The following is a 71123-nucleotide window of genomic DNA, read 5'->3' on the forward strand; positions in this document are numbered from 1 at the left end:
TTCAAGGCGAGCGTATGCCTATAAGTTTGCTTTGAAAATTTGGCATAAAGTCTACACGTACAATGTAGGCTTAGGCTTTAGCCGAATGTGCAGAGTTATAAAATTAATTCCTCTACGTCTGTTTATTGACTGTATTACAAATGCCTTATTCGTGTTTGCGTCTACTGTGAACCTAGAGTCAAGCCCCAATTAAAATAACATTACTGAGTCACACAAAATAAAGTTGGTGTTGATGAACTTTATGTTACAGGTCTGATTCTGCAGGATTGAGGGGTATTGGAAGGGCTGCATGCGGAGTCTCAGTGCAGGAGTAACGGGGCAGAATTAAGGTGTACTGACTGACAATGTTTCGTGGGTCACTGAGCTATCAGCCAAAACTCCTTAAATACAAGTTAAAAGCCCTTTTATACCTTTCTATCTCTCTGCCTGAATCTGGACAAATCATAGCTATCCGGCAAATAGCGCGACAGTGCCGCTGAATATCCCCGGCTTTCTTAAAATTAGCCAGATAAGTATATCCAGCCAACTTTAGTACAGCCCTATAGCTCAGCCAGTAACTCTGCTCCATCCCAAAACGTCTCCTGCCCACCCCTGGAATACTCCAAACTTATGCAGCTAGAATATAACCGGTTAGCTATTTAGAAGGATAACTTTTCAGTTATCCGTCTAAATGGGTTTTGAGTATTGACCTCTTTATCTCTGTATTCCTCAGTTCTAATTTACGACTCTGCCATTGACTCTATATGTGTGTGTGTGTGTGTGTGTGGCCTTGGGGTGAGTCGCTTTATCTCCCTGTGCCTCAGTTCTAATCCCCAGTCTGCCACTGAATCTCTCTGGGTGACCTCGTCCAATCACCTTATCTACCTGTGCCTCACTGATATGGCTGTCATTGGCTTGCAACTAATAATGATAACGCCGCCCCTTCCACTTTCTCCTCGTTGCAGAAAGAAATGCTGCCAGGTTGCCCATCCTAGAGAGGCTGCTCGTGTCCTTCTGAGCTACCACTTTTCTTAGAATCCACTATGATTCAGAAATGCTAATTATTAATAAGATTCTACTCATCATTAAAAAGTCTGCACATCCCCTACCTTCACTGAGCCCTGGCTTCATCTTCATAAATAATTGAAATCAGCAGTGAATAACGACTCTCTTCCTCCTCCGATGGGATCTGGAAGAAATGAGAGACAATTACAGGATAATTCTCTCCGGAGGGAGATCTCTCCCTGTCAGAGGGTGGGGAGGAACGAGTATAAAGGCAGGCAGGATCCGGGGGAGGTCACCACTGCGGTGATACGTCAGGACCTGGGGAGTCATCGGGAAGGATCAGACAGTCCGAACGCCACAAGCATATAGTCAAGCAATATTGATTTCAGGTATTATAATAACATCTCCCTTTTACTTCTGGGTCTTGCGTGTAGTTGTATGACTTTGACCTTTTTTTTTTGTTTTCTTAACATTAAGGAGGTAATTTTCAAAGGAGTTACTTATTTAAATGCAACTTTATTGTAGCAAGTTCCAAAAGCCATTTACTCAAGTAAAGTGCATTTATACATGCAAAATCCATTTCTAAGCATGTAAATACTTTTTAAAATCAGGCCCAAAGTTTTTTCCCTGCCATTTGCAGTGCTGTGTGTGTGTGTGTGCGCACATAATGAGGGGCCGGAAGAATTAAAGATTTGTAATGTTGACACCGATGTTCCCAATCCCAAACCTGAGCTTTCTCCTGCTTATTAGCACATGCACCCTGAGAGCAGGCCTCAGGGTGCAGGAACTCAGCTTGGGTTGGGTGTGAAAGAGAGCGGGAGGCAAGGAATGAAGATAACATGGAGATGCTGAAATAGAGCAGCACACAACTGTTTTAACCAATTCTGCTTTCTGGCCATTTCCTTAAAACATGGTCAAAAGAGTTAACTTACGCTTATCTATAAACACAGGGACACCACTAACCCAAATAATTACAGAGGGATCTGTGTCTACAGTAACGTTAGCAAACTGCTCTGATGTGTCCTCAACAAACGAGTACTAAAATTCCTAATGAACAGCAAAAGCTTACACAGAAATTAGATTCAGTTTCTCTCCAAGCACCAAACCATTGACTACATCTTTACTTTATAGACACTGTTACTACTGAAGAGACCCTCAGGCCCGGGATGGAAACCAAAAGGTCCATACTGAGTAATTTATTCTTGGATAAGAACAGAAGAAGCTCCACTGTGGGTCCGTCCAAGGTCCACTGAGCCCTGCATCTGGTCTCCGACAGTGGGCAGTCCGGTTCACATGTACTTGTCAGATCCCCCAATAGCTGAAATACTGTTTTTCTATCTCACTCCCAGGGAAAAGCTTTGGCTTTCCCAAGTCTACCAGGCTAGTAACTGTTCATGGACCTTTCCTTCAGGAATGTGTCCAATCCTCTTTTGAACCCCCACTGCATTAGTTGCCTTGACCACATCATCCGGCAACAGCATTGCTTGATTGAGCGCTGAATGAAAAAAAAAATACTTCCTACCATTTGTTTTAAATCTACAGGATGCTAGTTTCATGGAAGGCCCCTAGTTTGTAGGGTAAATAACTGTTCCCTATTTACCCGTTCCACCCTACTTTCAATCATATCCCCTCTCAGTCGTCTCTTTTCCAAGTAAAAAAACTCTCATCTGTTTAGCCTTTCTCCATGAGGGAGCTTTTCTATCCCCTTTATCATTTCAGACTGTACACAATACTTGAGGTGTGGTCGCACCATGGATCTATACAAAAGCATTATAATATTCACAGTTTTGTTCCCTTTTCCTTTCCGAATAATTCCTAACAGTCTATTTACTTTTTTTGACTGCTGCCACACACTGAGTGAAGATTTCAAGGTATCATCCACAAGGACCCAGCGGTCCTTTTCCTGGGTGATGATTCCTAACACAGATCCTGGCATCGTGTACCTGCAGCTGGGATAAGTTTTCCCCTCGTGCATTACTTTGCACTTACCCACATTAACTAACATCTGTCATTCAGAGGCCTGGTCTTCTGGTCTCACAAGGTCCTGCTGCAGTTCTTACTAGCGGTCTGACGCAGTTTTAACGACTTGAAAAAATTTGATCTTATCTGCACATTTGGTCACTTCACTCAACATTGCTTCTCTAGATCATTTATGAATATGTTAATAAGCACAGGTCCGAATACAGACCCCTGGGGCACTCCACTCATTACCCTTTTCATTCAGAAAACTGACCATTTAGTCCTACCTTCTGCTTCCTGTCTTTTATCCAGTTACCAATCCACAGTAATGCACTGGCTACAATTCCATGATTTTCCAATTTTCTGAGGAGTTTCTCAGAGTGACTTTGCCAAATGTCTTCTGAAAATCCAAATACACTATATCAACTGGCTCATCTTTATCTGTATTTTAATTTATGCCCTCAAAAACTCTAGCAAATTGGTAAAGCAAGACTTCTCTTTGCAAAAACCATGTCCACTCTCACCCATTAAACCATGTCTTTCTATGTAGTCAGTAATTTTGTTTTTAAGAATAACTTCAACCATTTTGCCCAGCACATATGTCAGACTAACTGGTAGTTTCCCAGATCACCCTGTAGCCCCTTTTAAAAATTAGCATCATATTGGTAAACTTCCAGTCTTCTGGTACAATGTCTGTTTTAAATGATAGGTTGCAAATCAGCAGAAACAAGTCTGCAATTTAATTTTTGAGTTCCTTCAGAACTCTGAGGTGAATACCATCTGGTCCTGGTAATTTGTTATTCTTTAGTCTGTTAAAATGTCTTCCAGTTTCACAGTGATTCCATCTACTCGCTCAGAGTCATCACCATCAAAACATGTTTCTAGTATGGGTATGACTCGGACAACCTCCTCAGAAAAGGCTGGCATTTAGTTTTTCTGCTTTTTCCTTGACTTTTCTGACCACTCCTTTTACCTCTTGGTCACAGGCTTTTTGCTTCAGATGTACTTGAAAACATTTGTATTACTTGTTTTACCATTATGGCAAGCTTAATATTTTACATCTAATTTGCCAGAGCTTATGCTCTTGCCTATTTTTCCTCATTTGGGCCCGCTTTCCATTTTTTTAATGATACCCTTTTGGCTTTAATTGCCTCTTTTACCACACTATTAAACCACACTGCTGGTCATTAGGCTTCCCTGTAACCTTTTTTAATGCACAGAATACATTTTGGCTAGGCCTCAAGGATTGTCATTTTAAACAGCGTCCAAACCTCCTGCAAATTTTTAACCTTGAGGATTGCTCCTTTCAGTTTTTATCTAACAGATTTCCTCATTTAATCGTCTCCCTTTTTATAGTTAAATGCTACTGCTGTTGTTTCCCTTAGTATTGGCCCTCCTGTGATTATGTCAAGTGTTATTCATTATGATCACTGTTGGCAAGCAGATCTACCCCTTTATCTCTTGCATCAGGTCTTGTGTTTCATTGAGAAATAAGATCAACCCCTCTGGCTGGTTGCAAAACTTAGTGGAACATAACCAGATACGCATTCCACTGAATACATCCACTTAAAGTCAAAGTTACCTGGATAAAGTTATCTGGATAATTTTAGGTGTGTCCTGCGGCATGACCGGACTTTCCTGGAAAACTGTGGATAGCGCTGAATATCAGTGCTGTGCAGATAAAGTTAAATCCGTTCCCCACCACCTCTATTTTTATCCAGCAAAATTTCATGTGGTAATGAGTTGACCGGGCACACTTTAAATGGACAGCGATGGGGGGAGGGAGGGAATTTTTGTAAATAAAGATTTGTCTGGATAACTCCAGCCCAAATCTTTTGAATATGGATCTCTAAATGACTCGAGATCAAATGCTCGCAGTATGCCATCTGATCATTTATCTGCTACCCCAGAAGGTCTGCAAGAGAACCTAAACCTGCTGCAGAGCAACAGCAAGTCACTGACCCTACAGGTCAATCTGGAAAAGATAAAAAATTATGATACAGAGGTATTATCATATTCTCTGTTTTATTCTCCAGTCCTTTCCTACTCATCCCTAGCGTTCTATTTGCTTTCTTGGCCATCACCAAACACTGAGCAGAGGATTTTAACATATTTTTAATGATGATGCCTAGATCCTTTACTTGAGTGGTGACTCCTAATGTGGAACCTTGCATTTTGTAGCTATAATTTGGGTTACTCTTCCCTAAGTGCATCGCTTTGCATTTGTCCTCATTAAATTTCATTTGCCATTTGCATGCCCAGTCTCCCAGTTTTGCAAGGTCCTCTTGCAATTTCTCACAATCCTCTTGTGAGTTAACAACTTTGAATAATGTTGTGTCATCAGCAAATTTGATCACCTCACATGATGTTCCCATCTCCTGGTTATTTATAAATATATTAACAAGCATCGGTCCCAGAACAGATCCACTATTCACCTTTCTCCGTTAAGAAAATTGACCATTTAGACCTGCTCTCTTTCTGTCTTTTAACCAGATACCAATGCACAATAGGACACTGCCCCTATGCCATGACCTTTTCATTTCCTTAAGACAGCTGCATGTGGAAATCCCCTGTGCTTGACCTCTCCAAAATGAAGGACCAGTTACCACACGTCTCACCTCGGACATACTACTCAAGGAGTTGCCAAGCCCCATTCATCCGCCCCTCTCGACACACAGCTGAAGGAGCCACTGTGCCCCAATCTCACCTCCATTCCCCACCTCCCTAATGCACACCTGAAGTGTGAGTGTCCGTGGGGGAGTGCACAATGGCTGACACCAATGGGGATGACACCAGGGCATGGTGACCCTTTCACTTGTTTGTTAGGGTGAGGATCTGAGTGAAGGGCCTCCTGTCCTCCTCTCCCCCTCTCACTATTAAACGTTAGTGACTGGATCTGCAGCCATACTAATGTTGAGCATCCACTCCGGGCAGGTGTTACATTTTAGGCCTTAGCGAGCGCATGTAAAATAGCACATGGAGGACAGTTAACCCACGCTATTTCACGCATGCCCGCAAAGGGCTGATTTGCATCTGACATTGTTCATTTACACGGAGGCATGCTGAGTTTTAGTGCACAGGCCCCTATATATATTGCTTTGGCAATCCATGCACAGGAGCTAATTTATCAAAATGATTGGGTGGGGTTGCTAAACTCAATCAAAACAGTCCCTCCATGTACACAGTAAAAGAGTTTGCGCTATACTGGGGCTGCTTAAGCACCCACAGACTTGGCACATATAAAGAGCTGAACAAATTGTCATGCAAGTATAGTTTCTGAATCTGAGAGAAAGTAAAAGAGTCTGAGAAAGAAAGAAATCAAAGTCAGAAACTGAAAGAGAGAGAGGGAGAGACATTTCCTAAATTTATGTATGAGATCTAAGTTTCACAAAACCAGAAGCAACCACCTCTCCAACAACTACTCACAACAAAAGTGACCAACTTTAGAGAGGGAAATAGCAATAAACTATTACCTCATACGAAACTTACAATCAGACTCGAGACAATATCATAGATATATACTCAATTAAAGATTTAATCTGCTGTCTCTCGCCCTTACAGGGCCACAGGCAGTAGTCAGCCTTCAGAGTATCGATAATTTAATCATTTATTGTCTCTTTGTCTCTACTGTGAACATTTATATAAATACTTTTAATACTTTTTTAATTCAAAAAAATTTTTTTTTAAAAAAGATCTAAGTTTTGCATACAATGAGATAATATTTCTATATTTTCTTTACAAACCAAAGCTAAACTGAAAGAGAGCGAGAGAGAATCGGATATCACAAAACAAACTTTAGAGATGTATTTTTGTTCGGTGAAGATTAAACCTTCATTTGTTTTGGTTATTGTTAGCTGTGCATAATTCTCCAGGGACCAGTCCTTAAAGACATCTGATGACCTGATTTGTCCCTGAGCATCAGAAGATTTCTCCTATGTGCTACCGACTCCTTCTGATCGTCTCAGGTGTTTCCGCTGAATATTGTTTCCGACGCCTGCCCTATATGCGTCAATGACCCTTCTTGGGTTGATGGTTCTGCTGGCGATGCCCCCTCCTCTCTTCTGTGCTCTCTCCCTGTCCCCGGGCTGCACCCTCCAGAGCCAGAAAGAGGTGGGCTATGCGCAGGACGGGGACATCCTGATAGGAGGAATAATACCAGTGCACCTCAGCTGGCTGAGACCAGAAAACCAGATGGCTGGACAGCCCGATCTCTGCAATACGTAAGATGCCTGCTTTTCATTTTCATCTTAAGTCTCTTGTACTGTTCTAAAATTCTCTGGTATAAGAATGATCCCCATGCATGCTGCCTGTGTGTGTGTGCATGTTTACGTATGTGTGTATCTCTGCTCCTTGATGCACTGTGGGTGCTAACTCTGTGTGCATGTGCGTGTCTGCTCTATGATTCCCAGCGGGTGATGCCTGGACATGTGTTTCTGCTTGGTGGTCCCTGTGAGTGCTGCCTGCATGCATGCGTGTGTATATGTGTTTCTGATTTCTAAAGCCCTCTGTGTACATGTGTGTGTGACCAAAAGCTCAAATCTGCCTCAGTTTATGGTTATAAATCGCATTCTGTGACTCCCTAATGCAGCAATTCCCAAAACTGTCCTTTTGATCCACACAGCCAGTTGGGTTTTCAGAATATCCACAATGAATATGCATGAGATATCTCGATCGAATGTCGGTACATAAAAACAAATAATAAATGAGCACCCATCTCTGCTCAGCAGTCCTTGAAGCATCATCATCCCATGATCCAGGAAGCTTGAAACAATCTCATCGACACCATCTTTGGAGCCAATCATTCATCTCCAGAATGCAAGCTTCCCTGTCTGGGCTTTTATCCTTGACTGGGAAGATAGAGGGAAATACTATCTGTACACTTATCTGCTTTTCTCTTTCTCCCAGAGTCATGAAGTCACTTTTGATATGTTCCAGGTGATACACAGAGCAATATCATTTGTGCTAACACGAATGGGCAGCATCGGATAATAGTCAGTAGCCTTGTGAGTTTTTGGCAATCTCTCTGTAACTTCTTGGATTTTGATACCTGGCAGACAGCACACATGTCTGGTCAGTAGATGAATGCCTCCGTGCCCCTCAGAATTGAGTCACCAACCACCACTACCCTCAAAACCAAATTTCCCTGACTGGTAATTAAACCCAGGCTGGAGCAGTGAAAGAGCCAAATACTAACCACTAGACCACCAGGGACACTGACAAATATATCTCATGCATATTCTGAAAACCTGACTCGTTTTGGAGTCGATAGGTTTGAGACCCACTGCTATAATGTGAGCCTCAGCCTAAGCTTGCACTGCATCATTAGTGAACATAGTTTGACATTCAGAAGTCAGAATTCTATAGGTTAAATGTAATCTCATCAGTCATTGACTGAGCTGCAATCCACTGCAGCTCAGAGACAGGAACTGCTGCTTACTTTAGGGGAACTGAGAGAATGAACCCAGAATAGTGCATGAGATCATCTAGTGAATATGAAGTAGAATCTGGGCAGATATAATCTGGAAGCCAGAGAAGAGAAAAACATAAGCTTGAGACAAAAATAGATGACCTTTGCAGCAGTTAACACACCTGATAAACGTGGAACTCCATTTTCTTCTCAGATTAAACACCAGAGCATATGGCTGGGCACAAGCCATGGTATTTTCCATCAATGAAATCAACAGAGACCAAACCCTTCTCCCCAACATCAGCCTGGGCTTCCAGATCTATGACACCTGCTACTCAATCACCAGAGCCTTGAAGGGCATCACATGGATGATAACGGGGCAAGAGAAACCCATCCTGAACTTCCAGGGCCAGAGCCAGGCATCACTGGCAGCCATCATTGGTGAATCCAGTTCTACCTCTTCCATGTCTATAGCTAGGGTGCTGGGACTTTATAGATATCCTCAGGTAAGCGCAGTCTCCCTCTCTGGAAAGTCACAATTTATTAACAAATAATGCAGGGCAAGAAGACCAATACTAATACAATCACTTATTGATTGATTGATGCTTTCAGCAGTCCTGAGGGATTGTTGAAAGCAGAAGCTGCATCTGAGTGGATATTGTGTTTTTGCAAAAGTAATAGACATTAAAGTTTTCATTTCCTTTTCTGTGTATATTAGCAGAATTAGGTAGAAGGAGTAAAGACTGAAGGAATTAGGAACAGGGTGAAAGCTTTTTTACTTTCTGTGCAAGAGCTTGCAATAGTCAGATTTTTGCCGAGGGAAGGCGAGAAAGCCATTTCCTGGTGAAATATTCAGCAGTGTTTGATTTTTCTATCCACCTCAGTCACATAGTGTCACACATGCACCGTTACCCAAATTAGAAGTTTAGCAGGTGAAGTTTGCTGAGGACCCCTGGTGAAGAGGAGACTGCATCACAGGCTGAATCAGGTGGCCAGTGAGGAGATGGCTTTGGTAGCTAAGAACAGAGCTCACTGGAGGCCTCTGCTGGTGGGGAGGTGTCATAGCGGACAGGATCAGGTCACTTGAGGCTGCATGTCAGGTGAAACCGTGACATAGATCTAGGTCTCAGTGGAACAAAGGACCTGGTGTAAGGGATAAAGGTGGTAGATCCTCTTGGCAATAGTGATGATAATGCAATTACATTTGACATAATGTGCGCAGGCAGATACTAAGTAAAACTACCACAGTAGCATTTAACTTTAAAAGGGGAGATTATACTAAAATGAGAAAATTAGTTAGAAAAAAACCTAAAAGGAGTAGTTGCCAAGTTTAAAGTTTGCATGAGGTATGGACATTGTTTAGAAATCCCATCTTGGAAGCTCAGATAAAATATATTGTTGCTAATAGTCTTTGACCAATTGTTTAAAAAAGTCATAGTACTTGAAGACTGAAGAGTGGCCAATATAACCCTGAATTTTTAAAAAGTGCTTCAGGAATTTTCTGCCTGGGACTGACGTCAGGGTCAGTCCCAGGCAAAATTGTAGAAGCCATTCTTAAAAACAAAATTACTGATCACATAGAAAGACATGGCTTAATGGAGAAGAGTCAACATGTTTTTATCAAAGAGAAGTCTTGCTTGTTTGAGGTAAATAAAGATGTGGATAAAGGTGAGCCAGTAGATAACATTGTATTTGGATTTTCAGAAGGCGTTTGACTGAGTGTCCAAGGTATGCAAATGTATCACATGCATATTCATTGCGGATATCCTGAAACCCTGACTGGCCATGGGGTCCCCAGGACACGTTTGGGAAGTCCTGTTGTATATAATGCTGATAATAATAATATCAATTTTGTTGTGGTACTGGAGTTTTTCTAGGCTTCGAAACCTTTAAAGAAATTATTAAAACATTGTTCTTCTTCAGGTCTCAAAAACTCATAGACTACAGCAGCTTGTTTGATGGTCATTTAAAAGGTCTCACTGCTTTCAAAGACTCCAGTTTACCCCAGGACCAATATGGCTACAGGATTTTTGTTGTAGTATATTGCAATTCCCTGTGTTTTAGATCTGACCTTTCCTCCCCTGCTCTGAACCCTCTGCTCTTTCAGATAAGCTATTTCTCAACGAGCCCTGTGCTGAGCGATAAGTTCCAGTTTCCATCTTTTTTCCGGATGCTTCCCACTGATGATATCCAGGCCCTGGGACTGGCCCAGCTGGTAGCCCAATTTGACTGGACCTGGGTGGGGCTTTTGTCCAGCCCAGGTGACTACGGTACTCTTGGTTCTCAGATCTTGAAGGCCGAGCTCTCTAAGTTGGGTGTCTGCATTGCCTTTCATGAAACGTTCCCTTTGGTTTCTCTGGCCATGAAAATCAAGCTTATTGTGCAAGTGGTGAAAGCATCATCAGTCAATGTTATATTGGTCTATTCTTCATATACATATTTAGCTGCTGTGATAGAGGAGTTGTCCAGCGCAAACATTACCGGCAAGGTATGGATTGTCTCTGATGGCTGGTCAGGAGCTTTTCATCTCTTAAAAAAAGAATATAGTCATATCTTGAGTGGCACCATTGGGTTTGCAGTTCATGAAGGTGAGATGCCGGGGTTCAAGGAGTTCCTTCTCAAGCTTCATCCTTCCACCTCTCCAAGTGACATATTTATCAAACCCTTATGGAAGGAAATCTTTGGATGCCACTGGCCTAGCTCTGAAGACAAACTGACCACCTTGGCGAAAGCAGGGATCACTACACCTACAATCCTGTGCACTGGATCTGAGAAACTAGAAGAGTTCAAAGGCCGAATACCACGCGAATTTGACACAACAATCAGCTATAACATATACAATGCAGTTTATTCTGTGGCACATGCCCTGCATGACATGCACTCCTGTGTCCCAGGGCAAGGGCCCTTCTCTAACAACATGTGCTCTGATTTCTGGAATTTCAAACCATGGCAGGTAGGAAGCAGCAGCGAGATTTACTGTGTTAGAGCTATATGTCTGAGCAATCAAGAATGTCTTTCCTTAGTTATTCTACCTTCTGTATCCTGCTAATGAACCTTCCAGAGCAGAGCTGAGGCACATTAGTGGGGCAGTTGACTGAGAAAGCTTCCAATTGCTTTTAACCTCTTCTGTAGACAGAAGATTTCAGCTTCCAGGGTCTTTTAGAAGCACCAAATTTGCTACGTCAAACTGAAAAATGAGTTACTGTTCCATTGCATGCCTTGACCATGACAATGCTGTTAACGTTTTTCCTCCCCAGCTCCTGCATTACATGAAAAAGGTGCACTTCAGCAACAAGATGGGGGAGGAGATATACTTCGACAGTAGTGGCAACCCCCCCGCTATGTATGACATCGTCAACTGGCACCTGCAACCCGATGGAACTATCAACAGTATGAAAGTGGGAAGATTTGACTTTAGGGCCTCGAAGGGGCAGGAGCTGTCCATCAATATCAGCGCTGTTCGATGGAACACACAATACAAAGAGGTACAAACCTACTATACACATAGCAAGAGGGATGTCTTGCGATGTGGATCCAAGAGTCTCTCAGGGTATAGAGTGGAAGAAAATCCAGGCCTAGGCAAGGGTCAGTGGCAGGTGGCAAGCAGGGATAGTCAATGTCCAGGCTAGGGTCAGTGGCAGACAGAAAGCAAGAGTGGTCAATGTCCAGGCAAGAGTCAGTGGCAAGCAAGAATGATCAGTGTCCAGGCAAGGGTCAGATCTAAAAGTCAATTCAAGAGGGAGACAGGTACAAGGCAAGAGGGACTGATGTGGCAGGGCAACCTGGAAGAGACGAGGCTGGGCTGGACAAGAAGAGTCAGGGCAGGCTGGAGAGGAGGCTGAAGAAATGCTGGCAACACACACTGCTGAGGTGTCTGCTAGTCCTCCGAGGAAGCCTTATGTAGCAGTGATGACATCAGGAGGCGCCTAGTACCCTTTCCCACTGCAGGGTTTTAAATGAGAGGACTTTGGGCGGGTGTGCGCCTAGGGGGAGCCAGCATGTCGGTGTCCCATGGTGCTCTTGGCAGTTGTCAGCAGCTGGTGGCTTCCAGGCTGTGAAGAGGTGCTGGAAGCATCTGGGTGAGTGAGGTGGCTCATGGGACTGTCCTGCGAGCCATTGAACCACTGACCTTTACAGTCTGGGAAACTGATAAGCATGGGGGTGACCTGCACAGCTCAGCAGATACTGGCATAAGCTTGCTGGGCAGACTGGGTGGATCATTTGGTCCTTTTCTGTCGTCATTTCTATGTTCCTATGTTTTTATTATCATTATAGCTTCAGCCATACTTATGGCCTTAACAGTCAATTTCTTAATATTTTCTGAGTTGGCCAGAGGTCAAGAGAGGGAACAAAATGAGTAGTTTTGCAGTTTCAAAACTTAATGCATGTTGTTCTGGCCGGACAAAAATTATCCACAGAAAAAGAGGATGTAAAATCTCTGTGGGTGGGTGTTTTTTTTTTTTTTCCCCCTTGATCGATTTTTTGCTCAGACTTTCCCTTTCAGAACTGGTGCAAAATCTGCAAGGAAACTTACCTGCAGACCTTTTCACCTGTGCGCACAGTTTTGAAACGTGTTTCGCCCCTCCACCCTCACAAAGTTATGCCCATCAATAGCGGAGCTGTTCATGCTCACAACTTAACACCCCTCCCCCCTCCTCCCTTCAGCCTTGGGTACAGTTCTGCGGAGCGATTCAGCTGCATGGCAGCCCGATCTTCAACATCAACTTGGGCGTTTCTCTCATGGGCAAAAATCTAGTTGGGTTTGTCCGCGCTCGAAATGATGCAAGCAACCTCGCAGTCGGGCACAACTCTGGAAAACGTACCCCTAAGGGACTGAGCATCGTGTGAGAATACCAAACTGCCTTGCGCTGTTTCTCTGTACTAAGCCTTATTTGTGGGTGAAGGACAAAACAGGGTCCGCTACATTCTTACACCGGTCAGAATGATATCCCACAGAAGTCATGAAAATCAACGATGAGTGCGGGCATCACACTAGGGTCATGATAGGAAGTAATCCAGTGCAAAAGAATCATTTGGCCCTAATGCGCATAGCTGAGACTCTCACGCCTGTACACGCTCCCCCCTCCCTGAGAAAATTGTTCAGTTGCCGTCATATAAATTAAATACTCTCTTTCACATCAGCCCCCTCAACATAGATTAAAAAAAAATATATATATCAAGATCTAGAAGGGATTTCATTCTCTCTCCTTCTCCACCCCCTCCCCCTCCCCAGGTACCGCGCTCCGTGTGCAGCGAGAGCTGCGGCCCCGGGTACAGGAAGGCGGCTTGGAAGGGACGGCCCCTCTGCTGCTTCGACTGCCTCCCCTGCGCGGAGGGGGAGATTTCCAACACGACAGGTAAATACAGCGGAGGATCGCTCTGTTTATGGGATTCCATGCAGGTGAAAAGATAACAATGGAGTGCCTGATAGTTACTGTCGTCACAACCAGATCCATATAATCTGTTGGCGCTGGAATGACGACCTCCCTGCACACACCGTGACTAAATGAAGAGAGGAGCAGGGCTATAGTGCCACTTGCTAAGAGAGTCCATCTTGCAGGCAAGAGTTTAAGCAACTAACCTCGAAAAGAAGAGAAAATATTTAATCAAGGCTTAGATGCACACGTGACATTCTCAGTGGCACCTGAGGAAGGACCTGAAATCCTTTGAATTTAGATACTTCTTCAGTCATTGTTGCCTGCACATGTCACCTTCAAGCTACATATTCTTCAGTAATGCTTTCAAGGGCTGTAGAAGCTCTAGGAATAATTTAGTGACCATCAGACTCCAACCAAAATATACTACCCTTGAGTGAAGTAAGCTACTACACCTCGGTAGCTAGTAGACAATCCTTACCTCCGATAGCCAGGCTAATTGTTTCCTCTTTATGACTTCTACCAATCACATGATTTATGACTTTGCTGCAATCCTTATCTTACAAATATGTTCTGAAAGTTATCAGTAAAACACAAATTTATGGACCAGGGACAGAGCACTGGTGACATACAGAGATAAGAGGATAGTATATGTATGCTATGTTCTGCAATGGTCAGCAGGGAAACATCATTTCATTTAATATTTAGATACCACCCAATCAGACTATCACTTCCCCAAGGTGATGTACAATATACATTTAAAAATTCAATCCAAAATCAAAACAGCAAATTAAAGCTAAGTTAAAATTACCCCCCCCCCCCCTCCACATTCCCACCAAATCTCAAACACTGCCATAGGGTGGCACCATCCAATCCATACCACCCCCAGCCAAAAATGGTCACATCATTTTACCTTCTAAATCATTCTCTCGGAAACATCCACATTTTAATTTTTTTCCCTAAATGTCATGAAATTAAGTTCTACCCTGACGTCCTGAATTCCATAGCTTCTACCATGCCACAGAAAAAGCTTGCTTGCAAAATGAAGCCTTACATATCTCCAGCCTTTTAGGGACTTGCAAAACAAACCACTCTCAGAGGATCAGAGAATCTGCCCAGGGATATATCAATCAATTAATCTACATAGCCTGGTCCCACCTGCCTCGATACCTGAAAGTGCAGAATCAGGTCTGAATTTCACTCTCTCCTTCAAAGGCTTCCAATGGAGTCAGCATAACACATCATGCATTATAATATGTCTTATTTTCAGAGATATAGAATGAATCAGAATGCATACAACATCTTATAGCCCCTTCCCTCCACTCATCCTTCCCCCATAAGTGGGGAATACCAAACATCTCTCCCTCCTCTATTCCCCCTAAAATTAACCATGTAGTCCCTCCCCCTACAATTTCCCATATTCCCCCTTCTATACTTCCCCCATACCCTACACGCTAGAAATAATTTTCATTACAAGGTAGGAGGCAACATTCTGACCATACATCATAAACATCCGATTTTCTGATTTCTAGATTCCAATGTCTGTTGGCAGTGTGCGAGTGATCAGTGGCCCAATGAGAGAAGAAGTGAATGTGTTCCAAAGAAAATAGAATTCCTCTCCTATCAGGAAGTTTTGGGTGCCATTTTGGCTGTAGTCGCCATTTCCTGCTCCATCACAACATCTGTTGTATTGTACATCTTTATCAAGTACAGAGACACTCCCATCACCAAAGCCAACAACCGTGAGCTCTCCTTTCTTCTCCTAGGTGGCTTGGTGCTGAGTTTTCTCTGTTCTCTACTGTTCATTGGAGATCCTCAGCCGATGACCTGTTTATTTCGCCAACCTGCCTTTGGTATCATCTTTGTCATCTGTGTCTCTTGTGTGTTGGCAAAAACCATCATGGTGGTTGTTGCTTTCAATGCCACGAAACCCAACAGTAACCTAAAAGGATGGTTGGGTCTAAGGGTGCCCATTGTGATAGTTTCTGTTTCCACATTCCTTCAGGTCCTCATCTGTGCTATCTGGTTGCTGCTCTGCCCTCCCTTTCCAGAGAAGAACATGAAACTGAAGACTGGTATTATCATATGGCATTGCAATGAATGCTCAGATATTGCACTTTGGAGCATGCTGGGATACATGGGTCTCTTGGCATGTGTCAGTTTCCTGGTGGCCTTCCTTGCACGCAAATTGCCTGACAGTTTCAATGAGGCCAAATGGATCACTTTTAGCATGCTCGTGTTCCTGAGCGTCTGGCTCTCTTTCATCCCAGGCTATCTGAGCACCCAAGGGAAGTACACAGTTGCTGTGGAGGTCTTTGGGATCATCTCTTCCAGTGCAGGAATTCTCATTTGCATTTTTTCCCCCAAGTGTTACATCATATTACTGAGACCTGAAATGAATACCAGGGAGCAGGTCTTTAGAAAAACTACAGGGAACAGAATAGGATAAGGGCCAACTCAGAATCCTTGATATTTATCGATTCTGCATCATGTGGTTCATTTTCTAGTGCTGTTCTACTAGCTGCTGTAATGGTCCTGGAAAAACCTGGAAGCGTAGAGTTAGTGATACATTTTAGAAGCTCCTCTTAAGACGTGTAGCATATGAAGTTCCTTCTTCAGACTGACTCATTCACAAATACTGTTTGCAAATTATTTTCAGTTCAATTTCAGCAAAAGCTGTAATATTGTGGTGTTTCTGGGGCATAGGCAATTTATCATTTAGCGATGAACTCAAATGTCGGACTTGTTTCATTTACAAATAGGTCGACTAGCCAGCCAACTCAACTTTACAATATTGACTTCAGGGAGACTATTAGGGGGGAGGATTAAAGTGATTGCAGCCCAATTCCAATTATTAATCTGCTAAAAATAGTATTTAAGTGGTAAATATTAATTCCAGAACACAAAGCTAGCAGGAATAGAGCTGTGCCACCGGTTAATTCTCACACATATTTTCAAATGTTATATTAAATTGTGTGTATAATGTAGAATAATTTAATACAATAAATACTGAGAATAAAATGTTTTTTTTCAACTGTTGTTTACTTTTTTTCCCTGAAAACATTCTTCTCTGCTTTTTCTTCCTTTGTCCTCTCCTGTCTCTCCTTGATCCTCTTTTCCATTTATTTATTCTTCTGTGGGTCTTCACTTCTGTCTCGATCTCTCCTCCTCATCTTTCTCTGCTGTTCTGTTTTCTTCATATCAAGATCTCTTACTTCTCTACATCTCTTGCTGCATCTCCTTCCTTTCGCTCTTCAGCTGCCGTGTGCATTCTCACCTGTAGATTTCCCCATGATCTCTCACTCCCAGTGACCTCTTGGAACCCTTTATTTCCCCTATATCCTCTTTTGTTCCTTCATCTACCTCTCCTCCTCCATTCCCTCTCATGCCATCTCTTGATACATTACCTCCTTGAACCATAATACGCATTTACACACTCTGGCTCAGTGCCCCCATGTGGCATACCTTTTCTTACTTCCAGTACACTGTAACCCCTCTCTGGTTCGCAAATACCTCTTACCAGCTGACTTCCATTCCTGTACCCTCTATGGCCCTCCCAGTACCTACCCCTTCTCCACCTCTCTCACCCACCATCCCCTCGTCCCTTTGTCCCTTGATCAACCCTTTACCCCACATTCTGACTCAATAACTTCTCCTGGCACCCCTTTCCCCCCTCTCTAACCCATCGTCCCCCCCTATCATATCCTCCCTGGCTCTTTTCTTCCTTTCAGCACCCCATAATCCTTTCACTGCCACAGAATCTACAATTTGCCCAATATGCCCTCTTCCGTTTTCAGATTCTCCCTATCTTCTCGTTAGCCCTCCAGCCACACCTCTATTTATATCACTGCTAGAACCAGTAGTGGAGATGCACAGCGGGTCAACTCCAAATCAGCAATGGCAGCCCAATTACAAAAGGAAAGGTGGCAACAAGAACATTATAGAAAGTCGAGGAATAAAGTACACGATGTGGGGGTGAGACAGAGATGTGCACCCAGCAGGAGAGAGACCTTGGGGTGATCATATGTGATGATTTCAAGGTAATGAAACAATGACCAGAACCAAAGGAATGCCCGGAAGCATAGGGAGAGGTTTAGCCATGGAAATGCCCATGTATTGCTCATTGATGAGACCTCAACTAGAGTAGGGAAGAAAGGGGAGAGAGGTGGTCCAGAGAAAAGCTGAAAAAAATGGAACTGGGTCTGCACCATAAAGAGATGATACCTAAGTATCTAAATATGTATACCCATGAGGAGAAGACAGATAAGAGAGGAAATGATAGAAACATTCAAATACCTCAACGGCATAAATAATGTGCAAGAAGCAAACCTTTATCAGTGGAAAGAGAGTTCTGTAACAAGGGATCGTGATACAAGGCTCAGAGGGGACAGAATCAGAAGTAACATTAAAAAATATTTCTTCATAGGAAGGATGGTGGATGAACGGAATGACTTCCTAGGAGAGGTTCTGAATGCAAAAATAGTAACAGAATTCAAAAGAGCAAGGGATAAGCGAAGCACAGAGAGGATCCTTAGTTGCGAAGTGACGGGAAAGCCGGCGATAAACCGTGGGCAACGGCAGAGCAGAGGAAAGCAAACTGGGCAAACTAGGAGGCCGATGTGTGCTGAATTCTGCAAAGTCCACTTTGTATGTAAAACTGGCAACCTGCATCCTTAATGTGAGCTTACAAGCATGTTTACAAAGCAGATTTTGTGAAATTCTTTTGGCTTCGCATGTACTAAACTTACACACGTAAGTGTACTCTGCCAAAATTTTATGCAAAATCAAAGTTGCTCCTGGTACAAAACGTACGCACATAGAATCATGACTTCTGTCCAAACTTTAGCACAGTTTAGCACATCGTTCTGTAGATGGGGCCTTATGGTCCACAGCTGCCGTCATAGTCTCTGCTTCCATGAAGCTGCACCTACTGTCGCACATTAGCCATGGCTTCTCCCTCTCCCCCCGTTTCCACCTTGAACAGGAAGCATGCACTGAGAAGGAGCAAGGGAGAAGCAACAGTCACTGTAATGCTTATGATGCGGCTCCTTCACTAACCCTAGTGCTGCCTTTATTGTTTCAGGTTGGCCTGCCTCTGTTATGTTATGTTATATTTGTACACTGCTTTCCTTAAACAAAGTTCAACCCAAAACAGTTTCCAATAAAAAGAGAAACATAATAAATTAATACATCATTAAAAATACATACACATCAATAAAAAAAAAAGTACATCAACCGTCAAGAAACATAGCTCATATCCATCCACTTTCACTAGGAAGGCAGAGGTACCAATCCAACTGCTTACACAATAGCATTCAATACTAAAGCTACAAACCATCACTGCTGTTCTGGAGCTGACCTGCTGTGGCATCACTCCAGCATCTGAGATCTCGACCGGGGGGGGGGGGGGGGGGCGGGAAGTGGAGGGACTTGGAGGGGAAGCAGGGCAGACACTCTGGAGGCTTCCAGGAACATCTAGGAGACTTGGGTTCTCTGATAAGCCAATTAAATACCACAGATTGGATAAATATTTCTTTGTAATTTGTCATCTCTGAATTGCATAACATAACAATATTAAAAGTCAGCAACATAAGGTTAGAGTGTTTACATTTTTGGGAGTGTAAAAAAATGATCTTAAATTTCGAAAAGCGCGCAAGAAAATATTGCCAGGTCACCTTGTCTTAGAGATGGCTAGATGAATCCTTCTGAGCTGCCACATTTGCTGGGATCCGGCATGATGGATAAATCCCAAATATTCATAGAATTACCTACACATTCCCTACCCTCACTGAACCTCACTTTTGCACCTTTCCACCCTTCATTTTCATAATCAATTGAAATCAGCAATGAAAAACGACTCTCTTCCTCCTCCGATGGGATCTGGAAGAAATGACGCACAATTACAGGATAATTCTCTCCGGAGGGAGATCTCTCCCTGTCAGAGGGTGGGGAGGAACACGTATAAATGCAGGCAGGATCCTGGGGCAGTCACCACTGCGGTGATACATCAGGACCTGGTGGGGGTCACCGGGAAGAGTCAAGCTATCTACAACGATATGGTCAAGGAATATTGATTTCAGGTATTACAACAAAGCCTGTCATTTATTTGTGTCTGACCTTGCAGTATGACCTTCTTCCGTTTCCAGTGCCGATGGAGGCACTGGGACCATGAGGAACATAAGACTTTCTTTCTCATTTATTAGCACAAGCCCATGAGAGCAGACGCCAGGGCACAAGACTTCAGCGACCGTGGCCAGAGGCAAGACAGAAGCAGAGTCAAAGAGAGGGAATGAAGAAGGCTAGAGATAAGGAAACCGAGACAAAGCATCAGAGAGAGAACACTAAAAAATACAAGGTCGGATAAAGAGAATGTGGTAGAGAAAAAGAGAGTGAACGAGGGATGGAGGGAGAGAGAAACCTAGAGATGTTTTCCTATATTTACATTCTGTGAAATTACATTTTTTAAATTTTCTTTACAAAACCTTCGATTTTCCAGTCATGAGAAAGAGAAGGCAGGGGTTTAGGTTTAAAAATAAAATCTCTTGAGAGATATATTTAAAATTTTGGTTAGTCCTGGTCATTCGTAGTTGAGCAGGGACCATTGGGTAAGGTGATCCGTCTCTGCACCTCAGAGTTTGTGCACTGGAAGCTTGCTGGTTAGAGTTTCTCTTGCTACTACTGACCAACTGACGATTCTTTCAGGCACTTCCATAAGATTATAAATATTTCCTTGACGTGGTCCGGATAACAGTCTGCCCCATCCCATGCTAATTCTCAGTTTGGTGCTTCTGCTGGCGATGCCCTCTCCACTCTGCTGGCGATGCTCCCTGTCCCAGGGCTGCACCCTCCAGAGCCAGAAAGAAGTGGGCTTCGTGCAGGACGGGAACATCCTGATTGGAGGAATAATTGCAATGCACATCAACTGGCTGAGACCAGAGAACCAGATGACTGGACAGCCCGATCTCTGCAATATGTAAGATATCTGCTTTCCATTTCATCTTTGGTCTCTAAAAGACTTCTGGGTAAGAATGAACCGAGTGGGTGCTTCCCATGTGTGTGTGTATATCTCTGTTCACAGATTTCCTCTAAGGGTAACTGTTTGTGTTCTGTACATTTATCTCTACTTTTTGGTTCCCTTTAGGTACCGTCTATGCGATTATTTTTTTTCTCTCTGCCTTGTGACTCTCGGTGCACATTGGCTTTAGTTTACTGGTTTACAAAAAACTTTCTTTGATTTTGTTAGCTGATCTTCTGTGTAAAGTGAGCCTTAGCCCTTCTCTGTTCCTTTCATGGCATCGTAAGTTATCTGGTCGCCATGTGATGATGTCACAATAATAAGTTCAGCTTGGCCTGAAGAAGTCAGTGTCACAGTTCTGTAGGTTTAGGGTGATCACTGACTGACCGAGCTGCATCATACTGCAATTACCAGGGACTGAAACTCCTGTTTCCTTAGGGAGAATTGAATGGGAAATACCCGGAATGCACGGTGACAGATGTTCTAGCAAAAAGGGGATGGAAGCTAGGCAGATATGATTTGGAAGTCATATAACAAAAACACTCAAGTCTGAGGCATTGATAGATGATGATCCTTGCAAGAGAAAACTGTGGCGTAAGAGTCCATCATTTGAACACAAAAATGCCTTTTTCTTACCCATCTGAATAAATATAAAAAAAGAGATTAATCGCGCGCAAAATTTTTTTTTTTTAATTCTAACAAAATCCAGGTGGTCAATGGTAATCCTAGTACCCTCTTCAGTATTGTGAAATATCTAACCATTTTAAAGGTTGATTCCTCCGATCATATCCCTAATGCTTTTTGTGATAATATTGCACAACATTTTAGAGATAAGATAACTAAGATTTTCTCAGAATTCTCTCATCTACCTAGTCCAAAAACCATTCTGCCTCTTGTTACCTGCTCCTGGTCTGTTTTTTCTGATATTGACTCCTCCACTATAGTTCACATTCTCTTTAAAATGAAAGTATCAAACAGTCCATACAAGCCTTGTCCAGGTTATCTCCTAAAAGCTACTCGTGAACACATTTCTCCTGCTTTGGCCCAATTAGTTAACCTTTCACTTAGTTCTGGCACATTTCCCGACACATTAAAATAGACCTTCATCTTACCAATTCCCAAGAAGAAAACATTGGACCCCACTGATATTAGCCATTTCTGCCCAACTGAGTCATTAACCACACTCGCCAAGACTATAGAATCTGTAGTTCTCCACCAATTAATGGGCTACATCAATGAAAACAACATCTTTCACCCAAATCAACACGGCTTTCACGAAGGTCACAGTACTGAAACATTGTCCTTTCCTCTTTTGACACCATCAGTTGTGGATTTGACTTTAATAAGGATTACATTCTAGTTCTTCTTGACATCTCAGCTGCTTTTGATACCTTAAATGATGGCATTATTTTTGCTAGCTTACAATCTATAGGCATTAAAGATGTTGTTCTTCTATCTAACCGCCTCCAGCAAGTTAACTTTGGTCTGCATCAATCTGATTGGTACACCACTACCTCTGGTGTGCTACAAGGTTCCTGCTATCCTATTCAACATCTATCTACTTCCTCTTTGTCACTTACTAGCTGGTCTAGGCATAGAATCTATGCCGATGACATACAATTCATCATACCATACAGTTTGTCTTGTCCTAACACTCTATCTACTCTCAGTCTGTATCTTAAATCCATTATTAGTTTAGTTAATTTTAATTTAATTTGGAAATGTATTGTTAACCGCTTCGGTCATTTCTTGTATTTGGTGAAACGGTATATAAATGTTTTAAATAAATAAATAAATAAATATTACTTGGCTTTCCCATAACTGCTTAAAACTGAATGCTTCAAAAACTGAAATTGTACAACTATCTACCATACCGCACTCTTCCTATCATCCTCCTTCTCATCCCACTTTTGAAAATTACTCCATTCCTAGTACAATTTGGGCACATAACCTAGGAAATCACTTTGCAATCAGATTTATCAATGTCCTCTAATATTTCCTCAGTTGTAAAAGATTCATTCTACAAAATCCATCTGCTAAAACGATTAAAGCCACTCCAATATCCTGACGACTTTGGTACTGTTTTACAAGCATTAATTTTGACTGGACTAGACTATTGCAATGCGTTACACTTAGGGTAGATTTTAAAAGGTGCGCGCAAGGGGATGTACAATTGCGCCGAGCCGCACTGCCTTCCCCCGTTCCCTCCCTTCAAAATCAGAAAGGCCTCAGAGGGAACTTCCATACCCCCACCCCACCTTTCCTTCCCTTCCCCTTCCTCCCCTGCCCTTTCCCCCCTACCTTTTTTTTTTTTCTTGTTTTAAAACTTACTTCAGCTGGCCGACTGCCGGCGCGCAATCCCCTGCACAGCGACAAATGGCCGCTGTGCCAGGAGCCTCTGACCCCGCCCCTGCCCCCTTCCCGCCCCTTTAGTAAAGCCCCGGGACTTATACACGTTGCCGGGCCTTTTGAAAATAGGCCCGGCGTGTGTAAATCCTCCGAAAATCCGGCCCTTAGGGCTTCCTTACACTGCCCTCCATTCACTTCAATTAATACAAAACACCTCCGCTTGTCTACTTGTTAATACAAAAATCAGAGACCATATTAACCCAACTCTTAATACTTTGCACTGGCTTCCTGTATGGCAGCGAATTCAATACAAACTTTTGTAAATTATTCATAATCTATTATATAAACCGTCTGCCGTATGGTTACCTCCCATCTTGCGTGTATGCCAACCTTCACGTCACCTCCGCTCCATAGATAAAAATCATTTACAAGTCTCCACGATTAAAACAGCGAGGCTTGATTTAACCAGAAAGCGAGCTTTTTCAGCAGCAGGCCCAGTCCTCAAGAAGTCAATCCTAGATTCACTCAGGCTTATAGCCAACCCAAAGGAGTTCAGGAAAAAAATTGAAAACGTATCTATGTTTTGCTGCATCTGGAAGACTTCAAGCAGTTTGACTTTCTCCTCCTCTCTCCTTGAGGCTTTCTTTTAGTTTCAGTTTAATGATTTTGTTTGCTATGATTTGAACTGTCTTAATCTTTGTTTTTGATTCGATCGATTTATGTTTTCAATTCTGAATGTTTTGTTCTGTAAATCGCATAGACCTACGCCCATTGTCTGGGCGGTGTACAAAAGATTTTAAGTAAAAAAAATAAATAAATAAGAGATGGGCACACTGCCTGACAGTGGAGTTATATTTATTCCTCAGGTTGAACACAAAGGCCTACAGCTGGGCACAAGCCATAGTGTTCTCCGTCAATGAAATCAATCGAGATCAAACGCTCCTCCCCAACATCAGCCTGGGCTTCCAAATCTACGACACCTGCTTCACAATCAACAGAGCCCTGAGAGGCACCTTGTGGATTCTGACGGGGCAGGAGAAGCCCGTCTTGAACTACCACTGCCAGAGCCAGGCATCGCTGGTGGCCATCATCGGGGAATCCAGTTCCACCGCTTCCATTTCCATGGCGAGGGTGCTGGGGCTTTACAGGCTCCCCCAGGTAAGATTAGGCCTTCTTATGTGAAATGTCCCCATTTGTCAAAGCAGCTTGATGGCGCAGTATTATTTCAGAATTTAGGGAGGCACATTTGTTGGAAATTAATCTGTAAATGAGCCTAGTTTCACTTCATTTCAAATGAACGGATTAAAAATTATTTTTTTTTTGTTCAAATTTATTTTTGATAAATTATACATTGTGTTTTCTGACAACAATTTTGAATGAAAAAATATAAAAGTTAAAACCTGCAAAAGCAAAAACCGAAACCCCCTGAAAAATGAATGAACGAAAAAAAATGAAGTTTTGCCTCTGCACATCCCTAGCAGAATGTGAAGACCATGACTCCTACAAGATCAATAAAAAAGGAAGAAAAGTTAAATCCTTGGTCTTATTCTCAAGAAGGGTTTTGCCAATGAGGAAAATAGGTAAAATAAAACCTAACTGAGAATACAACTCTCTGAGTTAGTCTAGCAGCTTTTCACAGCTCCTCCAAAATTATCATACTCTTATTTATTCCAGGCTCAGTTAACTCTCGTGATACTTTTGCTCAAGAAATGAGATAAAATCAGTGTACAGATGCCTGCATAATGATAATAGCACTAACAATGTGTAACACCTGGAAAATTCCCAGGTCCCTGTGTTGTAGGAGATCTGACCTTTCCTAAATTTGCTCTTTCAGATAAGTTATTTCTCAACAAATCCTGTACTGAGTGACAAGTTCCAGTTTCCATCCTTTTTTCGGATGATTTCCAGCGATGACGTGCAGGCCCATGGACTGGCTCAGCTTGTGGCCCACTTTGGCTGGACCTGGGTGGGGCTGCTGTCCAGCATGGGAGACTATGGTACAACAGGATCCCAAATCTTAAAAGCAGAGCTCTCCAAGCTGGGTGTCTGCATTGAGTTTCATGAAACATTCCCTATGGTTTCTTCAGCCATAAAAATAAAACGTATATTGCAGGTAGTCAAAGGCTCATCAGCCAATATTATACTGGTTTATTCTCCATACTCCTATTTCATGCCTGTAATAGAGGAACTATCCAGAGCAAACATTACTGGTAAAGTATGGATTGCCTCTGAAGGCTGGTCAATTGATTTCCACCTCTTAAAAATGGAATACACTAATATGTTAAGTGGTACCATTGGGTTTGCAGTTCATGAAGGGGACATGCCAGGGTTCAAGGAGTTCCTACTTGAGCGTCATCCTTCCACATTTCCAGGTGACATATTTATCAAACCATTATGGAAAGAAATTTTTGGGTGCCACTGGCCAAACCTGGAGGACAATCTGACCACCTTGAGCAACATGGGCGTCAACACCCCCAGGATCATGTGCACGGGTGCTGAGAGACTGGAAGAGTTTCAGATTCCACGGCAGTTTGACATGACAATCAGCTACAATATGTACAATGCGGTTTATTCTTTGGCCCATGCCCTGAGGGATATGCATTCCTGTGTACCAGGAGAAGGTCCCTTCACAAACAGCACATGTGCTAACATCTGGAATTTCAAACCATGGCAGGTGAGAACAGAAATAAGTTTTATGTTTGTATTATATGTATCAGGAGCTCAGAAAATGTCATTATTTTCAATAGGAACTGCCGTAGAAGAATGAGACCTAGATATCATCTCAGATGACTTGAATGTCCCAATCAGTGCATTATATAAGCTGCTTAGACCTAACACCCATTGTGAAAGTGGTATACAAATAATTCTAAATAAATAAATAAACAAACAGGAAAAATTTAAAAAATACATAGGTGCAAAAGAAGAATTATTACGAGGATGAAAGGGAGATAAGAGTGCCCTTAAATCAATCAATACTGACATCCTAACTTGAGTAATGTGTTCAGTTTTGGAGGCCATACCTTCAAAAAGACATCCAAAGATGTAAAATGGTGCAAGGCCTACAATCCTACATAGAGACTTTAGGAACCCAAAATGTGCTCACTAGAAGAATAAAAGGGATGAGAGGATACGCTTAACACCCTCAAATATCTAATAGGATTCAAGCTTCATTAAGTACAAGAAGGTAGGATTTTCTGTAGAAATAAACCTTAAGGATAAAGGATCATTATATGAAGTCAGAAAATGGAAGGTTTAGAGGAAGTATAAGGAATTACTTTTTTTTCTGAGAGGCTGGTGGATATCTGGAATTGCCTACTAACAGAGGGATCAGTAACCAAAATACTGATAGAATTCAATTATGCTTTTGATTAATACAGTGGGCTATATTAAGGGAAGATGAGTGAGGAAGGTTTATGAAACAAAGGAAGAGAACTAAAAGGGGCAGTCAACAAAATCAGTTTATACTGCTATTAATTGCATCAGTAGCATGGGATCTTCTTAGTGTTTGGGTAATTGCCAAGTTCTTCTGGCCTGGTTTGGCCTCTTTTGGAAACAGGATGCTGGGCTTGATGGACCCTTGGTCTGACCCAGCATGGCAATTTCTTATGTTCTTACTGAGAAGCAATAGAACTTCATCAAGATCACTGGAAGACATCCAAAGATCAACCAGCATGAAATGGTTGTAGGAGTTTGGTATATTCTTAGAAACAACTGGGGGAGAAAGGTCATCTAGCATGACAACTTGAATATGCTATAGAGCAGAGGTTCCCAAATCTGTCCTGGGGGACCCCCAGCCAGTCGGCTTTTTAGGATATCCACCATGCAAATGGTTTGGGAGCCAGTGCTATAGAGCAAATGGCAAACGGAAAAATGAGTGATCTCTTGCAGGTAGTTAAGCTTATACAGTTGAAAACTGTGAGAACCTCATAGCATAGAAGGTGACAGAGCAAAGAGGGTCTATAAGAAAAGGTAGAGTAGAGCAGGAACAAATGGGCAGACAGTGGTATCATTATATCATTCTGCTGTCTGACCCCATGAGATGGGCCCTCCAGAGCAGAACAGAAATATTCAGATGGCACACTTGACAGGAAATCCATCATCCATTCTCTACAAATAAATGGAGGATTTCAGTTTAAGTGATGTGGCTTCATACTCTTTCAGGGACATCAAATGATGCATGTAGAAGTGAACCCAATTTTAGCAACTATGTCATCGTTTGCCTTAACAATAACCATGATGCATGTCTTCTTTCTTCCCCAGCTCCTGTATTACCTGAAGAAGGTGCACTTTTGGAACAAGAAGGGGGAGGAGATGTACTTTGACAGCAGCGGCAACCCTCCCACTGTGTATGACATCGTCAACTGGCACCTGCAACCTGATGGCACTATCCACAGTGTGAAGGTGGGAAGCTTTGACTCCAGGGCACCCAAAGGACAGGAGATGGCCATCAACATTAGTGCTATGCAATGGAATACAAAATACATGGAGGTACAAATCAACTGTACACACCATGCGAGGCAGCAGGAATTTTCTCATAACCTATTGTGAAGCCTAGAGATATGGTTTCAAGTATACCCTTATGTCTTCAGCGAGTCTTGTACCCCCCCTGGCTTACTCTCTTCAAACCATCCTCACTCACTGTCTCAACAGTGTTCAACTTAGTATTTTTTGTGTCACACAAATATTCATGAAAATAAAGCATTAACCTACTACCCAAATCTTAAAACTTTACTATCAACACCTATTCCCAGTGCCTTTGGCAAGTTACAGTGCCATAGTGTTCTATCTAAATACCTGGGCCATTATTATGTTCAAGAAAGGGACGCATCCTGGAAGATACTGAACTTCTCTTCTAATGAGCATCATAATCTCAAAACAATGTATCAGACAGGAGGTACAATAAATGAATGAGAGCCAGGAGGAAAAGCCTGATTATTCTCATTGGTCTCTTATTTTATTTATTTATTTCTGTTTGATTTCTGCTTTCTTAGAATCAATTCAATTTGGTTACAATAAAATATTTTCTCAGTTCCAAGCCCTAATAACAAGCACAGAGGGAAACCAAGGCCACTTGCATTTCCACAGTCAGAAAAAGGGTAGCAGGGAAATTATTGCAGTCGAGCTTGCTTCAATTATTGTAATTGGTAAAAGTGTTGCAGGAAAACTATAATAGTCAAGCTAAATTAATTTAGTTTTATAAAACTAAGTTTATTGTGTTTTTATATGATGTTTCTTTTTTGTCGTTTGTACATCAGTATTTTAATTTCTGTAAACCGCCAAGATTGTTCACCAGATTGACGGTATACAAATAAATAAATAAATAATAATAAAATAATAAATAATAATTTGCCCTCTTATGGTGGTCATCGTTGTGTTCTACGAAGATATGAGTGGCCATCTCTCTTGTGGCAGTATCTGGAGTAGTCAGGGTGATAGAATCAGCTGCCCTGATGTCGTTGCTGAGATCTTCAAGCCCGCACCTGCTCCTGTTCCTTCCCAGGAATGTTCAGTTACTGTCCTATAGATTAAATATTCTCTTTTACATCAACCTTTTCAAAGTCAAATTAAAAAATACACAGATCTGGAAGGGATTTCCTTTCTCTCTCTCTCTCTTTCTCATCCTCAGGTCCCGCGCTCTGTCTGCAGTGAGAGCTGTGGCCCTGGTTTCAGGAAGGCGGCACAGAAGGGTCGGCCCCTCTGCTGCTTCGACTGCCTCCCATGTGCAGAAGGCTGGATATCCAACATGACAGGTATACAATGATAGTATTTATTGAATTTCATCTGACTAAAAACTGAACAATTTCATGAAAAATTATTAATTGCTTTTGAAAGCAATTTTAAAAGTCATTAGCATAGGTAAATGGGCATTTATACAGTTAAAATGGCCTCCTTAATTGCAGCTAAAAATAACCGTGGCTTCTATGGCATTAAAAAGTGGGGTTCCTGCTGGTATCTTTAGGTCAGGTAAAGGGAACAGAATGAAGACATGGGATTTTCATAAGCACGCATACTCATTTGCTTCCCACTAGTCTCCCTAAATAAATAGCAAGTGAAAATTGTGTGGATGATTTTAAAGCACAGATATAGCAGTTGCTGATTTTCAAATGGCAACAAAAGGTATTGTTGGCCAACCTGTGCTGATGGGCATTTCTTAAACTAGCCCATGAACTTTGCACACTAAAGTGGGATATTAAAAATGGCTGCTCCTATATGACATCACAAACATATTCATGATTTGCTGATGCTGAAGTCACCTACTACAATTACACCATGTCTTGAAGAGAATTGTAATAGTACTACAATGACAATTACTTGTAGGCAATTCTTCTACAGCTCAAAAGATGAAGCCACTATTCTTGAAAAGATGTTACAAGATTTAGGCCTGGATTTTCTAAGGTCGCAGACCTTAGAAAATCCAGCGGTAACGGGGGGCGGGCCTGTGAAAGCCGGCAGCCATCGCACCACTGCAGTGCGCTGGCTGCTGGCTTTTGCACTGAATAACTACACCATAAAAGATATTGGAGATATCCGGGTTACTTATTCGGCTAAGTTTGGCTTTCCCCAAGAATGCCCCCAATTTATTCGGAAAAATCTTACCCAGCTAAAAACGTACCTAGACAAGTTGGAACCATTCATGGTTGTGGTAAATTTAAAAACTATGGTTTGTCTGGCAAAGTCCCTAACTTAGCCAGATAAACTGACTCAGTTGTGATTTCATTATATAAAACTCTGATAAGTATATCCATGGTCATCAAGGTGTTATGGGTCCAGACCGTGCACACTGGTATCCTGCCCAGGGGCTCTTACCTGGACGGCTAATCTCATATAAACACACAATTACTGGGATTATACCTGGGGACTTGAACCCAGGAGCTTATCCCCTACACAAATAGCCACACACAATTACTGGGATTATATCTGGGGGCTTGAATCCAGGAGCTTATTCTCAATACAAAGAGCCTCACACAAACTTTGATTCAGTACATCACGATTCCAGGTAAGAAAGTAAGTTTATTTGAGAAATAGGAGGACAGAACAAATAAAATCAGATTGTATAGAAGAAGTAATGTTAGATAATAACAGTTTCTACATAGATATAAAAAGCTTACATTTCCAAAGGTTCAGTCATACCATCACATCCAGAGCTCTCTCTCCCCTCTCTTTCTTGCTGTCTCTCCTTATACACTAAAAATGCTTGTGAAAGCAGCGGCGTTCCCTTCCTCTGAGTTTTTATCAGTTATCAGACACAGCTGTGTGGCCTTCATTCTTTCTCTGGCTTTAGTAAAAGTTGCTAGTTTTCTCATCATAGACTTAGTGGAATAACTAAATAAACAGACTCTTGCCTGTTCGTAAACATTTCACAGTGCAAGATAGTAAATAGGAGTTCACTCAGAGGTTGGCCTGGGGCCTTCAAACTAGTTTGTGTCTGGGTGAAAACTCTGAATCCATACGGCCTATCCTCTATATACATCCTCAGCAAAAGAAACAAAATATGACTAACACAAGGACATATCACTTGTTGCTTCTTTAGAAAAAGCTCTTACTATCAGAGCATGAGGCAGTTTTCTCACCATATACATGATTTTCTAATTTTTAGATTCTAATATCTGCTGGCAGTGTGCAAGTAACCAGTGGTCCAATGAGAAAAGAAGTGAATGTGTCCCAAAGAAAATAGAATACCTCTCACATCAGGAGACTTTGGGTATCATTTTGTCTGTGGTTGCCATTTTCTGCTCTATCACCACAGCTGCTATACTGGGCATTTTCATTAAGTACCGAGATACCCCAATCACCAAAGCCAATAACCGAGAGCTCTCATTCAGTCTTCTGGGAGCACTGGTGCTGAGTTTTCTCTGTTCTTTGTTCTTTATTGGACATCCTCAGCCAATTACATGCTTGCTTCGCCAGTCTGCTTTTGGTATCATCTTTGTCCTATGTATCTCTTGTGTTTTAGCAAAAACCATCATGGTAGTCATTGCCTTCAATGCCACCAAACCCAATAGTAATTTGAGGGGGTGGTTGGGACCCCGGGTTCCCATTGTTATAGTTTCTTCTTCCATGCTTCTTCAGGTCCTCATCTGTACTATGTGGCTTCTGTTCTGCCCTCCTTTCCCAGAGAAGAACATGAAATTGAAGACTGGCATTATCATATGGCAGTGCAATGAATGTTCAGATGTTGCTTTTTGGTGCATGCTGGGATACATGGGGCTCTTGGCATGTGCCAGTTTCCTGGTGGCCTTCCTTGCACGCAACTTGCCCGACAGCTTCAATGAGGCCAAATGGATCACGTTTAGCATGCTTGTGTTCCTGAGTGTCTGGCTGACCTTCATCCCTGGCTATCTGAGCACCCAGGGGAAGTACACAATCGCTGTGGAGATCTTTGGGATTATCACTTCCAGTGCAGGGATTCTCATTTGTATTTTCTTTCCCAAGTGTTACATCATATTACTGAGACCTGAAATGAACACCAGGGAACAGCTCTTCGGAAAAGTGACAGGGAACAAGAAGAAGATAAAAGCTGTATAGGAATCCTTCATATTCATCAATTCTGCATCATGTGGTTACTGTTTCTTTTGCAGTTCTACTAGCTGTAATGGTCCTGGAGAAATCTGGAAGCATTATAGTTAGTAGCTTCTAGAAGATCCTCAAAAAACATAGCATATGAAGTTTTAAGACCACACAGGCTCCTTCTTTCGACTGACTCTTTCTCAATTAGTGTTTGCAAATTATCTTGAGTTCAAATTGCCACTGTTGCAATTTCAGCAAAAAGTGCAATATCATGATCTTTTTTGGGAATCACCAACCAATCTGTCATTCATCAATGAACTTTAAAATGTCTGCTGAGCTCATATCATTCATAAATAGGTTGACTCAACTCAACTTTGCAATATTGATTCTATGGAGACTGTCAGGAGCAGATGGATTATAATGATTGCAGCCGAACTCCAAGTATCAATGTGCAAAAAATATAGCATTAAATTCAGTACAGAAAGCTAGTAATAGCAGAGCAGTGCCATTGGCTATTTCTCACACATATTTCAAGATTTTATATTAAATTGTAATAGAAAATATGATCCAATCCAAATAACTACAGAGAATACATTTTTTTGTCTACTTTTTTCCCTGAAAGTACGAGTCTTTTTGCTTTCTCTCTTTTGTCTTCTCCTGTGCCCCATCGATCCCCCTTTCTATTCTTCTGTGGGTCTTCCCTCTTGTCTCTTTCTCAACTTTTTCTTTTTCCTTCACATCAGTATCTCTCACGGAAGTCAACTTTTCAAAACTCAACACAAATTACTCTTCCTTAGCCACAGAAAAGGAGTTTGTTTAATACCGGGGGATGCTCAAGCTGCCACTGCTCTCACAAAGTTGGACAGCTCTGATATATCCTATTTTTCTCCATCTCTTGCTTCATGTCACTTCTCCTTCTAGTGTTTGTGTTCCTACCCCCTTCCTTTAATACTCAGCTGTACCAAAGGAAGGATGAATCGGAGAGGGAGACCCCATCTGGATCTCTGCACTACAAGGAACCAGGACAGACTGAAGGTCTGAGGGAAAGAAGATGTAGTATTTTTGCAATGTTAAGGGAACCCCTCCACTAAGATTCCCACATGGCTGATGGGAGAGTTATGCGCATTTAAAATCACCATGGGCTCTACCCAGAGGTCTGTAATAAGGACACCTACCTACACAGAAAGAAAACCCTGTAACTACAGTCAGATGTACACTCATCATTTTGGACAAAAAGGGCTTTATTTAACATTTTGAATCAGTAAAGTTTATTTTCACACCCAGACCTGGTCCTGTGTAATTCTTACAGCCTCTCACAGGGCCGCCATCAGGGCAGTATTCTTGGGCCTGCAGTATGGGGCCCCAGGATCTACTGCCACATATGGGGGCCCGCAGCCGCCAGGCGGCAGGTGCGCTTGGGGGATGTATTAGTTCATGGCAAAGAGGCCCACTGAGGCTCTCTCCGACAGTCTGTCGCCCAGGGGCCTACTGAAACCTGGAGCCGGCCCTGGGTGCGGGCCCCAGAGAAGGGAGAGAATCAATGCTATGCGTGTCTTTTAGACACGTATAGCATTGATTTACAGAGCACCGCAGACAGAGACTCGTCCGCGCGCTCTGTCCTGCCAGCGTTCACTGTCTGACGCGGCTGTGACGTCACCGCCGCGTCAGACAGTATGGGGCCTCAAAATTCCTGATGGCGGCCCTGGCCTCTCACCTCATGAGAAGCACTTAAGGTACAGCACACGCACTGGCAACCTTTTCTCATCTACTGGGCCATAAGCGAGCGCTTCTCCCCATAAAAAGAATCCTCCCCCAGGGATTTGGAATTCAGCTGGGACAAGTTAGATATCTGGAGCAACCCCAAAGAAATAAATTAGATTGTGTGCCCTTGGGACTTAACGCTCCCCAAATAAGGGTTACAATTGTTCACATTGGCTGCCTTTGTTATGTTATGTTATATTTAAAAAGTCATAATGCCTCTATATCATTCCATGGTGAGACCGCACCTTGAATACTGTGTACAATTCTGGTTGCTGCATCTCAAAAAAGATATAGTTGCAATGGAGAAGGTACAGAGAAGGGCAACCAAAATGATAAAGGAGATGGAACAGCTCCCCTATGAGGAAAGGCTAAAGAGGTTAGGGCTGTTCAGCTTGGAGAAGAGATGGCTGATGGGGGATGTGATAGAGGTCTTTAAGATCATGAGAGGTCTTGAACGAGTAGATGTGAATCGGTTATTTACGCTTTCGAATAATAGAAGGACTAGGGGGGCATTCCATGAAGTTAGCAAGTAGCACATTTAAGACTAATCAGAGAAAATTCTTTTTCACTCAACGCACAATAAAGCTCTGGAATTTGTTGCCAGAGAATGTGGTTAGTGCACTTAGTGTAGCTGGGTTCAAAAAAGGTTTGGATAAGTTCTTGGAGGAGAAGTCCATTAACTGCTATTAATCAAGCTTACTTAGAGAATAGCCACTGCTATTAATTGCATCAGTAGCAGGGGACCTTCTTAGTGTTTGGGTAATTGCCAGGTTCTTGTGGCCTGGTTTAGCCTCTGTTGGAAACAGGATGCTGGGCTTGATGTACCCTTGGTCTGACCCAGCATGGCAATTTCTTATGTTCTTATACACTGATTTTCTTGAATGAAGTTCAACTCAAAGAGTTTCCAATAGAGTACAATAAAAAGAAAAACATAATGAAATAATTCATGAAGAAAAAAATAAAAGTAAGAAACATAGCTCATATCCATCTCACGTTCACTAGGAAGGCAGAGCTACCAATCCAACTGCTTACAAAACAGCAATCAATACTAAAGTTACAAACCATCACTGCTGTTTGGAGCTGGCCTGATGTGATTTCACTCCAGGATCTGAGATCCTGACCCGGGGGGAGGAGGGGGCAGGGAGTGGAGGGACTCAGAGGGGGAAACAGGGCAGATACTCTGGAGGCTTCCAGGAAGATCCAGGAGACTTATGCCCTCTAATTAGCCAATTAAATGCCCACATATTGGATACATATATTTACCACAATGAAAATGCTTTCCCTTTTCATTATCAAATGAACTCAGCAATGAATAATGACTCTTCCTCCTCCGATGGGATCTGGAAGAAATTAGAGACAATTACAGGATAATTCTCTCTGGCGGGAGATCTCTCCCTGTCAGAGGGTGGGGAGGAACGAGTATAAATGCAGGCAGGATCCTGGGGCAGTCACCACTGCGGTGATACGTCAGGACCTGGGGAGTCACCGGGAAGGGTCAGACTGTCCATAGTCCACAAGGATACTGACGGCCAGGGACTACTGATTTTGGGTATTATAGCAAAGTTTCTCTTTTGTTTCTGACTACAGTATAATTTATTTTATTTTTTTTAACAAAATGGTCTTCTTCTGTTTCCAGTGCTGTGTGTGTGCACATGATAGGAGGAATATAGATTTGTAATATTGGCTTTAAGGCACAAGAAGTCTGCAATTGTGTGGGGGCAGGGGTCAAGAGAGAAACAAAAACAGGGCAATGGAGAAATAGCGTCAGAGAGAGGAAACTGAGAGAGAGAAAGCGAATGAGATAGAAACCGAGAGAGGGAGAGAGAAACCAGGAGATGTTTTTCTACATTTATATATGAAGCCTTCATTTTACATGCCATGAAATTCTAATTTAGATTTTCTGTACAAAGCCTTGGACATTAACTATGAAAGAGAGAGAGAGAGAGGAGGGAAGGGGAGGCTAGATCTCAGAAACCCCTTGAGTTGTATTTAAAATGTGGATTATTTTTAGTTTGGTAGGGAATATTTGGTAAGGCAACCTGTTTCTGCCTATCAGAGTTTGGAAGTTTGCGGGTTACAGTTTTTCCACGGTGCCACTGACCCACTGATGATCCTACCAGGTGTTTCCGCAAGATATTAAATAATTCCTCGGCAAGCCCCCCCCCCCCCCCCCCGATGCCAGTCTGCACCATGACACTTCTCAGACTGGTGGTTCTGCTGGTGATGCCCCCTCCACTCTGCAGGTCTCTCTCCCTGTCCAGGAGTTGTACCCTCCCGAGCCAGAAGGAAGTGGGCTTAATTCAGGATGGGGACATCCTGATTGCAGGAATAATCGAAATGCACATGAACTGGCAGAGAGCAGAGAACCAGATGGCAGGACAGCCCGATTTCTGCAATATGTAAGTTATTTGCTTTTCATTTTATCTTCAGTCTCCCAAACTGTTCTAAACGACTCCTGTTTAAGAGTGAACCTGGTAGGTGCTTCCAGTACATGTCTGTGTGTATCCCTTGTCAAGGAGGGCAACTGTTTGTGTTCTTTGCGTTTATCTCTGCTTTGAGGCTTACTTTAGATGCCACCTACGTGATTATTTATTTTTTCTCTGCTCTGTGACTCTTTAGTTTACTGGTTTACAAAAAACTTTCCTTGAACTTGTTAGCTGATCTTCTGCGTAAAGAGAACCTCAGCTTTTGTCTGTTCCTTTCATGGCTTTATAAGTCAGCCGGTTACCATCTGCCTGAAGAAGTCAGTGTCACAGTTCTGTAGGTTAAGGGTCATCATTGATTAACTGAGCCATATTGTACTGGAACTCTTGCCACCTTAGGAGAAAGAAGAGTGACAGATGTTCCTTCCAGAAGAGAGAGTTGCAGATATTCTAGGAAAAAAGACTGGAAGATAGGCAGATATGATCTGGAAGCCATAATAACAAAAACACCCAAGTCTGAAGCACTGAAAGATGATAAATTTTGCAGGAGTGGGCACACTGCCTGACAGTGGAGTTATATTTATTCCTCAGGTTGAACACAAAGGCCTACAGCTGGGCACAAGCCATAGTGTTCTCCATCAATGAAATCAATCGAGATCAAACGCTCCTCCCCAACATCAGCCTGGGCTTCCAAATCTACGACACCTGCTTCACAATCAACAGAGCCCTGAAAGGCACCTTGTGGATTCTGACGGGGCAGGAGAAGCCTGTCTTGAACTACCACTGCCAGAGCCAGGCATCGCTGGCGGCCATCATCGGGGAATCCAGTTCCACCGCTTCCATTTCCATGGCGAGGGTGCTGGGGCTTTACAGGTTCCCCCAGGTAAGATTAGGTCTTCTTAAATGAAATGTCCCCGTTTATCAAAGCAAACTGTTGGTAGAGTATTCATTCAGAATATGAAGACCGAGATTCCCGCAAGCACTACAGATCAATAAACAAATAAGAAAAGTTAACTCCACGGCCTTATTGTCAAGAAGGATTTTGCGAAGCAAAGAATTAGAAAAAAAACCCAACAAAACTGATTGAGAACAAATCCATTGAGTTAGTCCAGCAACTTTTCTCAGCTCCTTCGAACAATTAGACTCTGATGTTTTCCCAGGTTCAGTTGCTGCCTTGAAACTTCAACACAAGACTGAAATAAAAGTAGTGTGCAGATGCCTCCATAATTATAATAGGACAAATAATGTGTAGCACCTGGAAAATTCCTAGGCCCCTGTGTTGTAGGAGATCTGACCTTTCCTAACTTCACTGAACCCTCTGCTCTTTCAGATAAGTTATTATTCAACGAGTCCCATGCTGAGTGACAAGTTCCAGTTTCCATCCTTTTTTCGGATGATTTCCAGTGATGATGTGCAGGCCAATGGACTGGCTCAGCTTGTAGCCCACTTTGGCTGGACCTGGGTGGGGCTGCTGTCCAGCATGGGAGACTATGGTACAACAGGATCCCAAATCTTAAAAGTAGAGCTCTTCAAATTGGGTGTTTGCATTGACTTTCATGAAACAATTCCTATGGTTTCTTCAACCTTGCAAATCAAACGCATTTTGGAGGTAGTCAAGTGTTCATCAGCTAATATCATACTGGTTTATTCTCCATACACGTATTTCATTCCTGTGATAGAAGAGCTATCCAGAGCAAACATTAATGGCAAGGTATGGATTGCCTCAGAAGGTTGGTCCCTTGACTTCCACCTCCTAAAAACAGAATATACTCATATGTTAAGTGGCACCATTGGATTTGCAGTTCATGAAGGCGACATACCAGGGTTCAAGGAATTCCTTCTGAACCTTCATCCTTCTACCTCTCCAGGTGACATATTTATCAAACCATTATGGAAGGAGATCTTCGGGTGTTACTGGCCAAACTTGGAAAACAATTGGACCTCCTTAATCCACACAGATGTCAACACCCCCAGGATCATGTGCACTGGAGTTGAGAAGCTGGAAGAGTTTCAGATTCTGCGGCAGTTTGACATAACAATCAGCTATAATATGTACAATGCAGTTTATTCTGTGGCCCATGCCCTGAGGGATATGCATTCCTGTGTACCAGGGGAAGGTCCGTTCATAAATAGCACATGCGCTAACATCTGGAATTTCAAACCATGGCAGGTGAGAAATATCAATAAGTTTTATGTGTGAATTCTATGTGTTAGGAGCTCAGAAAATGTCATTATTTTGGATAGAAACTAACCGCTTCCACAGAAAAAAGAAAGCTAGGTATAATTATCTCGGATGACTTGACAGTTGCAGTAAGAGTAACAAAAACAATAGGAATATTAAAAGCATGCTTAGAAGCATTAGAAGAAATATCACCAGGATGAGAGAGAGATGTCATTGCACTTATATCAGTCGATGATGGCATCACAAGTTGAGTAATGAGTTCTGTTTTGTAGGCCATATCTTCAAAAGATCATTGAAAGGAGGGAAGCAGTTAAGAGGAGGAATAAGACAATGGTGCAGGGCCTACAATAAAAATCCTATGCAAAAAGGTTTAAGGAACTCAAAATGCGCTCGTAGGAAGAAAGAAGGAGACAAGGGGTTATGGTTAAGAGCATAAAATATGCCATGCTGGTTCAGACCAAGGTCCATTGGGCCTAGCATCCTGTTTTCAACAATGGCCAGTTTGGGTTGCTAATACTCGGCAGATCCCAAAAAGTATATCTGTTTTTTGTTGCGCACTCCCAGGGATAATGAATGCCTTTCCCAAATCTACCTGGCTAATAATTGTTTCTGAACTTTTCCTCCAGGAACTTGTCCAGAGCTCTTTTAAACGCCGCTATGCTAATCACCTCCACCACATCCTCTAGCAGCAGATTCCATAACTTGATTGTGTGCTGGGTGAAAAATACTCCCTACCATTTGTTTTAAATCTGCTGTTTTTCCATGGAGTGTCCCCTTGCTTTGGCATTATTTGATAGGGTAAATAACCATCCTTTATTTATCCGTTGCATGCCACTCTTGATTTTATAAACTTCCATTACATCTCAATCGTCCCTTTTTCAAACTGAAGAGCCTTAACCTCTTTAGCCTTTCTTCATAAGGGAGCCCTCGTTCCAGCTCCTTTATTATTTCTGTTGCCCTTCTCTGTACCTTTTCTAGTTTTGCTGTGTCTTTCTGAGATGGGGGTGACCAGGGCAGCACACAATACCCAAGTTGTGGGTTGCACCATGAAGCAATAGAGGGGTATTATGCTATTCTCCTCCATTCTTCATCCCTTTCCAGACATTTTCCAACATTCCGTTTGCTTTTTTTGACTGCTGAGGATTTCGAAGTATTGTCCATGAGGACTCTGAGGTCCTTTCCTTGGTGGTGATTCCTATTAAGGAACCCAGCATCGGGTGTATCTGTGGTTAGGATTATTTTTCCCTATGTGCATCCCTTTGCACTTGTCCACATTAAATTGCATTTGCCATTTAGATGCCCAGTCTCCTAGTCTTGCAAGTTTAACGTATATTCAGGGTCTGGATTGTTTTCATTTTCCCTTTAGTAACTATTTACAGGAAAAATTGTCTCTTTATCAAACATGAAAATTGCACACTGATAATTGTTTTTTACAATTATCTTTCAGATTTTTTTTTTTTTTGTAACAGGAAAAGGAAACAGAATTTTCATAATTGCCTCATCCCTTTTCCTGATGGGAGTCTAGTTCTCCACAGTTTTAGTCTATTACTCCATTTGAAAGGAAAGTTTCCAAAACTTGTCACTCAGATTTCCACTGGCCTACAGCTATCCTGGTGGTAGCACTTGTCTGCTACCTCCTCCAGAATCTTATGCAGGACTGAGAAAATCTCACCCTCCTGCTGACTATATGCACTTACTTCAAGTGCAATTTCAAAAAGAAATAAGCTTTAGACGTTTGGATATGGGAGAAACGATTGAAAATCTGACAGAATTTCATTGTTCTTCATGTTTCAATTTGACACCCCCCCCCCCCCCAAAAAAAGTCAGCCTAGGCCGGAACCCAGGTCTTGGCCTATTCCAGGCCCCAGCATCATGACACAGCCTCTAAACTGGGCCCTGATGGCCTGGGCCTTGGCCTGGGACTTGGCCTAGGGACTTGGGACCCAGCCTCAGGGTCAGGCCCAGCCTCAGGGTCAGGCCATGACCGAGACCCTGGTGTCAGGAATTGGTCTCTGGACAAGGCCTTGGTGTTAGGCATGGGCTTTAGCTTAGGTCTTGGCTTCGGAACCCTGCCTCCGGACTGGCCCCCAAAGAAGGAAATGGGCACAAGCCTTGGTCTAGGCCAAGGCTCTAGTATTGGGACCCAGACTCCAGGTCAGGCCCCAGCATCAGGCCTGGGCCTGGGCCTTGACTGAAATCCAGGTGTCAGGACCCGGCCTCTGGACTGGGACCCAGGCCTTGGTCTGGTGCTCAGCAGCTGCCATGGGCCAGATAACTATTTATTCAGCTATGTAATGGGCAGCAAGGGATGTAACAGTAGTAGGCTTTGATAGTTTCTCAGAAATATGGTAGACAAGTTGACTATACTATAAATCAAATGGCAAACAGGAAAACGATGGAACGTTTGAGGGCTGTGAGATCTTCATAGCACACAAGATGATAGAGCAAGGAAGAATTATAATAAGAGGTACAGAAGTGTTGGCAGGAACAACTGGGCAGATTTATGCCAACATTTATGATGCCACCATGTCATTTTATTGTCCGAGTCCATGAGATGGGCCCTCTAGAACTGGGCTGAAGCACTCATGTGGGACAGTTGACTAGGAAAGTACTCACTCCTGTCATCCATCCTCTAAATAAATGGAGAATTTCAATTTTAAGTGCTATGGGCTCATGATCTTTAAGGAGCATCAAATGAATCATTGAAATGAACAAACGTTTAGTAGCTGTATCATTACACAATTTGATAATAACCATGATGCATAATGTGTTTCTTCCCCAGCTTCTGTATTACCTGAAGAAGATACATTTCTGGAACAAAAATGGGGAGGAGATGTTCTTTGACAGCAGTGGCAACCCTCCCACTGTGTACGACATTGTCAACTGGCACCTGCAACCCGATGGCACTATCCACAATGTGAAGGTGGGAAGATTCGACTCCAGGGCACCCAAAGGACAGGAGATGACCATCAACATCAGTGCTATGCAATGGAATACAAAATACATGGAGGTACAAACCAACTGTACTCATCGTGAGAGGCAGCAGGAATTTTCTCATAACTTGATGTAAAGCCTAGAGAAATGGATTCAAGCACTTTCCATACCCTTATGTCTTCAGAAAGTCATTTACCCTCCTCCTTAAACCATCCTTACTCACTGTCTCAACAGTGTACCACCTAGTATGTCCTGTGCTGTACAGAGACCAATACTTCTCTGGTATTGTTAAACCAATTTTTGGTATCAGATTGCAGCATTGCTTTTTCTGTCCTAATTGCTCAATAGGTAGATTTTGTAATTAAGAAGGATAGATCCACAATATGTAACCTAGATCTGCATTCATCATAGATGATCAACCTTGCACAGCTGAGTTTAGATAGTTGGAATCTATACTCAATGCCTCCTTAACGGAAGGGATTCTTTAAGGGCCACTGAAACAAGCCTTATTAAATCCATAGTAAAGAAAAAAATCTCTTGATAATGGGAAGAAAGAAAATTTTAGGTCTAGGTCAAACATCCCCTAATGGGTAAATTAATCACATATTTTGTCTATAGTCAACTTGTGGGTTTCCTAGATGAAATCAATTACTTAGACAATTTCCAATCTGGTTTCTGTCCATACAGAAGCACAGAAACTATTTTGGTCTCATTAGTAGACAGTCTTCAATTTGCATTTAGAGGAGGGAGGCACTATGGGGTTGGCATAAAGGGAAAAGTAATACAAAATATAGCTGCACAATGTTGGGATCTATATCGGGAGTTACTACCCAGGAAAAGGATCTGGGCATCATCGTGAACAATACTTTGAAATCATTGGCTCAGTGTGTGACAGTGGTCAAAAAATTTAAATAGAATGGAAAGAATTATAAGGAAAGGAATGGAGAATAAAATGGAAAATGTCATAATGCCTCTGTACCACTCCATGGTGCGACCACACTTGGAGTACTATGTGAAGTTCTGGTCGCCACATCTCAAAAAAGCTATAGCACTGGAAAAGGTACATAGAATGGAGGCCAAAATAATAAAGGGGATGGAACAGCTCCCCTAAGGCTAAAGAGGATAATGCTCTTCAGCTTGAAGAAGAGACAGCTGAGGGGGGAATATCCTAGAGATTTATAAAATAATGACTGGAATAGAAAGGAGAAATGGAAATTGGTGTTTACTCTTTCAAAAAATACAAGGATTCAAAGGCACTTCATGAAGGTCATAAGTAGCACATTTAAAAGATGATTAAAATCTGGAATTCATTGTTGGAGGATGTGGTAAAGGCAGATACGAGGGTCAGTGATGTATGTGGCCATCACGCTAGTGGCAAGATCTGGAGTGTCTAGGGAGATAGAAGCAGCTGCCCATAGCTGAGACTTTCAAGCCTGCACCTACTCCCATTCCTTCCCAGGAATGTTCAACTACTGTCCTATAGATTAAATATCCTCTTTTACAGCAATCTCTTCAAAGTCAAATAAAAAACAATATGCAAGTTCTGAAAAAAATTTCCTTTCTCTCTCTCTTTCTTTCTCATCCTCAGGTACCACACTCTGTCTGCAGTGAGAGCTGTGGCCCTGGTTTCAGGAAGGCGGCCCAGAAGGGTAGGCCCCTCTGCTGCTTCGACTGCCTCCCATGTGCAGAAGGCGAGATATCCAACATGACAGGTACACAGCAACAGATAACAGTATTCATTAAATTTCATAAAGTGGAGTGGCCTACTGGCTAGAATTTAACTCACCTTGAACTACCAATGAAAAGGCATGAGCTAAATCTAAATACATAACCAAAAATAGGATAATTTTAAGACCAGTTAGTTATTGCTTTTGAGGCCAATTTTCAGCATCCAGGTAAAACTGCATGACTGAAAAATCTCCTCCTCAAATGTAGCTATAATTACGTGTGGCTTCCATGGTGCATGTTTGAAGGGACCCTCTAGGTCCCTCACTAGCTAAATTGTCCCTAGCTTAAGCCCTAGGCTGGGATTCAGTAGTTTGCAGACCGTCCCTTGCAGGCACCGCCACGAGGGGCTGGCCTGGATTGGTCAGCCAGCTCCTTAAAAGAAGGCTGTGTACGAGGAGCAGAGTGGCTTTCGGTTTGGTTCTGAGTGGAGAGAGGTGGAAGTTGGTAGCAGTGGTCCCCGGTTTTTTTTTAGGCTCTACAGCCCGATCCAGGGGAAGAGGCGGCTTCTTCCCTGGCCAGTACGCCCCAGGTCTGAAAGGGACCATCTTTGGAGAATGAAGAGAGGGTTTTGGGGAGAGCTGTTGGGTTTCCCCCCACGCACTGAGATTTTTTTTGCTCCTGGGGAGCCCGTTCCTGCCGCAGGAGAACTGTCACCTCTGCCCTGTGGTAGGGTTGGGATAAGCTGCTGCATTTACCTGCTGCCCAGAGCACAAGGAGGGACAGCAGTGACCTGATGGAGAAAGAAGAGAGAAGGAGTTTTGCAGAGAGTTTTGTTTCTGCTGTTCTGGGAGGAATTCTTTTGCCACCGGTTCCTGCTCACTGAGAAGGAGGACAGATTTTGGATTTTGAACACTTTCTGGACTTCTAACAGTAGAAGTCCAGAGAGAGAGAGAGAATCCGAGAGAGATAATAAGATCCAAGTCCCCACTGGAAGCCCATCTTCTAACATCTGGAGGGTTAGGTAATGGGTATGGCCTAGTACTGCCACCTTTGAGATACATGAAACTGCAAACTCTAAAAAAGCTCAAACCCCTACTTCACGCTCAAGACTTTCGAACAGTCGTGCAAACAATAATCTTTTCAAAACTCAACTATTGTAACACAATACTCCTTGGCCGATGGATCTGGCGGCGGCATTTTCAAAATGCCGCCGCCAGATCCATCACGAACATAAAAAAGTGCAACCACATTACACCCACACTAAAAGAACTTCACTGGCTTCCCATCAACCAAAGAATTCAATACAAAACTCTCACTCTCATCCACAAAAAAGTAAACAACAACGAGATGAACTGGCTAACACTGCCATTATCCCATACTCAACACAAAGAAACCTCAAGTCCTCAGACACTGGCCTCCTCACTGTTCCCAACTCCAAAACAGCCCACCTCACCTCAACCCGCAAACGAGCCATATCCGTAGCTGGCCCCACACTTTGGAACTCCCTCCCGCCCCTACTTAGAAATGAACCTTCCACCCAAGTATTCAAAAAACAACTCAAAACATGGCTCTTCAGAAAAGCCTTCCCACCAGATACTTAGCCCCCCCTCGAGCTCTACCCTGCCTCGAGCTCTACCCTGCCTTGAAAATGAAAACACTAACCGCTGTCACCCCCCTATGAAATCCTCCCCACAACCCCCTTCAATTTTCCGCCCTTGCCCACCCCTCTCCTCCCGCCCTCAAGGACTCCTTCCCAATCAACCACTCAAAGACTATATAAAGATCGTATTCTATAACTAATATTCCCAAGTTGCATCATTACAACATTATAATATAAATGCCTCTCTTTTCTTTAATACAAATTAACATGTTACAATGTAAAATATTTTCTATTATACAAGTTACCTAGTTACCATATTTTCCATGTTACAAGTTACCAAGATACCTTGTTACAATGTAAAATAAGCAGATATTGTCTTATATTTTCAGTTATATGTAAAACGATGTGATATCTCGATCGAATGTCGGTATATAAAAATAGTTAAATAAATAAATAAATAAATAAATACTGAGGAAAGAGGAGCCTTTAGTCTGTTTATTTTTGTGAGATGATAATTGGAGAATTCTGTTGAAAATTGGACTTCACATGGTTTGGTTGCAGTAAATATTTATTGACTCCCCCCCCCCCCCCGCCCTCCCCCACCAGAGTGTCCATTCAGAGTCAGAGGTGCCCTAAAGCAAAGGCATTGGAATAGTGAAAACAGCTGAGAGAGCTTCAAAAGAGAGGCTGAGCTTCCATCCCTGTGAGCCTAGAGCTCCGGAGAGAGAATCCTGCTCCCTGATGGAAGGAACTGCGGCACCCCCAGGGGCCTGCAGTGGACTGAGAGGTTCGAGCGTGCAGAAAGACAGGAGTAAAGTGGCCCCCCAGGGACAATAGTGTGCCCCTGCATTCCGGGAGCTCCCAGAAGAGGGGGGTTAAATGCAATTTTAACTGTATTAACAGGAGGCATTCCTGCGAGTATCTTTAGGTCAGGTAAAGAAAACTGCACGCAGACAGGGGATTTCCAAAAATATGCATGCCATTTTGGCTCCTTCTTGGTTACCTGCACAAATAGCAGGTGTGAACTAGGTGAATGCTTTTAATGCTGTGGACATTGCACCTGCTCATTTTCAAAATGGAAACAAACTGTGCCATTTTCCTCTGAGAATTCATGCAAAGTATACAGGCCAAGTAGCCCACGCACTTTGCCCACAATGTGAGCTATTAAAAATGACCCTCCCCTCATTATGATGTCACGAATGAATTCATGATCTTCTGGTGCTGGAGTCACCTACTACATTCACACCGTGGCTTGAAGAAGATTGTAACCGTACTACAATGGCAACTACTTGTAGGTGATTCTTCTACAGCTCAAAAGATGAAGCCCCTATTCTTGAAAAAATGTTGCAAGATTTAGTCAGGGGTGAAATGCATGCCTGACACTCTCAATGATGCCCAATTTAGATGCTTTTTCAGTTATTGTTGCTACTATGGTGCTTGTTGGAAAAGATGCAAAAGGCAGGGAATAAGATTTACACAGGCCACCACCAAGCTAAATATAGTCCAGAAATATTTTCAACTACCATAGAAATCCCAGGAATAAATCTAAAAATCAGAGGCTCCCATCATAATATACCTTCACTGAGTAATGTGACTGATTCTCCTAGAAAACCCTTACTTTCATTAGCCAAAATAATCTCAGCGCTTTTATGATGTTACTCAATCACATGACTGATGTCTTTGCTCTAATATACAAACAAGCTCTAAATAAATCATTAATTCCAGATCTATAGGAAAGAGAACTGGTGGAATAGAATCAATAACATTGAGCTATTGGCAGTCTAGGTAAATTATCCAGGTAAAATCTGGGTAACCTGAACCAGATATTCAGTGGAGCTACAGTGCTGCTGATTATACTGAGATAAATTAAAGTTATAGAGATAGGTTTATCTAGTTAAATTTAGGACTATATTACCAAACGATCAGACAGCTGGATAACTCTGAATATCAGATTTAAATGGGTAAATTATCCAGCTGTTTGGACCACCCTCAGAATGGCCCCCAGTTTAACTGGGTAAGTTTGATAAGTCCGAGCCATTTTACCATAGTGATAACTTTAAAAATACACAACTTATTTGGCTATCCGTAGCTTAGTTTTTTCAGTTATCTCAATTTAGACCTCATTGTATAAAATGCTATTAATACACACGATTATCAACGACATATCAATATTGCTTATCTAGAAAGATGATCTCATTATAAGGGCATGAGGCAGTTTTTTCACCATACACATGATTTTCTAATTTTTAGATTCCAATACCTGTTGGCAGTGTGCAAGTGATCAGTGGCCCAATGAGAGAAGAAGTGAATGCGTCTCAAAGAGAATAGAATTCCTCTCCTATCAAGAAGTCATGGGAATCATCTTGGCTGTTGTTGCCTTTTCCTTCTTCATCATCACAGCTGCCATATTGTACATTTTCATCAAGTACCGAGATACACCCATCACCAAAGCCAATAACCGAGAACTCTCCTTCCTCCTCCTCGGGGCGCTGATGCTGAGTTTTCTCTGTTCTCTGCTGTTCATTGGGGATCCTCAGCAAATAACCTGCTTGCTTCGTCAACCTGCCTTCGGCACCATATTTGTTCTTTGTGTCTCTTGTGTGTTGGCCAAGACCATTATGGTAGTCATTGCCTTCAATGCCACCAAACCCAACAGTAACTTGAGAGGATGGGTGGGTCCCCGGGTCCCCATTGTTACAGTTACTACTTGTACATTTATACAGGTCCTCATCTGTGTCACCTGGCTGCTGATCTGCCCTCCCTTCCCAGAGAAGAACATGAAACTGAAAACTGGCATTATCATATGGCAGTGCAATGAATGCTTAGATATTGCATTCTGGTGCATGCTGGGATACATGGGACTCTTGGCATGCATCAGCTTCCTGGTGGCCTTCCTTGCACGCAAGTTACCCGATAGCTTCAATGAAGCCAAATGGATCACGTTTAGCATGCTTGTGTTTCTGAGTGTCTGGCTGTCCTTCATCCCAGGCTATCTGAGTACCCAGGGGAAGTACACAGTTGCTGTGGAGATCTTTGGGATTATCACTTCCAGTGCAGGGATTCTCATTTGTATTTTTTTCCCCAAATGTTACATCATATTACTCAGACCTGAAAGGAACACTAGGGAACAGCTCTTTGGAAAAGTGACAAGAAGAAGATAAATACCAGCTAGGAATCTGTCATATTTATCCATATTCTATAACATCTGGTTACTGTTTGCAGTGCAGTTCTATTAGTCGTAATTGTCCTAGAGAACACTGAAAAGTGAAAACCTTCTATTTTTTGATACTTTGTTTTGGATCACCATAACAAATGCAATCACATGGGTCTCTTTTTCATGACTAGTGTTTTCAAATTATGTTGGAATTATATTACTGCTGTTTTTTTTCAGGAATGCCTACATTAACGTGATCTTTTGTTGGGTATGCTCAACCAGGCTCTCATTTAATGATGGTCTTAAACTGTATTTATCTGTCATAGAAATATAGGAACATGAAGCATGATGTCAGGTAAGGTCCATAAAAGCCATTGAATCTGATGTCCTTGTATCCTTACTGAGAAAACCGATTAACCAGACAACCTGACTTTGAAACACTGACTTCATGGAGACTGCTGGGGGGTGGTTTGGATTATGCAGTAAACTGAGCCCGCCTCTGAAGATAAATATGATAAAAATAGCATTTGTCATAAAATTATTCAGTTCACATCATGCAAATATGAGGTTGAGAGTTCTGCCACTGGTTAATTCTTATACAGGAAAAATTAAGGACAGTTTGTACCAAGTTGTGCCTAGAACGTGTTTTGAATCTTACTGTAGTAGCAGCATATAAAGAGATGTTAATTCTAAAATGAGGAACTATCATAGAAACATGGCATCATAGTAGATGATGGGAATGATACAGCAAGTATATATCCCAGCTGCCAGATAGGAGCTTGACCACTTGAAGGATATCACTTCGTAACTACAGTAAGTAGGTTTTAGTTTGCTTCCTCAATAGCTCTCTACCATCCTACATGACCATACAAGATCCCATACTTAATCCAACATGACTACAGGTGTCATGTGAAGAAACTCCTCCTCATCACAGTGGAATAAAACCAAGGCCTGGACATGGCAGAGCTCCCCTTAGTCAGGAAGGGCTAGAGCCAGCAGGAACCCGCACCCAATGGTAACAGAGCAGCAGAGCTAGGGCCCCTCCCACCAAGAAGGATGGAGACCCAGCAGCAGCAGTGGAGATTTGTACTCCCAAAGAGTACCCAAAAGAAATGCCCAAAAGGTGATTGGGAATGGGGGAGTTTCACACATGTGTATACGTTATTTATATTTATTTAATGTGATGTAAATGTTATATTTGTATTGTGTTAACTGTGTTGAGGGAGATTCAAATTCCAATTTAAAAAATTTACTCAATCACACAAAATAAATTTGGAGTTAATGTACTTAATGTTATCAATTTGATTATGCAAACTTGGGGCACACTGGGACAGCTGTGTGTGTGTATGTATGTGTGTGTGTGTATGTGTGTGTGTGGTGGAGGTATCTCAGTACTGGAAGAGGAAGGGGTGCCTCAGCGTTGGATTGAGATGCATTGCAGAGCTGAATGTGTGTGTGTGTGTGTGTGTGTGTGTTGGAGGTGTCTCAGTACTGGAAGAGGAAGGGGTGCCTCAGCGTTGGATTGAGATGCATTGCAGAGCTGAATGTGTGTGTGTGTGTGTGTGTGTGTTGGAGGTGTCTCAGTACTGGAAGAGGAAGGGGTGCCTCAGCGTTGGATTGAGATGCATTGTAGAGCTGTGTGTGTGTGTGTGTGTGTGTGTGTGTGTGTGTGGTGGAGGTGTCTCAGTACTGGAAGAGGAAGGGGTGCCTCAGCGTTGGATTGAGATGCATTGCAGAGCTGAATGTGTGTGTGTGTGTGTGTGTGTGTTGGAGGTGTCTCAGTACTGGAAGAGGAAGGGGTGCCTCAGCGTTGGATTGAGATGCATTGCAGAGCTGTGTGTGTGTGTGTGTGTGTGTGTGTGTGTGTGTGTGGTGGAGGTGACTCAGTACTGGAAGAGGAAGGGGTGCCTCAGCGTTGGATTGAGATGCATTGTAGAGCTGAATGTGTGTGTGTGTGTGTGTGTGTGTGTGTGTGTGTGTGTGTGTGTGTTGGAGGTGTCTCAGTACTGGAAGAGGAAGGGGTGCCTCAGCGTTGGATTGAGATGCATTGCAGAGCTGTGTGTGTGTGTGTGTGTGTGTTGGAGGTGTCTCAGTACTGGAAGAGGAAGGGGTGCCTCAGCGTTGGATTGAGATGCATTGCAGAGCTGTGTGTGTGTGTGTGTGTGTGTTGGAGGTGTCTCAGTACTGGAAGAGGAAGGGGTGCCTCAGCGTTGGATTGAGATGCATTGCAGAGCTGTATGTGTGTGTGTGTGTGTGTGTGTGTGTGTGTTGGAGGTGTCTCAGTACTGGAAGAGGAAGGGGTGCCTCAGCGTTGGATTGAGATGCATTGCAGAGCTGTGTGTGTGTGTGTGTGTCTGTGTGTGTGTGTGTGTATGGCGAGGGAGGGGATGTCTCAGTACTGGAATAGGAGGGAGTGCTGCAGGGCAGGATTGAGGTGCATCAGTTTACATATTTGTTGTGGACTATTTAACTTGAAGCTAGAACTTATAAGGTGAATCAATATATCTCTCCGTTTCTAAGTTCTTACTCTTGTCTCTTTCTTTAGCTCTCTGTACGTGACCTCAGGATGAGTCATTTTATTTTCCCGTGCCTCAGACCAACTGTCATTAATAAAAATTGTAATAATAATAACATTGTTCTTTGCACTCTTTTCTCACTGGCAACTTTTATATCATCAAGACAGAAGAAAATACTCCCAGGCTGCCCATTCCAGGGGCGGATGAACTTTAACTTCTGAGCTATCATGTTTAGGGAATCAGTGAGATGTATAAACCCTGAGTATTAATCACATTATCATCTTCATTAAGAAGTTTCTACATCCTTACCCTCACTGGACCTTTCTACCCTTCATTTTCATAGTCAGTTGAAATCAGCAAGGAGTAACAACTCTATTCCTCCTCCGATGGGATCTGGAAGAAATGAGAGACAATTACAGGATAATTCTCTCCGGAGGGAGATCTCTCCTTGTCAGAGGTGGGGAGGAACGAGTATAAATGTAGGCAGGATCCAGGGGCAGTCACCACTGTGGTGAGACGTCAGGTCCTGGGGAGTCTCTGGATAGATTCAAACTTTCCAAACTCTATAAGGATACCGCCAGGGAATGTAGATTTCAGATGTCATAACAAGAATTTCCATTTATTTCCAGATTTGCATTAGGATTTTTTTTTTTCCACATTTGGGTCTTCCCTGACCAGTTCCAGGGCTGTAATGTTGGCATTAGTCAACAGGTTTCCAATCTCACAGCTGAGCTTTCTCCTGTCTATTAGCACAGGCCTGTGAGGGGAGCTTTCAGGGCACCTATGCTTTGACTCTCATGGTATTCGGGGTGGAGAAAATGATATTCTATGCCATAAGAGGAAGGGAATGAAGATGAGAAACAGGGAGATGAAGAAAAAGAGTCAGAGAGAAACAATCAGAGAAGGGGAATGAGGTTGACTCAAAGGGACTGAGAAAGTGTCAGGGAGAACTGTAGACAGAGGTTTTATATTTTTCTAGTTCTGTTCATTGCTAGCTGGGCATGATCCACCAGGGATAAGTTTCTAAATACTCTTGAGGAGGTGACCTGCCCCTATATGCTGCAATTTGCTTATTAGAAGATGGTGGTCAGGATTTGTCCTTTGTGCTATTGACCCTTTCTGACTGACTCAAGCATTCCTGCAGGTCCTTAATCGTTCCTCAGCCTACGCAATGGCACTTTTGGGGCTGGTTCTGCTGGTGATGTCCCCTTCTAGTGACCATGCTGCCTCCATGGCCCAAGGCTGCACGCTCCAGAGTCAGGAAGAGGTGGGCTTTGCGCAGGAAGGGAACATCCTGATCGGAGGAATAATTGCAATGCACCAAAGCATTCTCAGAACTGAGAACCAGATCGGACAGACTGATCTCTGCAATAAGTAAGATGTCTGCTTTGTATTTTCATATTAAGTCTCCTGTGCTCTTCTAACAATCAGCTGTGTAAAAATGATGTGGGTGATGCCTGTGTGTGTATCTGTCTGTGTCTCCCAGTTTGTGCTACCTTTGTGTGTTTCTGTTCTGACTCCCTGCCTGTGCTGCCTGTGCATTTTTTGCTCTGTGACTCCCTGCAAGAGCTGCCTGTATATGCATGTGTGTGTCTGCTCTGTGACTTCCTATGAGTACTTCCTAGGTGTGTGTGTGTGTGTTTGTCGGTCTGCATCTGCTCTCTGACTACCTATGAGTACTTCCTAGGGGTGTGTGTGTGTGTATGTGTGTGTGTGTGTCTGTCAGTCTGCATCTGCTCTGTGACTACCTATGAGTGCCTCCTATTTGTGTATAAGTGTGTGTGTCTGTTCTGTGACTCCATCTATGCGTGTCTCTTCTCTATGACTCCCTGTAGGTGCTGCCTGGGTGTGTGTCTTGCTTTGTGGCTCAGAGTGGATGCTGCCTGTGGTTGTCTCTGCTCTCTGACTCCCTCAGCTGGGGAGGAGACTGTGTGTGCATTTCTCTGCTTTGTAACTCCCAGCTCACATCTGCCTTTACTGTTACAAATCGCACCCTTTAATCCTGTTAGCTACTGTTCTGTGTATCAGGAGCCTCAGCCTCAGCCTTTTCCTTTATTTGCACCATCAGACAGTCACCCGATCACTGTCTGATGGTGCCACAAGCCAGAAGTCAGTGTCAGGGTTCTATAGATTAGGGGTCATAGGTGACTGCCACAAGAAGGGACTGGAACCACTGCTTCCTTAGGGAATTTCAGAGGATAAAGCCCAGAAACCAGTACATGAGAAATTCTAGAAAAAGAAAAGGACTGGCATCTAGGCAGATATGATCTGGAAGTCATAAAACAGAAGCACACAAGCTTGAGGCAACCAAACATGAGCAGAGGATGACCCTCACACCTGATGAGTATGGAATTACATTTACTCCTCAGACTAAACACCAAGGCATATGGCTGGGCACAAGCAATAGTATTCTCTATCGGTGAAATCAACCGAGACCAAACCCTTCTGCCCAATATCAGCCTGGGCTTCCAGATATATGACACCTGCTTCTCAACTACCAGAGCCCTGGGAGGCACCATGTGGATGCTGACAGGGCAGGAGAAGCCCATATTGAACTATCGGTGTCAGAACCAGGCATTACTGGCAACCATAATTGGAGAATCCAGTTCTACCTCCTCCATGACCATGGCGAGGATGCTGGGACTTTACAAATTCCCGCAGGTAAGACGTGGTCTCCTTATATGAAATGTTCCCATTTGGCAATGAGATTGATGTTACGGTAATAAAGCAAGGTGTGAAGATCAAACTCATACGTGCACTTAGAGACCAATGAACAAGTAACAACATATGTCTCCTTGGCCTAATTCTCAAGAAGGGTTTTACCAGTGCTGCAGCATAGACAAAATAAATCCTGCTTAATAATATAATGTATTCAATTAGCATTAGATAGCTCCTTCAAAATATTCAAATTGCTTTTATTTCTGAGCTCTGTTCCTGCATCTGATAGTTCTACCCAAACTTTGGTTAAAAATTGCTATATTAGTTACTGTCTATACAATGATGATGAATACATTCTTAATGCTTTTTTAGATAAGTTATTTCTCAACGAGTCCCGTACTGAGCGACAAAGTCCAATTTCCATCTTTTTTCCGGATGATTCCCAGCGATGATGTCCAGGCTCTGGGACTTGCTCAACTGGTGGCCCATTTTAGCTGGACCTGGGTGGGGCTGCTGTCTAGTGAGAGTGACTACGGAACTGTGGGATCTCAAATCTTGAAGAAGGAGCTCTCTAAGCTGGGCGTCTGTGTTGCCTTTCAAGAAACGCTGCCTATGGTTTCCCAAGCCATGAAAATCAAACACATCACAGAGGTGATCAAGGATTCATCTGCCAATATCATACTGGTTTTTGCTCCATACTCTTATTTCATATTTGTGATAGAGGAGCTATTTAGAACAAATATCACTGGCAAAGTATGGATTGCCTCTGAAGGCTGGTCCATCGTCTTCCATCTCTTAAAGAGAGAACATGCTCATATGCTGAGAGGCACCATTGGGTTTGCAGTTCATGAAGGTGAGATGCCAGGGTTCAAGGAGTTTCTTCTCAAGCTTCATCCTTCTACTTCTCCAAGTGACATATTTATCAAATCTTTGTGGAAGGAGATCTTTGGGTGCCACTGGCCCAAACCTGAGGCAAACGTGACCACCTTAGCCAGTACGGATGCTACCACTCCCAGGATCATGTGCACGGGAGCTGAAAAGCTGAAAGAATTTAATGGTCAAATTCCACGACAGTTTGACATGACAATCAGCTACAGTATGTACAATGCAGTTTATTCCGTGGCCCACGCCCTTCAGGACATGTTTTCCTGCTTGCCAGGGGAAGGGCCCTTCACCAACAAAACATGTGCTACCATTCGCAATTTCAAACCTTGGCAGGTGAGAAGCAGCAGTTAGTTTTATGATGGAACTGCATGCGTGAATAACTACAAAAAATGTAATTGTTTTAGAAAAGAACAGTCAACAGTTTCAAAGGGAAAGGACTTAGGGATAATCTCGTGACCTGAAGTTTCCAATCAGTATAGTAAAGCAGTAATTTAAGTTAACAGCATAATCAGGTGCATAAGAAAGTTATCACCAGCAGGAAAAAAAAGGAGGTCATATTGTCCTTTTATAAATCACTACTGAAGCCCCACCTTGAGTACTATGTTCAGTTGTGGAGGCCATAATTTCACAAAGACACTGATGGAATTGAAGCAGTTCAATGAATTGCTACTAAAATGGCACTTCCCTGCAATACAATGATACAGAGCCTACACAGAGAGGTTTAAGGAACACATGTAATACTCAATTAGAAGAAAGAAAATGGAGAATATGATGGAAACATCCAAATATATTGCACACTTCAATAGAGTACCAATAGCAGTGTTTGCTATAGGGAAAAAAAATCTCATGAAGCTGGAAGGAGGAAGTATGAGGAAATTCTTTAATAAGAGGATGATGGATGTTTGGAATAGTCTCTCAGCAGAGGTGGTAGTAACCAGAACTTTGACCGAATTAAAGTAGGCTTTGGGCACACATAGAGGAGAGTAGGAGAAGGGGGTTGAGCTGAAGAGAAAGGAGGGTCTTAGGTTTTGTAGTTTGGTTTGTTTGTTTATTTATTTATTTATTTATTTATTTATTTATTTAAAGGCTTTTCTATGCCAACATTCGTAAGGCACATCATGCCAGCTTACATTGAACTGATAAAAGGAAATACAAAGAACAAAATTTTAGGAATAGACACTACGGGGTAGATTTTCAGAGCCCTGCTCGCCTAAATCCACCCAAAACCGGGTGGATTTAGGCGAGCAGGGCCCTGCGCGCCGGGAAGCCTATTTTACATAGGCCTCCCGGCGCGCGCAGAGCCCCGGGACTCGCGTAAGTCCCGGGGTTCTCGGAGGGGGGCGTGTCGGGGGCGTGTCGGGGGGCGGGCCCGGTCGTCGCGGCGTTCCGGGGGCGTGTCGGCAGCGTTTTGGGGGCGGGTACGGGGCGTGGCTACGGCCCGGGGGCGTGGCCGCGCCCTCCGTACCCGCCCCCAGGTCGCGGCCCGGCGCGCAGCAGGCCCGCTGGCACGCGGGGATTTACGTCTCCCTCCGGGAGGCGTAAATCCCCCGACAAAGGTAAGGGGGGGGTGTAGACAGGGCCGGGCGGGTGGGTTAGGTAGGGGAAGGGAGGGGAAGGTGAGGGGAGGGCAAAGGAAAGTTCCCTCCAAGGCCGCTCCGATTTCGGAGCGGCCTTGGAGGGAACGGGGGGAGGCAGCGCGGCTCGGCGCGCGCAGGCTATACAAAATCGATAGCCTTGCGCGCGCCGATCCAGGATTTTAGTGGATACGCGCGGCTCCGCGCGTATCTACTAAAATCCAGCGTACTTTTGCTTGAGTCTGATGCCCAAGCAAAAGTAGGCTGATCGCGCTTCTTTTAAAATCTACCCCTACATGTTCATCATCCCGGAAATGGTAGAAGGCCACAAAGGGCCTTATGTGCACTGAGTGGTAGTATAGGTACATTAAGATCCCTGGAAAAAATGGTAAAGGTTGAGCAGTATGGAGTAGTAGTAGAGTTTTGTATTTCCTCAGAAACAGCTGGGAAAGGAGAAAGTCGCATTGCATGGGACTTGCGACCTGGATTGGCCACTGTTAGAAACAGGGTACTGGGCTTGAGGGACCTTTGGTCTGGCCCAGTATGACAAGTTTTATGTTCTTATGGACGACAGGACAGAGAAAAATGGATAAAATAGATAGTGACCTCTTGCAGGTAGTCAAGCTTGTATAAACAACTGTGAAATCTCAATAGTATAGAGAGTAACATTATACAGAAAGGAGGATTTCAGTTTATAGTGCTATGGGTCAAGGGTTTTAAAGAATCACTGAATGAACCATGTTGAAATGAACAAAATTTTAGTAACTGTTATACTGCATGCCTAAACCATGTCAATGTTACATATTCCCTCCATAGCTTCTATATTATATGAAGAAGGTACACTTCAGGAACAAGATGGGGGAGGACATTTACTTCAACAGCGGTGGCAGCTCTCCCACTGTGTATGATATCGTCAACTGGCATCTGCTACCTGATGGTTCTATCTATGGTGTGAAGGTGGGGAGCTTTGACTCCAGGGCACCTATGGGACAGGAGCTGTCCATCAACATCAGCGCCATGCAGTGGTACATGCAACACACAGAGGTACAATCCTACTGTTCACACAGCAAGAAGAAGCAGACATTTTCTCAGAAGTTGTTGCAAAACCTGAAGTTAGGGATTAAAGTACTTACAATACTGTTATATCTTCAGTGAGGCATTGAGCCTCCCTCTATTGCTCTCCTGAAGTTATCCTTACTCACTGTCTCAACATTGTGTCACCCAGGGTCCTATAAAACCTGAACATGGCAACCCCATGCCACTGCTACATGGTATGAAGTTGGGAGACTTACTTTACTTGCTTCTGCTTAACCTTACTACCTTATTGCCATTTCCTGTAGCATTTGCCAAGCAATGATTGCAGCTTCTGCCTTCCCTCACGCTGTAAAGTATTTGGGGAGACAATTGGTATGACTAGTACGCTAAAGCAAATTTCTTTGAACCTTAAATACATTTAGAGGAGGATAAGTCAGCTACTTTTAAATAAATTAAGTTTTTGGCAACTAAAATTTAATTTAAAAAAGTATTGAGCCATGCATTTAGGGTACAGCACTGATGTACACCAAACAAGAAAGGGATCGTGGGGTGATCATATTTGATAATGTCAAGGTTGGAAAATAGTTCAATAGAAAAGTGGTTAAAGGAAGAACATGCTAGGGTACACAATGAGAGGTATAACAAGTGGTAAAAAGGAGGTGACAATGCTCTTAACAAATCATTGGTAAGATCTCATCTGGAGTATTATGTCCAGTTCTGGAAGCTGTACCTCCTAAAGGATATAGATAGGCAAGGCAATCCAGGGAAGAGCTTCAAAATGGTGCAAGGTCTACATTCTAAGTCTTATAAAAAAAGACTTAAAGTCCTAAATGCATAAATACTAGAGGTGAGGAAGGGGAGGGAGTATCTGATAGAAAATAAATCAAATGTATAAATGATGTACAAGAAGCATATTCAGTGGAAAGAAGTTTCTAGAAACAGAGGTCATAGAATGAGGCTCAACAGTGGCGGCACCCCTCGACAGAAAGAATGGTGGACACATGGAACGGCCTCACTCGGGAGTCAGTGGAGTAGCAGAATTTAAGAAATCCTGCGTTAAGAACAGAGGAACCTGAGTTGTAAGCAGGTGTATGCAAAGCTGGAAGTTAAGTGGGATCTACAGTATGCTATTGCAACAGGAAAGGAATCTGAGCAGACCAGATGGACCTTAAAGTTTTTATCTGGCATAATATTCTGTTTCTAATCATTCTTTGGATCATCGATGTCAGCGACATATTGTCAAGACACATACTAGCACTGCCAAATAAATCAGTATATTAGAAAGATATGGCACCCAAGTCCTGATATATGTCCAGCACCTTCTGAAAACTAGTGTCATCATGTTCTATCCAAGTAAGTGTAAGGGTCATTGTGTTTAATTAGGGGACATACCCTAGAAGATGTTGAGTTATCTTAAGTGAAGCAGAAATTCTTTCTGCTAATCAGCAACATGACGTTTCTGGTGATACATTAAGGGGGCAATTTACAATGCATTTTCCATAGGTGAACTTTCAAAATTGGTCTCCAAGACTTGATTTACTAAGGCTTTTTTCCTCATTCTGTGTCTATGGATGGTCACGAGGGAATGACTATCTACTCTCAATAGTTTGTTGTTCCATTTCTCTGTTTTACGCCTAATTAACAGACAAGAGGCAAAAGCCAGGGCCATTTAGCTGGTTATGCTGGTTGGCATGATGGACCATATAAAACATGCACATTGGTTAATGGATGTGGCCACCCTGCCAATGTCAGGATATGGAGTATCCAGAACAATAGACCCACCTGTCCTGGTGCCCATAGCTGAGATCTTCCTGTCAGCAACTAATTCTGCACCTTCTCCTTCCAAAGAGAATATCCTTCTCTCTCACTCTCCCTCCCTTCCTTAGGTACCTCATTCCACGTGCAGCAAGAGCTGTCTTCCAGGGCACAGGAAGGCTCCTCAGAAAGGAAGGCCTCCCTGTTGCTTCGACTGTCTCCCATGTGCGGAAGGGGAGATTTCCAACATGACAGGTATAGAATATTTTATCATTGTGTTGGTGCGGGGAGGGGGGGGGGAGGAGGAGGGAAAGGAGGGGGAAATTGTTAAACTTTCTGTTCATGGACTTTCTCAAAGAGAAAGGACATGCACACCTTCACTTTGGGTATAAAGTACCCGAGGACATTTGCACTTACTTTTGATACAAGGAGGTTGTTTTTTTATCGTGGAAAACAACACTTGTAAAGTTGAAAGAACAAGCTACATGTGTTATTTTCTGACCCTGCCCAAAACATGACTCCTCTACGTGTTGCTAAAAGTATGCAACTCCCATCAATTTATTTATTTATTTATTTATTTATTTATTTATTGTCTTTTAATTATTCCGCCGATCCATGAAGATCTCAGCAGAGTATAATATATACACAAATAACATTGTACATAGAACTAACATAATGCATAAGCAACAAATAAAAATCACATTTTAATATAATAACAAGGTGTGCACTTTTAGCCATCTTTTGGGCTGGCAATTTTTGGGTGGCCACTTTGTGCACATAAATCACTGTTCATACTGATGAATGATTGAAAATAGAATGTCTTTATTTTAACATCTGGTTACTGACATGATAACATCATAACCTAAAGAGCTCTGTGATCTGTTGGTGCAAGAATGATCCTCTCTATTCATAATTCAAAGGCCAAGTTTCAAAGCAATTTCCATGGCTAAAACACTATTTTTTCCCCTGCATTTAAGTTGGATATCTGAAAACGTTGACAAGGCTACGATGCATGGACCTTTAGCCACATTGAGTGGAAGGCATTCCTAGAGGAAGAAAAACACATGTGTAGATTGCATTTTAAAGGCTGGTGTGCACACATGACCTGTCGGTGCCCAAATAGGGATTTAGACCTCTTATATTTAGGGGATTTTAAAAAATATTTTGTTTTGCTAATATGGTACCTGCTGGAAAAGGTGCATTGGGCAAGGAGCATGATCTTGTAAGGGTTGCTCATACAGTCACCAAACTAAAGGTTCATCACTAATATTTTCATCTGCTTTATAAATCACAGGAATGAATCTGATAATCGACAGGCTCCAGCCAGAATATACCACCAGAGTGATGAGAGCAGTGACTCCTGCAAAGCTAGTAAAAGATCTTAGCCTCCGATAGAATCAATTATTGCACTCATTTAAGGCTTCACTCAGTAAGATGACTGATGTCTTATCTGAAAACGTATTTAAAAAACTCAGTACCATTGTGAACCTATGGAATAAGAAAGTGATGGATTATATAAAATTATGATAGATACTCCCAGGAGATATCACTTACTGCTTCTCTAGACAAAACATCTAAGTATCATGGAAATAGATAGTTTTCTCAACTTACATCATAAATATCTGATTTTCTGATTTCCAGATTCCAATGTCTGTTGGCAGTGTGCAAGTGATCAATGGCCCAATGAGAGAAGAAGTGAATGTGTCCCTAAGAGAATAGAATACCTCTCCTATCAAGAAGTCATGGGAATCATTTTGGCTGTTGTTGCCATTTCCTTCTTCATCATCACAGCTGCTATATTGTGGGTTTTCATCAAGTACCGAGATACACCCATCGTCAAAGCCAATAACCGAGAGCTCTCATTCCTTCTCCTCGGGGCGCTGATGTTGAGTTTTCTCTGTTCCCTGCTCTTCATTGGAGAACCTCAGGCAAAGACCTGCTTGCTTCGTCAACCTGCCTTTGGCATCATCTTTGTCCTCTGTGTCTCTTGTGTATTGGCCAAGACTGTCATGGTGGTTATTGCCTTCAAAGCCACCAAACCTAGCAGTACATTTAGAGGGTGGTTGGGGCCCTGGGTCCCCATTGTGATAGTTTCTGCTTGTACATTTATACAGGTCGTGATCTGTGTCACCTGGCTGCTGCTCTGTCCCCCCTTCCCAGAGCGGAACATGAAACTGAAGACTGGCATTATCATATGGCAGTGTAATGAATGCTTAAATGTTGCTCTCTGGTGCATGCTCGGATACATGGGACTCTTGGCATGTGTCAGCTTCCTGGTGGCCTTCCTTGCTCGCAAGTTGCCTGACAGCTTTAATGAAGCCAAATGGATCACGTTTAGCATGCTCGTGTTTCTGAGTGTCTGGCTGTCCTTCATCCCTGGTTATCTGAGCACCCAGGGAAAATACACGGTCGCTGTGGAGATCTTTGGGATCATCTCTTCCAGTGCAGGGATTCTTGTCTGTATTTTTTTCCCTAAGTGTTATATTATATTGTTGAGACCTGACAAGAATACCCGAGAGCAGCTGTTATCGAAAGGGGCTAAGAACAAGAAGATAAAAGCCATTTAGGGATTTGTCAGATCCCTCCATTCTGCATCACGTGATTACTGCCTGTGGTGCAGTTCAATTCACCCTACCAGTCCTAAACTGGAAGCTTTGAATTTTATGATATCTTTTAGTGTAGAGCAAAAAAAAAGGCATAAACAATACAGGAGTTTTTAAGGTTACACAGCTCCTTTTTTTTTTGGATGTGACTTATTCATGATTACTGTTATCAAATTAAGTTGTGTTTGTTATTTTCAATTTAAGCAGTATCTACTTTAACGCTCTCTTTCATTGGACATTGGCAACCAATCTATCAGTCAATATTGGTCTTAAACATGGTTCATGTGCCTGCTGGACATATATCTGTGAAAGACAATTTTTCAAAGCCATTTATGCGGGTAGATATGCGTAGGTTGACTGTTGGAAAATTGCCTTCCCTGAATGTGGCTAAAAATACACTTTTATCCATGGTTAAAAGAGACATTCCCAATGGTGTCATTTAGGTCAGAGTTGTTAAATAATGTGCCTGACTATTTATCACCTTTTTGCACTCTATGTCATTGTTGTCCACGGAAAAGGTACCCACTCAAAAAGGAGGGGCAGAGGGCGGCAAGTCTCAAAGTGAAACGGTGCACGTACTTTCTCTTTTTGAAACTTGGCACAAAGTCCGCGGGCATAAAAATACTAACAGACGTCTTCCCAATGTGGAGTGTCTGAAACTTGCCCCCTTAGTAAACAAGTCAGCACTTAAAAAACTGCTATGCCAGGGTGGTAGTGATATTCAGCTCTCGCTATCTATAAGATAATCCATTGGCAAACATCTCAAATAGCCTCCAACAATCAAGACTCTCCCTGATGGCCTTCATGTGGTGGTGTTATTATCACTGATAGGTGTAGGGGCAAAAGTCGGATTCCTGGTGCCTAATAACCAGTAGCTTTGGGTATTGGGGCTCGGTAGCCTGGGATGGCAACTCAACTATGAGTAAATAAACTCTGATCTTAAGGACCCACTGTTTTTTGGGTAATCCCGGAAAAAGTAGAAGGCTAAGGGAGAAAACTCCAACATAAAATCTGAAGTGGAGCCCCAAAGGAGACCTCTGGGGATAAGGAAATATCTATAGCAGTGGTTCCCAACCCTGTCCTGAGGACCTCCCAGCCAGTCAGATTTTCAGGATATCCACAATGAATATGCATGAGAGAAAATTTGCATGCACTGCCTCCATAACATGCAAATTTTCTCTCATGCATTTTCATTGTGGATAACCTGAAAACCCAATGGCTGGGGGGTCCCCAGGACAGGGCTGGGAACCAGTGAACTATAGTACTGAATGTAATCTGCTTTGAAATGGCAAAAAGTGTAATACAAATAAAAAATGTTTTTAAAAAGGCAGTTCAATATTAATTCTGACACAGTCCTGTCATCTCTTGCAATGGAGTTGGTACCAAACTGTATTGGCTCTTGCATCTCCGTAGGAGCATGCCAATAATGCCAAGAAGGAGGCTCTGTGTATTAGACATGGACTGACAATGTGAAGAGTCTTGCTTATGGTCCAGGCCAGATAAGCCCCTAAAGAATTGAACCACTGACAGAGCTACATAAATTGTGACTATATATATTTAGGATTTGTTAAGATTTTTGGCTTTTCTTTTCTGCTAAACTCTGGAAAACTATAAACCACTGAATTTTGTGTGCTAGTAATGAATCTCTGAGGCCCTCAGGAAATCTACATTATTATATATAGATCACATTCCGCTGACCTTTTTAAGCCAACACCTGGCAGGGACCGTCTGCCCTAGAGCTGGAATGCACGGGAAAGGAAAGGCTGCACATTGTAAGATTCATGGACTCTTGTTACTATAGTGAGGTTGGCTCAACCTACAGGGAAGGCCCTGTAGGTCCTTACCAACAGCTGGTGGGACTAGGTTAGTTGGAGACTGGTCAGGAGCTTCACCAATACCAGCCCCTTTCCCTTGGGTTGAACCCTCGTATTCTGAGGGCCATCTGGTCTTAGGAGTTGGTAGGAGCTTAGGTCCTGGTCAAAGCTAGGGTTGGAGGCAGGTGGCAACTGAGAATGGTCTGTGGTCCAGGCAAGTGGCAGGCAAGAATAGTCATGCAAAGGCTGGTGGCAGGAGACAGGCAAGAAGGGTCAGAATTCAGGCTAAGGTCAATGACAAGTGACTGGCAAGAAGGGTAAGAGTTCAGGCTAGAGATGAATCCTGCAATCAGTCTAGGTGCAGGTGTGGCAGACACTGAGAAGGATGAAGACAGCAGGGCTGGAAGGATGAGGTAGGCAGGGCTGGAGAGATAAAGCAGGTTCAGGAATGCAGGACAAGCAGAAATTCACTCTACACAGGATGTAGGTGACTCATTGCTGAGGCAGAGTGAGTGTCCTGGAAAGCCCTTTATAGAGCTGGAAAGCTGATGTCATCGGTGGACACTGTAGGTACTTTCTTGCTGTGAGCCTTTTAAGACTGGCCGAGTCCAGAGTTCACTCCTAGGGGCATGTCAGGAGGAAGCAGGAGTAGTGGCATCCTGCCACTAAGTGTTCAGTCGCTAGATTTCCACAGCATGGGAGAGGGGCCGGCTAGTTGGTAACATTGGGTGAGTGCCACGACTCGCGGATAGGCCCCACAAGCCACAAAACATAACACACAGCGTGATTTATGGCTGGGTATTGGCAGAAAAAAATCAGACAAAGAATGAGACATTCTGTATAAGTAGCCTCACAAAACCAATACTTCAATGCTGGCGGTTAAGTAAGATGTTCATGACATGCCAGTGATCCAGCACTGAAGTCCTAAGAGTTCAGATTGCTCCACTGCTGAGATTTATGGGATGACCTCAAGGAAGTGAACAGATTTAGTTTTTCATTGTAAATATAAATATCCTCTGGTTTGGATTTACTTATTCTATGCATATACTTTCTTGTATCTTATCTTCTATTGCATTTGTATTATTTTTCCTTGTTTAAATTATACCTTATTCTTACGTGCATTGCCATTTTTATTAGTCCTAAATTATTATATATACTCAATTTACTGGAACAATAAATGTGAAAATCAGCTAAGTACAGTGTGAAGATATTTTCTGTTTGACTGTGGGAATTAAGAAAGGCCACTCAGCAACCTTAACCATTCCCTGGCCATTAATTTTAACACTTGGACAACACAGCACTTCTATCACCCTATGCTCTGGAGAAAAGAATCCAGCTTTGCTTCATAGTATCAACACAACATGGGAGGCAGCCAGTCACCAATTGCAAGCCCACACTCTACTGACATTGAAAATGGGCACTAGGGGTTGGATCCCATGGGGGAAGAGACTCTCAGATCTCTTTCAACAGCTGTCGCCTACCTCAAACTGGGCAGCTTCCAGTCAATAATATGCTGTCCCACCAGTCTACCTGCTTTACTTGGTGTGTCAAGCTTAGAGTATCTCCTGATAAGTGGCCTGTAATAATTTGTATCAGGTAAAACAAAAGCAATAAGAAAGAAACCAGTCCTCAAGTTTGGAACATTAGTTCAACAATGCCCATAAGACAGCTGTAACTAAACAAGAGCTGAAAAAGTTCCAAGTTGACATGGTTGCCCTACAGGAAACATGGCTTGCATTAACAGGGTCCCTTTGGGAAATGGAATATCCTAGGCTCCTTTAAAAATTTTCCTTTCCATGTATTTTTTCACTGTTAGGCAATTTTTTTATTTGTATTGTATCTACTATAAATGCAAAGTTAAACTCCAATTAAAATAACATTTCTGAGACACCCAGTGTACTTTATGTTAAAGATCTGAGTGTGCAGGATTGGGATGCATTGGAAAAGGTGTATATATTTGTGAGTGGATCTGAGAACTGGGATAGCAGTGAGCTCTGCATGGCTGGATTGAAATGCATTGGCAGAGCTGTGTGTGAATCTTAGTACTAGGGTAGCAAGGGGATACTGCAGGGAATGTATAGGGAACACTAGGAGAGCTGTATGGGGAGTGGGGGGGGGGGTCTCATAAGAACATAAGAGTTGTCATACTGGATCAGAACAAAAGTCCATTAAGCACAGTATCCTGTTTCCAACAGTAGCCAATCCAGGTCACAAGTACCTGGCAGGATCTCAAACGTTTGATATATTTCATGATGCTTATACCAGGGGTAGCAGTGGATTTCTCCAAGTCCACCTTAATAATAGTTTATTGACTTTTCTTCCAGGAACATATCCAAACCACTTTTTAAACACAGTTACACTAACAGCTTTTACCACATCCTCCTGCAACGAATTCCAGAGCTTAATTATACAATAAGTAGCTTTGGGTACCCGGTTCTCAGACAACAGAGCAAAGGGCTGGGTTGGGCGGCTTGTACATGGGCTTTTTCCTTAGTCCTGCCTGGGTCTTAGTCTTTTGGCTGAGAGGCACTGATTCCTCTAGGCTGACTGGACATGAGCGTTAACTGAGGTGGAGTCACTGAAAGCTGAGACTGCTGAAAGCCTGACTCACTGAGTGATAAGCAAGCCATAAGGTTAGTGGAGTTGTGCACCCAAGCAAGGGAAAACCCTTCGACTGAGGAAGATGAGTTTCAGGATAGTGGTGGCTCAGGAAGAGACCCCACTGGGAGACAGATCTGGGTCCCCTAAAGATAGCACAGAGCTTGCCAGTGGAGTGGAAGTGCCACAGAGGAGATGGCAGTGGTTTAGAAACAATGGGCCCCTCCTCAAGACCAGGAATGCCCACTGCCCCAGTTGTATCTTTTCACATGGGTGAGAGTTGGAATAAAAGGGGGAAGAGAATAATTTTTGATTAAGTGGGAATGCAAGAGGTCCCTCCTATTCTATATGGTGGTAAATATTAAATGTTCTTGCTACCTTGTAGAAATGTATATAGTTGTGTGGCCTGAGACTATGAACCACGAGTAGATATGCTGTTTGACATGCTATTGGCAATGTACATGGTCATGTAGAGATGTGTATATACTTATATAGTCTAATAAACCTGTATATATTTGTACATACTGCCAGCCTTGTTCTCAGTCCCATTTGTTTTCCTGGGGTGAAGGGAGGGAAATCCCACCCACTGACACCTTCTTCCTCAGGTGGAGGCACCAGGCGCCAAGAACGTGAGGACCGATGGACTCTGTCCTGGGAGGGTGAGGGGAGCTCCCACCAGGTCGATCCCGGACCCAGGAACGCCCCATAAGGTAAGCAGTCAAGGGGGTGTTCCTTGCACATTTCTATTTTATTTTCCATTCATTTCTGTTAGATATGGCAGACCGGGATCCCCAGGATCCCCAGGGTCCTTGCTGAGAAGCCCTCAACTTGAGTAAAGGTTACCGAACTAGGAGCCAGAAGTGCTGGGATGAGCCGCTATTACATCCCTGCAGTCCAATCCACCTGTTTGGAGGCTGATAAAAATTAATTCTAATAACACTGTTCCTTCTTCCCTTTCCTCAATAGAAGCTGTCATGGCATGAGGAAACCAGAACACGCTGCTAGACCACCCAGTCCTGGAGATGGTTATATGTGGCCTCCTCAATTCCCACTTTTGTTCGGATCCAGCATGCTGCATATATTCCTAATTATTAATAGGATTAACATCATTAAAAAGTTTGCACCTCCCCTACCCACAAGAGAGTCGGCTTTGGACCTTTCTGCCCTCCATTTTCATAATCAACAGAAATCAGCTATAACGACTCTCTTCCTCCTCCGATGGGATCTGGAAGAAACGAGAGACAATTACAGGATAATTCTCTCCGGAGGGAGATCTCTCCCTGTCAGAGAGTGGGGAGGAACGAGTATAAATGCAGGCAGGATCCTGGGGCAGTCACCACTGTGGTTAAACGTCAGGTCCTGGGGAGTCACCGGGGATGGTCAGGCAAGTCCAAAGTCCACAAGGGTAAGAGCAAGGGCTACCGATTTCAGGTATTATATAATGAGATTTCCTTTTTGCTTCTGTTTCAGGCATTCTTCTGCATTTGCAGTATGACCTTTAACAACAACAACAAAAAAGAATCTTATCCTTTCATTTCCAGGGCTGTGTGTCTGCACATAATGGGGGTTAAAAATTACAAACAGGCTGGCAGCGCCTTCCTGACTCCAGTCCTGGAAAGCTCATGCCCCAATAATTCGGGGATTCTATAAGGTGCCACCGGCCTCCTTGTCGTATTTTGCTGCTACAGACTGACACGGCCGCTGTCCCTCTGGACTCTGGAGTAACACGTCTTGCTCATGTTTGAAAACTAGTAGCCATAAATTGTGAGTGGCAGAAGCAGCCGCACATCTGCTGTTTGTGCAGTTGGCTGGGTAAGGCGGGCTTCAACAGCACATTTACATCTGACAATGTCAAGTACCCGCACCGCACAAGTCGGCCACGCTCTGCCTCCCTCCTCCGCCAGGTAGCGGTCACACTCTGCTTCTTTCTTCTGCTGTGTACCTGGAGTCAGGTCGGCCACGCTCTGCCTCCCTCCTCCGCCAGGTAGCAGTCACACTCTGCTTCTTTCTTCTGCTGTGTACCTGGAGTCAGGTCGGCCACGCTCTGCCTCCCTCCTCCGCCAGGTAGCGGTCACACTCTGCTTCCTCCTTCTGCTGTGTACCTGGAGTCAGGTCGGCCACACTCTGCCTCTCTCCTCTACTGGGTGCCAGGAGCCAGTCAGAGTCAATAACTTTATCGGCAGGACAATTTTACCCGGGTTGCCAAAGTAACGCACGGAATGATTACAGTAAAAGGTGAGAAAAAGAAGGGGAAAACGGTAACAAGTCAAACGAAAGTACAGGTTACAGGAAGTACAGCGTGAGGGACAGGTCTCAGGCTTTGGTGCTGGTCTATGTTGTCCCTGGTCAGGTTTCACATCTGGCCCGGTGGCAGGATCCCACACATTGTGCAGCTCTAGCTGCTGCTTCTCCTCTTTCTCCCAGGATCATAGTTTTCCTTGCTCATTATTCTATGGGAAGTTTTGCATTTTCTTTGTCAGATTTGGGAATTGAGTCTCCGACATCTTTGTAGTTTGTACAGCACAGGGCGAATGCATTATCTTGCTCTGCAGGCAGAGCCCGGTTTTCTGGGGTTTCCAGTTTACCTTTTGTTTGCAACTTTCTGTTTCTAGTCTGTGATCATATATCCTGTTATTTGGTGAGGTCTGTCTGTTTTCTGCATTTGTGACTGAGATGAGGTATCTGCTAGCCTGTATTTTCTATGTAGGGATCTATAGCAGTCCCACTTGTTCTGTTTTCCGAGTTGCTCTTCCCAGTAGAAGGTGTATTGGTGTTTTAGGGTGCATTGCAATATTTGCATTGCTATCTTTTCGTAGGCCAGATTGTAGTTCTTTCAGTTCCAGATATTAGTTCTGGATTACTATGGCAGGTTTGCTACATAAACTGTGAGTTGTGTCTAATCCAGGCCACACTGTCTCTTTCTTCAGCTGCGGTGCTAGGAGCCAGTGCCTCTCTTCTGGGTACCAGAAGGCAGTCGCACTCTGCCTCTCTCGTCTTCTTGCTGGAGCCCAGGAGGGAGTCAGACTCTGCCTCTCTTCTCTGCCAATTACATGGGATAATGCCAGAATGAGCAAAAAGCTGCTCATTTTTTAAGTCATTGTACGAAAATGAGGTCTTGAGAGGGTCTGCGTGTTGTTTGTGATCTCGGTGTCAAGTCTGCCCGGTTCGAGTTATTTCAATTTCAAAGCAGTAGAACCCATTACGTTCCACAAAATATCAACCATCTTGCTTCTTGGCTCTTTGTTTCATATGCAGGAGTACTGGTGAGTGAACGCTGCATCTAAAGCCGGGGAAGCGTTCTTTCTAGAGGTGACCCTGCCATGCAGTACAAAGATAATCTCACTCAGTGATGCTACCATTTTACACCAAGGTGTACTGCTGAGTGAAGACGGTATCTAGATTTGGGTTTTTTTTCTAGAATTGTCAAGTTTTAGTCATGAAGGTGACCTAGCTCCTGGGCTTTTCAGTCCTTTTATACTCAGTAAGACTTCTTACATTCTTTGCCTTCTACTGTTTTCATTGTGATCAATATTCAGAGCCAGATAACTCACAAGTTACTGGGCAAAATGGCAAGTTTTCGAATATTGGGCTACTTGTCCAGCTGGAATTTAGCCGGATAAGTCATTATTCAGATAAAATAGAGGCGTTTTGTGGGGGTGTTCCGGGGCAGGCCTAGGTTATCTGGCTAACTTAAGCCAATTGTCGCCTGCATCCAGCTGGCCTGCCTCAGAGGAGATCCATAGTTATCTGTCTTGGGTAGCTGGATAACTCAAGACTTAACCAGACCTTCAAAAGAAAAAATGTCTGCTGTGTGCCTGCAGCACAATAGCCCCCGCCAATATTTCATAACCTGCAGGGGCCGAGCATCTCCCATCCCCTTCCAATCCCCTCCGAAGAATTTTAAAACAATGTTGTTGGGGGGGGGGGGGGTGGTTTACAGATCAGCCCACCACCCCTTCTTTCTCCACTTTTTTTTTAACAAGGCTCCCTACTTACTCACCAGCAATGTCAGCACAGAATCTCCCAACCCTCCCATGAACCCTGGAATCCCCAGCCAGGAGCAAGGTCTTCCCTTACCTGCCGCCTGTGCTTCTGGCGCCGAGGCTATCAAAATGGGCAGGGCTGGGGGATGCTCCTGTGCCTCAGCGCTATATCCAATGATTACAACTATAAGCACACCGTTACTCTAGATGGGAACGCATTGATTTAGCATGCCCCTGAGGAAGGAAATCCTTTCTGAAACATTGCAATGTCGGGTGGAAGAAAGACCGTATAAAGGGCAGTATTGGATGTTCCTGCATTTGAAATTCTGAAGTTGTTCCTGACTCCGGGACTTTCAATCATTTGAGATAAGCACAGTGTTTTGTTTGCAACTTAAGTTAATTTTAAATGCAAGAAAAAAAATGCTTTTAAAATAGTTTTGGACTCACTTCTCTGATGCAATTGACTTGTTAAAGATTTATTGACTGATGATTTCAACTATAAGCACACTAAAGGGACTCACAATAACACAAATATTTTTCGTGTCTGCCTGGTGAAGTATAAGGGTCATGTTAGACAGGAATGACTGAAAACCATTTAAGGAGTCTGCCTTCGATGCCAATGTCCCTTCAGTGTTGGATCAGGAGTTGGTGATCGATAGTATCAAAGGCAGCCGAAAGATCTAAGAGGAGAAGGAATGTGTCATCACCTTGGTCTGCATGTAGGTGGATATGGTTGGTGATAGCTAAGAGGACAGATTCCAAACTATGGCGTTTTCTGAAGCCAGACTGGTGACAGTGTAGAATGATGTATTCTTCTAGGAAGTCCAAGAGCTGGAGCTACACCATTTTTTCCCACTATCTTGGACAAGAAGGCAAGGATTGAGTAGAATAAAAATTTTGTGAGGGAATATATTGAGACAGCATCTCTATTAAATTTTATCCATTTAGGGCGGTGGAAGGCTCAAGACTCCTATCACAGCTCTAAAAGGCAAAAATGTTAAATTTAACTCGCACCTAATGAAGAGCAAATAAAGGAGTAGCTTTCTTTCAACAGCTAACACCAGTGGCTACTCTGGCTGCTGCATTCTGTAAGAGCTGTAATCTTGCCATTGACTTCTCGGGAAGCCCGAAACAAATCGCAATTCATTAATCTTCCTGTGCCAACAGAACTGCAAAAATGGTCACAGCTGCTTCACTAAACACAATCCAGTAAAGACTTTTGAAGTCACTGAATTTATTTGGGCTTCAAAAGATAATAATGAATCCAAAACGACACCTGAACTTTTCACTTCTGAAGAAAGGAATACAGAAGTATCCCCCAAATTTAATATTAGCAGAAGTCTCCGGCCAATGTGAAGACCCATCTCACAAAATTTCTGTATTCAGTTTTAAGTATTTATTTATTTATTTATTAATTACTTTTATATATCGACATTCATGGGTAAGTAACTTAAACTCGTCGAGTCCTGAAACCATATTCATCACATCGTCCAGATCATATAATGCTTTCCCCCAGGATTGTTCTGATGGTGCCAAGCTTTAAATGTCAACTGCATCTATACAAACTTTTAATCTAAAGACTCTGATTCTTTCCCCCAGCAGATAAAGGTAATCATTAAAAAGAGAGGGGCAACTCTTATGGGGCTCTTGACACCAATGAGCAAACTGATTACCAGCAGGCAATTCAAAATTTAGCAAGTTTTTTCCCCCTTTAATCATTACCCCACTTTTATCTAAGATAAAACAAGACTTAATAAGAACTTGGCTGCCTGTGCAGATTTCCCAGTTGGGAAGGATCGCATCTATTAAAATGAACATTCTCCCTAGAATAAACTTTCTTTTCACCATGCTTCCCCTCAATAGCCTGAGAGTTTCTTTAGGGAGCTGAATAGAAAGAAGTATTAGCATGCATACCTGGAAGGGGATGGCAAGAAACATTTTGGAAGGATGTAAAAAGGAGAGCAGCTTGGCAACCCCTGACTTTAAATTATATTACAGGCTAGTCAGCGTAGGGGTACATTGGACTGGTGCATTGTGATGAAGGATAAACACTGGTCAGTAGGCAAAAGGCAACAGTATTTGCTGGAGAGTTTAAACCTTTATTTTGGGGCCTTAAAAGTTCCAAAACTCATGTCCCTCAATCAATTTTTGAGCATCTCTTGGTGTCTAAATCCCAGAGGATAGGTCTGGTTTCTAAATGATATGTTTATTTTACAAGCAAATTTCTTATCTAAGATAATCTATCTAAGATCTAAGATAATCTATCACTTATAAACTAAAATATCCCCTCTTGCATCACACAAAAAATACTGTAAAGAGATGGAAATACTGAAACAAAACCAATTTACATGGGCAATGATAAAATAAGGTAAACATCCTGAAA

At 43.0% G+C, this 71123-nt stretch overlaps 4 protein-coding genes across 4 annotated transcripts; all 4 read left to right on the forward strand.

The window, feature by feature from the left end:
• The first annotated feature begins 10759 nt into the window (after window positions 1–10759).
• On the forward strand, window positions 10760–16653 carry LOC115078728 (extracellular calcium-sensing receptor-like). The gene is made up of 4 exons (XM_029581718.1): window positions 10760–11303; window positions 11608–11835; window positions 13584–13707; window positions 15258–16653. The coding sequence occupies exons 1-4, from the start codon at window positions 10944–10946 to the stop codon at window positions 16172–16174; spliced, it is 1629 nt and encodes a 542-aa protein (XP_029437578.1). The 5' UTR covers window positions 10760–10943; the 3' UTR covers window positions 16175–16653.
• Window positions 16654–20522: 3869 nt separating this feature from the next.
• LOC115077416 (extracellular calcium-sensing receptor-like) lies at window positions 20523–31615 on the forward strand. Its single transcript, XM_029579705.1, has 6 exons — window positions 20523–20698; window positions 23956–24247; window positions 24924–25763; window positions 27350–27577; window positions 28716–28839; window positions 30687–31615. Exons 1-6 carry the CDS (start codon window positions 20523–20525, stop codon window positions 31613–31615), a joined length of 2589 nt encoding a protein of 862 aa, XP_029435565.1.
• Window positions 31616–35695: 4080 nt separating this feature from the next.
• On the forward strand, window positions 35696–47326 carry LOC115077418 (extracellular calcium-sensing receptor-like). The gene is made up of 6 exons (XM_029579706.1): window positions 35696–35757; window positions 36373–36664; window positions 37112–37951; window positions 40746–40973; window positions 42486–42609; window positions 46416–47326. Exons 1-6 carry the CDS (start codon window positions 35696–35698, stop codon window positions 47324–47326), a joined length of 2457 nt encoding a protein of 818 aa, XP_029435566.1.
• A 3680-nt stretch (window positions 47327–51006) lies between these two features.
• LOC115077419 (extracellular calcium-sensing receptor-like) lies at window positions 51007–60309 on the forward strand. The gene is made up of 6 exons (XM_029579707.1): window positions 51007–51209; window positions 52205–52496; window positions 52866–53711; window positions 55769–55996; window positions 57874–57997; window positions 59384–60309. Exons 1-6 carry the CDS (start codon window positions 51007–51009, stop codon window positions 60307–60309), a joined length of 2619 nt encoding a protein of 872 aa, XP_029435567.1.
• The last annotated feature ends 10814 nt before the right edge of the window (window positions 60310–71123 follow it).

This window comes from Rhinatrema bivittatum, chromosome 16, assembly GCF_901001135.1.
Source record: "Rhinatrema bivittatum chromosome 16, aRhiBiv1.1, whole genome shotgun sequence".
NCBI lineage: Eukaryota > Metazoa > Chordata > Amphibia > Gymnophiona > Rhinatrematidae > Rhinatrema > Rhinatrema bivittatum.

What these genes read in the sequence shown, in the direction of transcription:
- LOC115078728 (XM_029581718.1), top strand. Translation starts at nt 10,944, where the DNA reads ATGCCGGGGTTCAAGGAGTTCCTTCTCAAGCTTCATCCTTCCACCTCT. An exon ending in GGAATTTCAAACCATGGCAG is followed by an intron (nt 11,304 to 11,607) that starts GTAGGAAGCAGC and finishes TTTCCTCCCCAG; the next exon opens with CTCCTGCATTACATGAAAAA. An exon ending in GGAGATTTCCAACACGACAG is followed by an intron (nt 13,708 to 15,257) that starts GTAAATACAGCG and finishes TCTGATTTCTAG; the next exon opens with ATTCCAATGTCTGTTGGCAG.
- LOC115077416 (XM_029579705.1), top strand. Translation starts at nt 20,523, where the DNA reads ATGCCCTCTCCACTCTGCTGGCGATGCTCCCTGTCCCAGGGCTGCACC. An exon ending in GGAATTTCAAACCATGGCAG is followed by an intron (nt 25,764 to 27,349) that starts GTGAGAACAGAA and finishes TTTCTTCCCCAG; the next exon opens with CTCCTGTATTACCTGAAGAA. An exon ending in GGAATACAAAATACATGGAG is followed by an intron (nt 27,578 to 28,715) that starts GTACAAATCAAC and finishes TCTCATCCTCAG; the next exon opens with GTCCCGCGCTCTGTCTGCAG.
- LOC115077418 (XM_029579706.1), top strand. Translation starts at nt 35,696, where the DNA reads ATGCACATGAACTGGCAGAGAGCAGAGAACCAGATGGCAGGACAGCCC. An exon ending in GGAATACAAAATACATGGAG is followed by an intron (nt 40,974 to 42,485) that starts GTACAAACCAAC and finishes TCTCATCCTCAG; the next exon opens with GTACCACACTCTGTCTGCAG. An exon ending in CGAGATATCCAACATGACAG is followed by an intron (nt 42,610 to 46,415) that starts GTACACAGCAAC and finishes TCTAATTTTTAG; the next exon opens with ATTCCAATACCTGTTGGCAG.
- LOC115077419 (XM_029579707.1), top strand. Translation starts at nt 51,007, where the DNA reads ATGGCACTTTTGGGGCTGGTTCTGCTGGTGATGTCCCCTTCTAGTGAC. An exon ending in GACTTTACAAATTCCCGCAG is followed by an intron (nt 52,497 to 52,865) that starts GTAAGACGTGGT and finishes ATGCTTTTTTAG; the next exon opens with ATAAGTTATTTCTCAACGAG. An exon ending in GCAATTTCAAACCTTGGCAG is followed by an intron (nt 53,712 to 55,768) that starts GTGAGAAGCAGC and finishes TTCCCTCCATAG; the next exon opens with CTTCTATATTATATGAAGAA.